At 36.0% G+C, this 72,089-nt stretch overlaps 4 protein-coding genes across 8 annotated transcripts in view; 1 reads left to right on the forward strand and 3 right to left on the reverse strand.

Moving 5' to 3' along the window:
• Positions 1 to 3,898: 3,898 nt before the first annotated feature.
• LOC593793 (CD63 antigen) lies at positions 3,899 to 23,518 on the reverse strand. 2 transcript variants are annotated; one of them, XM_030973717.1, is made up of 6 exons: positions 23,245 to 23,518; positions 12,405 to 12,593; positions 11,833 to 12,003; positions 8,724 to 8,897; positions 7,734 to 7,817; positions 3,899 to 7,071 (listed from the first exon to the last, which is right to left on the reverse strand). In XM_030973717.1, the coding sequence occupies exons 1-6, from the start codon at positions 23,305 to 23,307 to the stop codon at positions 7,006 to 7,008; spliced, it is 747 nt and encodes a 248-aa protein (XP_030829577.1). In that variant the 5' UTR covers positions 23,308 to 23,518; the 3' UTR covers positions 3,899 to 7,005. The 2 variants fall into 2 exon arrangements, with proteins under 2 accessions (XP_030829577.1, XP_030829578.1); XM_030973718.1 differs by lacking the exon at positions 8,724 to 8,897 and adding an exon at positions 8,490 to 8,636 and having other exon boundaries at positions 23,245 to 23,417.
• Positions 23,519 to 31,808: 8,290 nt separating this feature from the next.
• Positions 31,809 to 37,426, reverse strand: LOC100891785 (CD63 antigen). The gene is made up of 6 exons (XM_003727245.3): positions 37,256 to 37,426; positions 36,279 to 36,461; positions 34,538 to 34,708; positions 33,711 to 33,857; positions 32,704 to 32,787; positions 31,809 to 31,886 (listed from the first exon to the last, which is right to left on the reverse strand). The coding sequence occupies exons 1-6, from the start codon at positions 37,313 to 37,315 to the stop codon at positions 31,809 to 31,811; spliced, it is 723 nt and encodes a 240-aa protein (XP_003727293.1). The 5' UTR covers positions 37,316 to 37,426.
• A 2,836-nt stretch (positions 37,427 to 40,262) lies between these two features.
• Positions 40,263 to 54,328, reverse strand: LOC105446194. The gene is made up of 11 exons (XM_011682692.2): positions 54,323 to 54,328; positions 52,986 to 53,042; positions 52,596 to 52,747; positions 51,792 to 51,947; positions 49,934 to 51,358; positions 48,545 to 48,733; positions 47,709 to 47,939; positions 47,176 to 47,333; positions 46,465 to 46,658; positions 44,987 to 45,127; positions 40,263 to 41,958 (listed from the first exon to the last, which is right to left on the reverse strand). The coding sequence occupies exons 2-11, from the start codon at positions 53,033 to 53,035 to the stop codon at positions 41,187 to 41,189; spliced, it is 3,468 nt and encodes a 1,155-aa protein (XP_011680994.2). The 5' UTR covers positions 53,036 to 53,042; positions 54,323 to 54,328; the 3' UTR covers positions 40,263 to 41,186.
• An 8,387-nt stretch (positions 54,329 to 62,715) lies between these two features.
• The window catches only part of LOC756187, a 39,453-nt gene continuing 30,079 nt past the window's right edge, over positions 62,716 to 72,089 (forward strand). For 2 of the 4 annotated variants that reach the window (XM_030974172.1, XM_030974175.1), the window contains exons 1-2: positions 62,716 to 63,039; positions 65,688 to 65,904. In XM_030974172.1, the coding sequence (XP_030830032.1) occupies positions 65,778 to 65,904 (127 nt within the window). In that variant the 5' untranslated portion in view covers positions 62,716 to 63,039; positions 65,688 to 65,777. Of the gene's footprint in view, positions 63,040 to 63,073; positions 63,303 to 63,784; positions 64,673 to 65,687; positions 65,905 to 72,089 lie in introns of those variants that run through there. The other 2 variants (XM_030974173.1, XM_030974174.1) reach the window with 2 other exon arrangements.

Here is a 72,089-nt window from a genome sequence, read left to right on the forward strand (position 1 = left end):
AATAGTTTTCATTGTATTTTAGATTAGTTGTATTAATCAAGGGATTAACTGCACTTTCTCAAGTGATTCCATAGGATATGGAATAACTAACAACATACACTCCTCAGTCTAATGTACCCTGTGTAATGATAAAGGCTACATGCAAAGCAGAGCTGTTTAGGGCTGTCCCATTTATTTGCTATTGCCATCATTGGAAGGTAACCTGTATGTAATCCTAGAACGGTCCCATTTCATCTGTCCATTAACAAATGTATGTGTAATGTGACAACGGTACTATTTCAATGGTTTAATATATGTATCAAATGATGAGTATTCACCAAGGATTGATAAACAATATTGATAGATGCATGAAAGTATTATGAGGTTATACATTAGAATTGTGGATGGGCATACAAGTCAATGGTATACGGTTTATACCTTCTATTTATATTCCTGTGTACATCTTGCTACGATGAACTGGATGCATGATGACATACATGTATATCATGTTTCAAGGAGTAGTTTGTCTCATTGACTGGTGATCTGCAGTAAACCAGGATATCCCAGTAGACTGACAGCCCACAAGATTAATATCCAGTGTGATCCCCTAGAAAAGATGTGAGAAAAAAAGTGAGACTGTTGGTCTCAAGGGCTGTTGGTTTCATAAGCTGTAGCCACAGAAACTCTCTGGAAAGGCCTTAACCATAAAACAGAAGAGGCTTTTCCCATTTTACCGGGTACTTCATTAGTTCAATTGAAGAGGAAATTAACATTTTGTTTGAATTAATGAGCAGCATTTAGTTGTTTTCTTCTGTAGTATTTGTATTTTCATCGAAATTATTTCAAGAATACTTCAGTTCTGTGTAGCTTTATACTTAAACAATGGTCACCCAGTGTACTCATTTAGTGGGTATGTAGACACAGTGCTTGCTCTACAATGGTCACCCAGTGTACTCATTTAGTGGGTATGTAGACACAGTGCTTGCTCTAATATATATGATTAATAACAGATTTTCACTCAGTACTTTCTCTTTCATTTGTTATGTATTTATAGTCCTTAGGAGTGTTTTCAATGATGAGGAATCAGTTATTTTAGGACAGACTTGAAATGTCTGTAAATCATCATCTTTGTGGTATTGTAATGTACGAGGTGTATTTATCATTCATGTAGCTATGTTCATTGGCCACCTTTTGGTACTAATTGTGTGTTCATGTGAAATAGTACTATTCAAACTTTTCTATACTAGTTTCATCAACAAGGATGTCTTGGTCATTTAATGTTCCCATTGTGGCAATGGCAAATAGTTTGATGTACTTTCCACTTTGTTATTAAACCTGTATTAGTTTCATGCATTCATGTTTTAATGTTAACCCCAATCCCACTCCCCATGGCAATTTTGTAGAGCTAATTTTAGTACTAGTTTTCTTTGCAGCTATTTTGTATATACTTTTATTCATTTGGGCTGTGTACATTCCTAATGCTATTATTTCTGTTTTGAGTACTGTTGAGTAGTTCTACAGTAGTCCATGATAGACGAATTATATGTGTATTCTATACAGAGAAACTGGTTGGAATAAAGAGTTTAATCCTTATCATAAATGCAGTTATCGATTCATGTAAATTTATTTATTTGTATGGTCATTGTAATAGATACCTACTGATAGTTAGCATTGTAGGGAACGTAGAGAGAGGGAGAATGAGAAGAAGATCAAGAAAAGAAGAAGAGAGAGAGAGAAAGAGGGAGAGAAAGGGAGAGAGAGAAAGAGGGAGAGAAAGAGAGAGAGAGAGAGAGAGAGAGAGAGATGAGGAAAGACTGAAAGAGGGGAGACAAGTGAGAGAGAAAGGTTGAGATAAAGTTAACAGAGGATAAGAACAAGACTGATGATGGAGAGTGGTACATTTTAATTGTAAAGTGCTTGTTGTCTTCTAGATGTCCTTATCTTTTGTTTTTTAGAGATACAATTGACCTGTTAGTGATGAATATGACAGGGAGTGCATCTGTTGTGAAAGGTAAGTAAAGAACTGAAGAGGAGAGAAAACAGTGGGATGGGGCAAGGAATGCAAAGACATAAAAAAGCAGGAAAAGACAAAGAACTTGGGATAATGACAGAGAAAGAAAGTAGTGAAAGATTTACAGTGAAGTTTATAAGTGTTCATTATTTTGTAAAAGAGCAAGAAGAGAGGGAGGGGTAAGTCTCAATTGCAACAATATTGTCATAGCCATCTTGATGTGTTTATTACATGTATCATACTTGATTGATAACCTGTCTACTGTGCATTTACCAAATGTGTTGGGGATTGTATATATATATACAGGAAGGAGAATGTCAGTATAATGGTTACTCTCTTCCTACGTTTGTCTTTTGCACTGGTACAATCAAGGTCAGAATGCATTCTGTCTACCAGTAATCATCTTTTATTTTTTTTAAATACCCATGTTTCATAAAATGCCCCTTTTATTCTGTTTTCCAAACACATCCATCTAGGACAGCATAATTTTCAGGCTTGGGTATCTAGAGACTAGAGTAATGTAGAACCAAAGACTTCACAACATGACATTTTTTACAAGCTATTAGAGATTGCATGTTTTTGCAAGATGAAAACCAAAAATGTCTAGTAATGATTCCATTGTTTCTGGTCATGGAACTTTCCTTTAAAAAACCTCGCAAAATTTAAATGTTCTGGTTTTACAATTCATTGTTTGCCATCTGGTGTCTGCCCACGCAATTTGATTTCACTAGGATTCTACATTTTCTCATTGGTTTTTATAAACAGATGTATATTATGTTATCAAGTATTTGGTTCTTAAGCTGAAAACCATTTTCTAGCTTGATGGTACCTGTACATCATACAGACATTCATAGGCAAGTCTAAGCTATCAATACCATACATTACCATCAGCACCATTTAGTATACATGTATCTGATCAGAGCTCATCAGACCAAGTGTTGTTGGTCAATTGATGTTCAGAACTCCACAATACTAGGTAATATATGGAACACTATATGACCAAATATCTTGGACTTGCCTACATATATCGTCTGCTCAGAGCCAGAAGAAGGTTAGCTCTGTGTTTAAGTGTACAATATTCTTCAGACTCCAGATGATATATTTGATATACACTTGTGACCAAACCTCCCATTTTCTCACTTTCATACTATTGCACTCACATCACAGCCATTCACATTCACACAGTGAATTTGAAATACACGACAGTATCCACACCCAAACTATGGGTCCAAAGTCCAAGTAAACTTTCTATATGATTGGGATAATATTCAAATAGAGGCTTGTTGCCTTGTTTGATAAATTGAAAGAAGGGTAAATGTCAACTCTATGAACACATGTCTAGTCTACCTTTGACTATTGAACATGTTAATACAATCAGCATATTGTATCTTCAATATATAATACACATGGGGGGGGGGGGAGGGGAACAAAAGCCATTTCTGCTCTTAGCATTCCTTTTTCCTTCCTTTAGTTTAATAGGTGGGAAAACTGTACAGGAAGACCCTGATTGCTCATTAAGAATGAACATTCAAGTGAAGAATTGTAGAGTTTTGTATTGTATGCTCCATTTGTTATAATAGGCTGTTTTGTCAAGTGGATTTGAGATTAAAACAAAGGAAAAAAAAAACATTTAAATTGCTTCCATGTTTTTGCCATGATTGATGTTATATATCATTCCACAGATATTGGTTCAGGTCTACATCATGTTTATCAAAGGAAAAGCTTAGATCACTGTCGAACTTCCTTTGCTACACTTGACTGTATGCCAAGCATCAAGGTTTTACCTCTGGTATATCACAAGCCAATATATACAACATACCAGTAATAGCATGTCATTTATGAAGGACCCTTTCGGAAAAGAAAAAAAATACACATTCACCAAAACAAAGAAAGACTGAACAAGAGATATAGAGAGACACTAAATCTGGTGTTTATTAGCAGTCACAATAGTCGTTGAGTAATAAATGTGAAGAGATGAATTCCCATAGTATAAATGACCAGATATTTAAAGAAAAATATATTACATCTAATAATGATTTCTAAAGTGGATAGTAGACCCTCGTCATATATAATTTGTATTCTGTATAAAAGTATGATAGACAAATCTGAAGAAAATAGATCACATCATTTAGTGAGAATATAAAACATTTCTTTGTGAGTTACGCGTTGTGAAATTTTTGCATACCCTCAGTTCGATGATTACACACAAGTGATAGGGAATAGTATTTCCAACATTCCTATCTAACACTATTTCCTTATTTTTCAATAGAAATGTGTGCTATATGTCCTTGCTAAAAGCAAAGCCCTGGCTGGCTTCATAGAAACTTGAGTTAGGTAATGGTTACTTTTTTCAAAACGCATGTCTTTGGTATAAGGATATATTTGCTATTAATGTTACTTAAAAGAAAAACCCAATTCCTATGAGTCTGACACTTTTAGAGAAACCCTGCCATGAAAAATAAATGTTTTAAATGGTTTGCTTTTGAATGCACATCTCTATATCACCATTATGAAATAAGTTGTGAACAAATGAAGAACATACTTGAAACAAACCAGCTCTTGAGAGAATTACAATGATGATGTACATGTAGGACATGTATACGAACAGCTACAAGGACACATGAAGCTTTCACAGCCATTGATCAACAGCTCTACTTACAACGATACAACATGTAGTTTCACTTCCCCAAAAACATTATACTATAGTATCCTTACATTGTATTTGCTTCACTTTTACAGGAAATACACAAGCTATTGTTCCTTATGAGACCGAGTAGAAGTGCGATATGATTGAGAAACCACAGAATAAATCCTTTTAGACATTGTTGACTTCTAATACTATTCAAACAGAAATTTTCTGGTTGGGAAAAAAGCATCTAGTCAAAGATGGTGAAACTACAAAATAGAATAATATGATGTGCATTGTGTCATATATATTTGTACATGATATATCATTGCTCAAAGTACTCAATCTTTACTCACAGTATCCATTCAATTAACATACGTAGTGCACATTATTCAAGGCCATTACATGATCTATAGTATTGGTACCTATGCATTAGCAAGCAATGCACTAGCTCCATGATGGAACTCTGTGAGGTTTCTAAAGAAAGCCCATTGAGTTGATGCATGATACTCTCTAAGATATGCTGGTATGCCGGCCGGCAAGCCAAGGAGGATGTTTCCTATAACACAATGTGCTGCTTATTCTCGACACGTAAACATGTTCCATTTTATAGCATACATGTACATTAATTCCTCTTTAATACAAGTCATTACAATGATGATTTACAACATTTAGATGGCACTATATTCCTGTTGAAACAACATTTCAAGTATGGGTACGGTATCAAAATACCCAAGACACTGCAGTGTACACTGATAAATGACTCAATTTGAAACCCATTAAAACCAGGTGTGGTTTTTGATATATCAACTGTCTATTGGGGCAATCTTAGCATAGCACATGGTGTAACCAATGTGGTATGTATACCAGCAACATGTGAATCATTTCACAGTAATATCATGTATACATGTAGTTACTGCATTTAAAGTACTTGAGGAAGAGGAGGAGTACTGGTAGTATAAGTACAGGGTAGTAGTAGTAGTAGTAGTAGTAGTAGTAGTAGTAGTAGTAGTAGTAGTACTATGTGTAATAATAGTATAAAGCATATTTAGAGAATCAAAATTTGTTTTAACTGATGCTTTAAAGAAGTAGTGATCACTGCTTGCAGGATTGTGATCAAAAGTACTTAACTGACCAAGTGAACGTGAAACTTCATAAGTATTTATGTAGTAGCAATATGAACTGATCAGTAACTTTAAAATTGTTGTCATGATGGTAATGATTCATTTTGTAACAATACATGCACATATTACACATATTTACAAACACAAATATATACTGCTGAGTCAACGTACGGTGATTCGTGTAGTAAAAAAGAAAATGCTGTTAATATCAAAGCCATGTTGTTCCTCATGAACTTTGCGAACAATTACAAGACCGAATCATTATCATCCCATCTGTAATTCATCTACCGATAATTCTCTCTTTCTACAATTTTACGAACGATACAAGTACAGTACATGTTCAAAAGACTGAACGACAAGTGTTTTTTATGAGTTTTGAAGAAATATATGTTACAATGGAGAATAAAGCATGTACATGACACATTATCATGGTCTTTCACTTGTACACTTCTTAAATTTTACAGCAATCTTGGAAAAGGAATCAGATTATCTAAACTTCAGAAGACATATTAGAATGAATGAGAATAAACTAATTAAAATGTTATATACTTTACACATTTACCAAAACCAACACTTTCCCCACCCTCTACATGAACACCTTTTAAACTTATTTTTTTTTAGTGACAAAGACAAACACAAAAGAAGAGATATTACAGTACTATATCCAATTTACAGTTACTACTTGCACTTTTATATATATATTTCCAACTTAAATTTTTTCTTTATTTTTCTATTTTGAACTCAATCCTAAAGAACTCAAAGTGATCTGACACTGCAAATAAAAAGAAATTCTTTGCAAATCATTATTTTCAAATAAAAATAAAAAATATCAGAGTGTTATATACATTCTAGTAAACTAAGTTTGAACAAAACAATATTGCTTTTCTTCTACATGCAATTTCTTTTTAACATTATCAACATAAAAAATACCTACATGTATACAACAAAGTTCAATAAATAGAATGAGTGTTCAGTATTATAAGCCCTTTTTGTGCAGTACTGTAAACTTAGATCATTTCTAAAAGTAAGCCTTCTTCAATACAAAGTGACAAACGCAAAATTATAGCATGTTAATTAAATCAATTAGCAAAGTAAATACACTTTTTGATAGAGCTTAGCTCCCAAAACATTAGCTTTTTTCTCTAGATTTAGATTTTGAAAAGAGTTGCTTTTTAAAACAGGCTTAGATATAATGAGAAAGGTTGATAATGAGAGAAGGTAGAAAGCCTAAGATAAAACCCCAGACATCCCCCATGGTGGCCATCTTAAACTGTCTCGTATTCATTCTTGATCTTTCTCATCAGACAGCACCCAAACGCAATACCAAAGATCTGAAACAAAAAAAGAAATTATAAAATATCTCTTCAGCAATATCAAAAATCAACAAAGTTTAACGGCTTTTACCTTTTTCTATTACCGGTATTCATCACCATCTTTGCATTACAACATGGACGTAACCATCATTTGATAGTAGTATGTCACAATTTATGTTTTACAACTGATGATATAAATATTTATTCAAGAAAACCATGTGTACACATACTTTATACTGTTGTGATCCGTGTCAGATCTAGAAGTTTTCATTCTTGTTCCATATGGTCCAATGTTTTGATTTCTTAATATTCCACTAAATTAGAATATGAAACATTCATAATGATGTAAATCATATGAACTGTTCAATATGGAGACTTCCCACACTCTATAACAAAGATGCCCCCACAACCCGTCCGGTATCCCCCCCCCCCCAGAAAAAAATTGTAGTAATGTGCTTGATATACTGAGCGAGGCGGGAAGATTCGCCGGCAATTTGCTCGAAGATGTCGTTGACGAAGTAATTAATACTTCTCCTCTTTATATTGGCAAAGCACTTCATTTCACCTTTCCAAATAATTTGCTTTTCTTCAGACAATCATGGTTTTGAATGCCTTAGTTGGTGCTATGTTGAACAGACCCCACACAAACTTTAATGTAAGAACATGTCAGATGTACTCACCTCGATGACAGCAATGCCGATGGCTACTCCAGCAATAATTCCAATGTTACGAAGCAGAAGATCTTTGAGTGCATTGTAGCAAGGCTGAAATAACATCAAATAAACATGTAATCAGGTTTCCAACAAGGTCAAAATAGTTGCCGATGCAGAATGTTCTTAGAATAAAAAGAGATAATAATAGCTCAAATCTGATAGGTAAATAATTGTTTTAAATAGATTGAACTAGTTTCAATGAACATCATCTGCATTAACATGTAGTACTAGGAAGTAATAAATGTAACCTTATGAATAAAATTATAAACAAACTATAAACAATTATTTAAACATATTTGTGGCTTACACCCAGTAAATAAGATCAATTGATCGATCTGTATTGAAAAACAAGTCAGAAAAATCTTGGAACCAGTGGGACTTGAACTATAAACATTTAATAACAAGGATTTCTTAGAAGTGTCCCCATGTTTATTTTATACTTTCATAAACTTGTGGAATATTCAGAAATCTTATGCCAAAGTCTTCAGAGATGATTACAGATTCCATTAAAAAATTATAAAATAACAATGTTTCTGTCATATATTTCTACCACTTCAGAGTTGGAGGGCTGGTATAACTTATGAAGTCAATAAAAATCAATTAAAAAACCTTGAATCTCAGATCCTGAGACCGACAAATTGTAGCACATCCAAGTGATAATGAGAGGTTATATCTCCTTTCCATGATTGAGAAATCGTTATACTTGACCATATGGGAGCTTACTTTTGTATAGATATCTAAGGTAGCTGAGCCAACTTGATTGCATCCTGCTGTACCAGGTTTCATGCAGCATGACTCTGGGACCATGTCAGGATGAGACATGTTATATCCCATCCAGTCAGTGTAGTTATCCACTCCACAGCATTCCAGCTATACACATAAACATTGATCAACACACAGAGAAAACATTGAAATACAAAATAAAGGTCCAGAAAATAAATATGTAGTTGGACTTACGGATACATAAATATTTTGTCCTGCTACATATGGATCAGAGGACACATCCATGTTACAGCCATCTTCTTGTATAATGCAGCATGACATTGGTACCATGTTGTTGTTTATTCCGCTCGTCTTATTAACATTGAAGCCGAACCACTCTGTGTAGTTGTTTCTCCCACAACACTCCAACTAATAGGTTGATAAAGCAGGTGGGAGCAGGGTAGGAGGTGGGTGTGAGCAGGGTGTGAGATGGATGTGAGATGGATGTGAGATGGATATCATAAGGATAGATATCATAAGGATGAATGAGAAAGGATGGATGAGAAAGGATGATGCAATATGGGTTAAAAAAAATAGAAAGCAATGATTATGAGATTATATACATGCATGGCAGTTCAGGTTTCTTTTAAAATTGCAAAACCATGTATGACTAGAATGAACATACAGCATACCGTATTTGCCGGCGTAAAGGCCGCAGTATTTTTGGAAGAGAAAATATCAAAAAGTCGGGGTGAGGCCTTTGGGGTGAGGCCTTTGCGGTGAAAGAGTAAAAAAAAAACGGAAGTCAAAACCATGAAAAAACAGCACAAATTTGCACATATGGGACTACAATAACTATACCACTATGGTACAGGACATTTCCACACATCTTACCGACAATTTTATTTTGCATTGTTGACATGAAGACGAAAATAAACTTCCAAAAACAACATCTGCCGATAGATCTTGATCTAAGTTCGTGCCAATGCATTGCAAAAGTAAAAGAAGGGACCGTTTAACGGAGCTGCCGCGAAGCATCCAGCCGAAGTCGCCATTTTGGATCCATTTCAATATACACAAGAGAAAGCTACATGGGATAGCATCAGGGCCGGGATGGCAAGAGGTCTAAGGCGCTGATTTGTGTCACATCTACATTTTTAGGGGAGGGTTCATATCCCGCCTCTGACAATTTAAAAAAAAAATCATGCATCAAAATCAGGGCTGCGGCCTATGCGGCGCTGCAGCCTTATCGCCGGCAAATATGGTAGTTAAACAAGTTACAGTACATGTAGCAACTGCAAAAAACATTGTATAATAGATTACATACAGGTACATGGATGGAACCATCAGAGTTAGTAAGAGCAACATACAAGAGAAATCATAATGCAGCAAAGTTTGAATGAAAATGGAGTAGGTATTATGGTAGCCAGATCAACATACAGTATATCGAGCTTTGGTGGACGTGCATGAATCTATGAAAACTTGAAAATCATGCTCTGATCAAAGAGTGATGGAAGATGGGCAGTGGTGAGGAGTGTTATTAAAGGTTATACATACATACACATGTAGCGTTGATTAATTAGAGATTCAAGTAATTGTGTAATCCAAATAAAATAACAAGTCTAGTAGCCATGGAAATCAGATTCTATACCATGTGTTATCATTGCCAGATATACATGTACAGTGTTTGCTGCAAATTTGGCATCTGTCTAGGAAATCCATATTTATTCAGTTAATCTCGTTGTTAATATTTTGCATGTACAGTTGAACATTTGTACATCTCAGAAGTTTGAGGATTGCTCTTTGAATTCTTTGTTTCTTCAAAATTTCAAAAACACTGTCGATGCTAGTAAAACATGGTACCAATACAATTTATTTGAAATCAATGCTACTCCTTCAGAAGTAATGTTTTTTAAGCTCTGCCAATGAATATCAAGAAATTGCTAATGGAACTACATGGATATTGTAAGAGAAGTGCAGCAGGGGGGCGTTTCACAAAACTTGTCATCAGTGACAAATGACAGTTTCAGTTATAAGCTACTGAAATATTTGCTTCTGATTGGTTATCAGCAAATTTGTCACTGATTTAAGTCATTTGTCATTGAAAAAAAGCTTTGTGAAACGGGTCCTTGGACGGGGTCATGAATCTGGGCTGTAACATAGCATGTGTGCACCCTCAAACATCTTCACACCTGAAATACTGCCAATATATTAACATGAAAGTAAGAATCTTAATCTTTATTCAACAAAAGACACAAAGAATGACAATAACATTACAAATAAATGATAATATAAATGCTACCAAATATTGGTAACAAAATTCTGTTTAAGTTAGTCGTGCTATAGAGTACATGATTCAGATCTCCTTTACAACAAACATACGTTGTTCATGTAGCTAGATTAAAGATAATCTTGAGTTCTGGTTATGTCAACCAAAATAAATGTATAAATAAATCCTGGTTTCATTCATTCGTTGGTTCCCAGAGTGAGTTAAGCCATTGACTACTGAATTCACTCCGCTCATTACCAGCATTTAATATTGTTGGTGTGTTTATAATAAAATGGTCTAAAAATAATCTTCATGATTAAGAAGTTATTACTTTTAATTCAATTTCTATTGAATTGGAATCCATTACCTGAACTCAAGATCATACCGGTACACTAAAAGCAAGAATGTTGATGAAAAAATATTATAAAATTAGTTTAAAATGTGCAAAATGCACATGATAAATTGTCTTTATTCAAGCTACAAAATGTATGTTCTTTAAATTGTTATGAAAAATCTATTATTCATACAACATTGAGCACAAAAAATAATTTGAATGAAATTTGTTTAAAGTCTGAAAAAGGCAGGATTGCAACTCTGTTCTTTGTGTAAAATCATCTACCATGAATGATATCCAGACATGTATGCCTTGTATCTCGTGTGTAAAGAGAAATGAGGGTTGGTTTGTAATCACAAAGACTGAGTCGTGCCGCTAAGTATTTTGGTAAACAAATCAAATTCTATGACTTCCAGACTTTGTTCTTCAGAATATTTTCACTGCACAATGTAGTACAGAACAGGGAGTGTATGAAGATGGCAAACAGTGGATATGGCTTGTCAAAGGCTCTTTCTAGGATTTATATTGCAGATCTACATATATAGTGAAAACACTTAAGTGCTGAAAGTATCTGAGATTGTTTCACTGCTTCCAATAGTCTCTCATTAGCCCATTGACCCCTGTATTGTCAAAGTCCCATAGGCTTAATACAGGGGCCATTGGTTTCTGTATGTAACAGATTAAGGGAAAACACATTCCCCCTCCGCTGTCCAGGAAAAACATGAATGCAATGCAGAATGTCTTGCAGGTAGGGTACTTACATTCTTCTGCATGTTATCAAAGAGTTGTTGCGTTGAAGTAGATGAGTTATACTCTTTCTGAAGGTCAGTCATGTTGTCATCGACCAGCTTATCAATGTCATCACGAAGGACATAGCCAGAGATACCAGCAGCAAGCTCCAAGATTAGAAGAAGGACCATGATGAAAGCATACTATAGAGATGGACAATCATAAAATAACCCCAAGATTACATGAAATGCCATGATGAAAGCATATCATAAAAGTATTTATCAAAAGCATACTACATAAAATGACTCAAAGAGAAGAAGAAACAGGATGTTTTTAAAAAATATTGTGATAAAAGCACTTGTATTTTTTAAAGGGGAAGCCCGCTCTTATATTGAGTGGGATTAAAAACAAAAGCAGAAAAATGAAATTTTGTGTATCTAGAAGGGGAACTCACAAGATACATTGTGTATGTCAAAAAGTTGCCAATTGACATTTTTCTCTCATTTTCTGCTTTTATTAAAACCAACTGATATCAGGGTGGACTTCCTTGTATGAGAATCATGAGTCATAATACATGTAGTTTTTAGTAGCTGAGAATACTGACCGTTCCCAGCATGCAGTAGTTCTCCTTGACTGCTCCGCAGCATCCAAAGAATCCAGTCAGGAATATGAAGACACCAATACAGATGAGAGCTATAGGTATAGCTGTGCCTGTATTACCAGTGAAGTCTACATACTCACTGTAGAGAGTCAATGTCAGACTTCCTCCAACGATGATACCAAGACCAAAGATCTGCATTGCAAAAAAAAATTAAAAATGGAAATATAAAACTTTGATTAGTTTAATTTCTAATCAAATAACATTGCAAGTCTGTATCAAGCAAAACAATGACAAAAATCAGCCCTTCTGAAAAATTCATGTTATTGTTTTTCAGCAAAGATATTCTATGATTCCTACAAAAAAAAAGCATTTCTTGATTTACTGTACATACATGTTCTCGTACTTGTACTTCAGACATACAGATAGTTGTGTTGCTACAAACATGAATACACTGTACTTACATGTACATGTATGTCTAGACAATAAACATGTACAATGTACGTAAATGTACTGTATATGCTGTGATATGATTTTCATGGATTGCTGTTTACAACTTTATGCATTCACAACATATTTTAAATTATTCTTCTGATATTGCCAATCTTTTATAGGTTAAGTTGTATTTGATTTTTGATATTACATATCAGAACCGACCCGATAGCCAGTTTGAATTTTTGAATTAACTTTAAAAGATCAATTACATCCATCTACATGAATATGTACAGTGCAGAACTAATATAGGAACATCCAGATTCCAGAATAATACAATATTAGGATTTTTAAATATGAAATATAGATCAAAATATACATTTACATGTACATCTTCATCTAACCCATGCATCTGCCTCTATTAAATAGACTTCATAAATAAGAACAAACTACATGTACTATATATTGTGTTTGTTGTATAGATTGCCTGTATTAGATGTCATGCACTAGTCCTGTACATGTACATGTAACTGGCAAACCTGAATCAAAATATTCCACCCAAAATTCCAACATATGTGCGAAACTGAGTAAAAACAGATGTTATTCACATATTGAAGTAGAAGGATCAAGTGTAAACTCTGTCACCTGACCACAACAAGGTCAATGTCAAGCTAAATACTGTCGGACACAACTGTTACACAGATGGGTCTACCAATGAATTGTACATGTACAAGTGAGTGTGTTCTTTACTTCTTTTCTTTTTCTACATATTGTTGTCATCGATGCTATTCTGTCAAATAGTATTCAACACGTTAATCTTTTAACTTCAGTTATCTGTGAACACACAGCCTTATCTGATAGTCAGTAGACGGACCTTCTAAGAGTAAAAGAATAGTCATGACCTCATTCTGTAAATACAGGCCAGGGTTTACACAAACATAATGTCCTTGACTTCTGCTTCTTCCTCTTTTTTTTCTCTTGTTTTGTTGGTCATTTAAATGTATCACTTCTTGTTTTATTCTCTATTTTCCTTCCGATAAAATTCATCACTTTTGTCATATTACCGGTAGTGCATTTTTTAAATCAGGCTGTACTTCATAATATCTATTGCCAAATACTTTAAATAGATCATACGAGTTGAATTGAATTAAATTGATTCAGTTTATTGCAATAAAAGAACATTCAGTTGAAATTGCTCAATTTACAAAGTCAATGTACGATCAAAATATGAATTACTAAAACCTACATGTACCACCATAAATCATGCATAATGAAACAAAATAAAACTCAAATATTACATCAAAATCAAAATCGAAAGACTGTGATGAACACCGACAGTCCAATGAGTAAAGCATCTCATGGTTTGTTGCACATGAGCAACCTAGAGATTCTCTCTCATTTATATGATAATACTCATTTTAATTATTATTTTCTCAAAGTCATGCATACAGTAAATGTATGTTTAAACAGTCATGGGTGAACTGCCAAGCTGTAGATGGCAATCTGGCTATACATACAACATTACCACTTTAGTATGTGTGTGGGTGGGTGGGTGTGTGTTGGCCTCTTAAAAGTGTTTGTATTCAAAGTCTCGCATTTTTATGCTGGTAACATACTGCACCATTGGACATAAACAACTCAAGTACCAGCCCGCACTTCACTTTAGCATATCATTTTAGAGCAATTTGTCCTTGTTTCCCGTTGAAATGCACTCCGGATCCCAGTTACTGTACGTGCATGAAATGCATAAAATTGATTCTGGTGCAAGAGCTTTGAATGCATTCTGCATCCATTGCCATCGCCATTGCCATCGCCATTGCCATGGAATTTAACATTTGGATCATTTTAGAGCGATGCCAAGGTATGGAAAGATTATTAAAATACATGTGCGTGTACATGTGCAGCTTCACTAAACTACATGTACATGTACAATGTATTGTAGTAACTAAATTACTCCCTCCCCAACCCCCTCCCCCACCACCTTTAATGAAGTTTACAAGATACATACTTAATTGAATTGAATTTATTTCCAAATCTTCATTTCAAAAACATATATAAAGCATGACAAAAAAATATATTTAAACAATAACATGTAACAAACAAATATACAAGGAAGAAAAGATGATTAATGTTAATGTGGTGGGATCATAAATAGAATTGGTAAAACTTGTAAACATGATCCCAATTACATGAAACCAATATATATACAACATAAAAACTTAGAGAAAAATACAATAGTGAAAAACATGAAACATCATTGACATTTTATTGGAATTTAATTTTCCATAAACATACATTGTAGATAATGTATGAATTTGTGCAGTTGACTTTTCCTGTTAACAATTGCACTCTGTGAATATGTATACATACATACTAATTTGTAATTGTAATATATGAAAATTGTACCATTGTACAAAAATCAATTTTATTGGTTGGTAATCCTAGGCTCTCCACAGGTGATCAATGAAGCATTGTAAACAGACCACATTCATATTACACACTGGTCGATACACAGGCTTACAATCCCTAGCTAGCTCAGTCAAGTACAACATGTGGTTTAATACTGTACTAATTTGTGCTTAAAACCACTTACAATAATGGGTACCAATATAATACCTTTCTGAAAATCAAGAGCAATTGTATTTTAAGTTAATGCACTGTAGGTAGCTTCTCCATATGTTGAAGGTTGTTTATTACAAGTATTTTAAAGGGACTACATTTGCAGCCAACATCAAATTTGTAGAACTTATACTTAGGAATTATGAATATGTCACGGACAAATGTAAAGATGTACAACTGTACATGTACGCCTTTTATGTTCTATCTCAGTATTTGTGAAATTTAAATGTTAATAGCAGTGTCCTACAGTGAACATGCAGTATTCAAGATATGCAAGGAAACCTGTTTACTTTCTTACTGTAAGACACTATTGAGTGACTGACTGGTTTCATTTTTCCTTTGGTAATAACATACATATGAGCTGTAAAGGGTACATGAGCATTTGTCTACATCAATAACCCACTTCATGTAATGGCCAAAATTACTAAAAGCAACTGATTGAATCTTTGCGCAGAACAAAATGTACACCATTCAGTACAACTACAAGGTAATCATGTACTTTGGTCATGTCCAATTTTGTCAACTTTTCTATTTTTTGATCACGAATTCCAAATCAATGCCTTTGGGATGCTGCTAGAGAATCCTGCTGACTGGTGGCCTGTGGTTACAGTCATACATGTACTTCCTACACGTACATGTACATTACGTGTCAACCACAGTTAATAAGGAATTAACATTAGAGATACAGTGTAAAGCATTGGTGTTTACATTCCATGAATGAAGAGTTATTCCAAGAGAAATCTGTCATGATAAATTTGTATTCAGGAAGTGTGGAAGCCTTTCAACTACTACAGTCAAATACAATGTACATACACTATGAACATGACTGACAAAGAAAGCGGACAAAATATACAGTTCCTCAGGTGGACAACGGAACATCCCTTCACTGCTATTATGTAAAAATGTGTAGAACAGGTGTCACATGCATATTCACCTTTTTACATAATAGCAGTGACGGGATGTTCCTTTGTCTACATGTACCTGAGGAACTGTATATTTTGTCCGCTTTCTTTGTCTGTCATGTTCATAGTGATACACTGTACACATTATGGACTATCATTCTCTTGATCATTCTTACAGTACATACTGTACACTGCAGAAAGAACCATTAAAGACCGTCTGTACTAGTTTGGCTAGGAGGGATAAGACCACCCAGGGTGCCCACTGACAGGTGGTTATCTTATCAACTCAGCTCTCAATTAACATAAGACAAAGAGGATCATGGGGGACCAATGGTCACCGATTAGGCATTGTTTGCTATATAGAGGGAGCAAGTAGCTACAAGTAGTACAATGGGGCTTTAAAGATCAATACAATTTAAGTGTGAATGTACCTGGCTTCACAGATTAACCCAAGATCAACCTTGTGAACAAGATTTCGTTTCCAATGACTAGACCCTATACATGTACATTTGTGTTGTACCTACAGAATTGTATTTCAGTTCATGGAGAAATTATCAAGTTTTACATTCTCTAAGATAATTGAATACACATCTCACATTATCACATCTCAATGCTGCACTACTCACTGAGGCATCACATTCTAGTACCAACAGGTTACACTACAGTCTACAGGCCAAAGCTATCACAATGTAAATTGCTGAAAGTAAGTCGCTATATTTTGATGTTTTATAATGATTTTCCACGTTCTTTTGAAATTATATGAAGTAAATCTATTTTACTCTCTGTTGTAAAATGGCATTTAGTATGCCAATTTCTTGTACCCTTTCGTGGACGCGTAAGTAAGTACATGTACATGTGTAACCAGGCGGATATTTTATCAGCATGCCAGGATTCACACTACAGTGTATGTATGCATCTCGGATGCGCTTACGCGTCCATCCATCGCCACCCTCTCGGGGACATGCCTGTAAGCGTCCCGGCCACGGACTGTCTCCACATTCTGGATTTTGCTGATGATACAAACACACATACTCCAGAATCACCTAGCTTCTCAAATCATGCAACTCCCGGTTCACCTCAAGACCCGGGAGTTCGGAGTACATGTAGCTGAGTACTACATAATATAAGGTTAATGTCCGTGAATGTATTGTCTTTCTTCCTTACTTTCATCATCCTGTTCATTTCATACATTTCACCGCACCGTAAGTAAAACAGTGGTCATCATCATTACCATTTATTCTATATCACTAACCATCCAGTTTTACTTCATTTCCATCATGTTTTCAAACATCAAACTGTAAGTAGACTAACTAATAACTCAAGTCTATAATATTACTAGATTAGATCTAGATAGAGAAAAATGAGGGGAACATTTTCAGGCAAAATAGATAGTAATTCTCCTCCCCCTTCCCCCCCCCCCCCCCCCCCCCTGTGCAAGCCATAAAGGTATTAGCAAATCAAGCACTGGTTATGATGAAATTGATATTGTCATCGTTAAAAGGGCTGTTCACATTATATGCTATCCGCTGTGTCATATCTTTAATGAATCTATGAATCAAGGTATTTTTCCGGAAAAGTTAAAAATAGCAAAAGTTATTCCTGTGTATAAAAATGGATCATTCGATACAATGAGTAATTATCGACCAATATCAGTCTTGCCATTATTTTCAAAAATCTTAGAAAAATGTTTTTATAATAGATTGATATATTTTTTGAACCAATGTAATTTATTATCGGATAGTCAATATGGTTTTAGAGCTGGTCACTCCACATCCTCTGCACTAATTGATTTTGTTTTTAAAGTTTCAAATGCCTTAGATATTAAACAAATTATGTTAGGAATATTTCTCGATCTTAGTAAGGCATTTGATACGTTGGATCACAAAATTCTCTTAGATAAATTGTTCAATTATGGAATACGAGGTGTTTTGTTAAAATGGTTTGAATGCTATTTAATAAACCGAAAACAATTGTTCTTTTTAATAACATTGAATCTGACTTTAAAACCATATGATGTGGAGTGCCTCAAGGCTCGATATTAGGACCCTTATTATTTCTTGTATACATGAATGATATTACTCAGGCTTCACAAATATTACAATGTATATTGTATGCCGATGATTCAAGTTTATTTTTGTCAGATAACGATGTAGATAGATTAGTGATACGATTTAATGATGAGCTTCAAAACATTTCTCAATGGTTGAATATTAATAAATTAATCTTAAATGTAAAGAAAACTAATTATATAATTTTTACAAACAAAAACATTAGAACAGATAATATTGAAGTAAAGATTAATGGAAATGTTGTACAGCGTTGTAGTTCATTGACATTTCTAGGAATTCAAATTGATTATAAAATGTCATGGCACGTTCATATTGAAGCAATTTGTAATAAACTCTCAAAAGTAGTTGGTATTTTATACAAATTAAAACAATTCCCTATAAGATTTTATTAATGATATACAATGCATTGTTTTTATCACAATTGAATTATTGCAATATTGTTTGGGCCAATTCAAATGATTATTGTATGAATAGATTATATAAATTACAAAAGAAGGCAATACGTATTATCTCAGGATCCCATTATCTTGCCCATACAAAACCTATTTTTGTCAGTTTTAAATTTTTTAATGTATTTGAATTGAATGACTATTATATTGTTATATTTATGTTTTTATGTCATAAAGGTATTATTCCTCCTAGTCTATCAAACAAATTGATTTTAAATTTTGAAGTACATTCATATATAACTAGACAATCATCTCATTTTCATTTACCACTTATCAAAACTTCTGTCTCTAAAAATTCAATTTTCTTTAAAGGACCAATTTTATGGAATGAGTTACCTCCTAACGTTAAATCAAGCCCAACTCTGAATACATTTAAAAGAAGATACAAACAATTACGGCTAGCCATACTAGTCAATGGCACATGATCGCGGAGACAGCGTGGCTCAAGCTGCAAGTTGCGCATGACATGCGTACGCTATGCATACGCTTGCATATCGCGCGATACAGCTGTTTGGCTAAATTTAGCAAAACAACATAACTCTGCGTGTACGTCTTTTTCGTCGATTCTGAGCAAAATCTTATGAATATTGCAGCGTTTTGGAGGGGCTGTATCTTTTGATAGAAACATAGGTGAGACTTGAAATTTGAAATGTATTATTCTGATTACATTTTTAATTCAAATAGCAAACAAAAATGTAGACCGAAAGCTTCAGTCTCTATACCGTCGGTTGTTCCACTGAGACTACGTCTGGCTCCACTAGACCTCCGGTTATAGAGACTGAACGATCGCCTATGCCAGCCTATGTTGAAGATATCACGGCTAGATTTTAGCCGTTAGGCCCCTCCCACAAACATGAACAAACTTGCCACGGCCGTATTGTTATGCCCCCAAAATCCCCCAAAATGTCATTTTACCTCGTGCATATCCAATTTTACATTAGGCCTAGGCTATAATACATCGGTTCCACTTACTAACTTGATTGAAATAATCCGTTTAATGGTCCCTTTTAAGGAAATTATGGGTCAAAATCGACATCCATGTTGAAAATCTTGCAAGCCGTGTTAAACTCTCGCTGCCGTCAATCTCATCCCTTCTAGTCTACGCCGAAGGCAAAAATGATTATGAAGGAAAAACTGTGATAACGCCATTACGAACGTGTAGATGGCGCACCGATGTATTATAGCCTAGGCCTAATGTAAAATTGGATATGCACGAGGTAAAATGACATTTTGGGGGATTTTGGGGGCATAACAATACGGCCGTGGCAAGTTTGTTCATGTTTGTGGGAGGGGCCTAACGGCTAAAATCTAGCCGTGATATCTTCAACATAGGCTGGCATAGGCGATCGTTCTGTCTCTATAACCGGAGGTCTAGTGGAGCCAGACGTAGTCTCAGTGGAACAACCGACGGGATAGAGACTGAAGCTTTCGGTCCAACAAAAATGGTGAAAAATGATCCCAAATTGAAAATTCGTTCAGACACCCTAATAAAGGGTATCGTCTGTGTATGGGGAAGGTTGACAAATGCCAGTTTTATCAAAGAATTCCCCATACCAGACGGTTATTTCTGTCCAAAGTGCAGAAATGAGTTACTAGGAGCTTATGAAATGATTAAGAAGGAAAAACTGTGCACAAGCTACGAGTTCGTAATGACGATATCACAGTTTTTCCTTCATAATCATGTTGCCTTGATGCCATGCGCAGCAAGAGTTTCAAAAACGGCTGCAAGATTTTCAACATGGATGTCGATTTTGACCATACAATAGTTTCCTGAATAGGGACCATTAAACAGATTAGTTCAGTCAAGTTGGTAAATGGAACCGATATATAGACCTAATAGCCTAGATTCTAGACCTAATTTTCAAAATCAAATGCATATGCATTCGGTAAAATATAGTAGGCCTATTTGGGAATGGTGAGATCCACTCCACCAAACCCGCACAAGAGCTCCTATGGTCGGTTTCTGTCTCTAAAGAGAGGAACCAACCCTACCCAAATCAAGTACCCAAATCAAGTACCCAAATCACAGGCTAACGAACGAAAGAGACTGAAATTTTCGGTCTAACTCAGACACTAAGACTGAGCTGAGCCAAGGCAATTAGGGCCGTGCTGTGAAACTGAAAGAAAGTATCAGTATCACTAGTACTAAGAGTATCACTGATAGACTTCTACTGTTATAATCTAGACCTAGGCTCTTGCTACATTGTAGGTCTACAGTCCAGATAGTCCAGATAGTCAAGTTGGTAAATGGAACCGATATATAGACCTAATAGCCTAGATTAGGGAGGCCAATGCCCGGGCGTAAGGCTTCTACACCTACGATTTGTGCGCTCGTCGCCCACTTCAAAAAATTAGCAAAGGGAAAAAAATGATGTAAAAATAAAAATTGAAGAAAATATGAAAAGAAAATACAATTATACATTTCACAACATACCTATAATCACGGATCTGTAACAGTCTTTCACCATTTGTTGACAATATTGCAGATTTTGACGTTTTTTAATCCAATAATTGTGGTTGCAGACGACCTTGACGCACTCGCACCACCGACTAAGAAAATCCTAGAGGGCGTAGAGGTTTGCTCACTAAAAACCTTCTCATTGGCAGAAGGTAGACCCTAAAAATATGGGATCCGTTTTGAGTAAAGAACTTTTGATAGAGATCAACATTTCAGATGTTCACAATTGCCACTTCTAACAACTAGAAAATATAAAGAAAAAAGATTATATCTTTTTAAATACAGATTTTTACAAACTGAACATTCGAAAGTAGATAGAGTACGATGTTTCTGTCAATCTTGCGTTGGTTTGAGCCCTATAGCTACATCCATCTCAAAATGAGAAGGAAAACAGTGAACAGTGACGTCATTGTTCGCGCCAAAAGTAAAGGGTATTGCGACATAATCTGAGCTCCGGTCAGATCGTGCGCAAAGCGTAGTCTTATTTATAGACCCTAGTACCTTATTCTCACAGCACTAGATACGAGTGTCGTGCAGTAATGTATGAGAAGTGTTAAAAAAGATATTTCAGTAAAAAAAAATGTCTACGTGAGCAGTCTATACTCCAATTGAGAATTGAAATGAAAGCCATGATTTGAAGGTGTGTGTTGTATGATACATGGTTAGTGAGTGTGTATGTTACATATAGCGAAAGGGAGAGAGAGAGAGAGAGAGTGAGAGAAATATTAGTACACGTACGTTGCATGCATGGATGTGCGCTATGATTGTGTTCGCTGCAAGATGGATTTTAATTGGACCTCGTAACTTCTCGATCGTTGATAATAAGGAATACTCATGAGAAAATCAAATTATTGGAATACACATCTAAGGTAAATATCAAAGAATTATATATATTTCTTTCCTTTTTTGAACCATCGTCTTCGGCTCGTAGTAGTAGAAGATGTAATCGTTCGCACATTGATGGCTGGACTTCAGCCTGCATCGGGGCTTGCCTGTGTCGGTGGAGGGATCAACTAAGAAGAAGAAGGTGTGTACGTGTGCGACCGATTCAAGGCTAGCCGCTGTTGAGTGATTGCACTTTCGCGCGAAGTTTTAAACTTCATCATGAACTTTGTCCCTCGGGCCTGTCTAATTATGAACGTAACTTTGCGACATGAAATATAATTGTTTCAAGGCTCTTACGTACGGAAAGGCGTAGAAGGAAATGGCTACAAACCAGCTGGATATCTCCTATTTGATGGAACCTATGGAGTCGGCAGATGGGTGGATTTTCTTAGTGAAAGTAAATGCTTTCTTTTAATCTTAGTTTTAGTATAAACAAATTAGTAATTAAAAAGTTAGATTTGGGCATTGGCCTCCCTACCTAGATTCTAGACCTAATTTTCAAAATCAAATGCATATGCATTCGGTAAAATATAGTAGGCCTATTTGGGAATGGTGAGATCCACTCCACCAAACCCGCACAAGAGCGCCTATGGTCGGTTTCTGTCTCTAAAGAGAGGAACCAACCCTACCCAAATCAAGTACCCAAATCAAGTACCCAAATCACAGGCTAACGAACGAAAGAGACTGAAATTTTCGGTCTAACTCAGACACTAAGACTGAGCTGAGCCAAGGCAATTAGGGCCGTGCTGTGAGAATTATTATTAAAGAGTATGAGTACAAGAAGATAGACCAAGAAGATAGACCTGGAAGCTCGACTGCTGTCTCAGCATTCTTCCAGTATTTGCGGTAAAGGTAAAGGTAATCAGTATCACTAGTAAGAGTATCACTGATAGACTTCTACTGTTATAATCTAGACCTAGGCTCTAGCTACATTGTAGGTCTACAGTCCAGATAGTCAGTACGGTATCACTGACTCAGTATCGTAACATAAAATCTAGCAAAGCCATAACATTAACAAGTAAAAATACTTACGAAAAAAATGAAGTTGAAGATGAACATCAAATATTTGATGCATGATGCTGTTCCTTCCACCATCTTGAGTTCTCTTGTAAATCAACAATTCCTTTGTGGAGAGAAATAGTTACGCCAAAATGGTTCTGTCGTCTTAAAATTCTGCCGGAACACTGATTCTATGTGCGCCCGTCTTCCCGTATCACAAATCGCTAGCTGCATACACGCTATTTTTACACAGTCTGTGCACAAATACAATAAACAAACATTCAGGTCGTTTCGACACGCACGTCGCGCTTACTCAGGAGCAACCAAAGTGCTCAAATTTCATACGCAAAAACAGAAATGTAGATCTTTATCATTAATCGATATCATTCCTTATTGACTCTTGATGAATATTTATTTCAAAACAATATAATCTTAGGTATAAGTGTGTGTGAATTATGTAAAACCATGGCTTTTATTTGGAGATGTGTTCGTTTGATATGGGCCGAGCGGGGCCGAGCACCTAACTATAATTATTGCGCCTCAACCCGTGAGAAACCAACCCGTGATCTTTCATCGCTACGTCATATACTTTTTTTAGAACTTTTCGTGCAATATCTCATTCATTGTCACATGCAGATCGTAAATCCTTGTATTGTTAGTCCATGCACCTAATTTACAAATATTAATTTCAATATCTTACGTAAGAAATATATTGATTGATTGATTGATTTTTATTCGACAAGCTTCCAACATACAACAATATACAATAATAACAGATCAGAAATAAGTCAGCTTGAACAGGATAACCTACGAAAGCTCGAGAGCTTATTTCCAGTGGGGTCCCTTACAGACATGTATAAAATTAATAACTTAAAATAGTAATAATTATTTACAGACAGATAAGAAAAATAAAAGAATTACTTATTAAAGATAATAATAATAACAACATTAAACTGATGATAGAAATGATAATAAGTACAAGAAGAAAGGGAAGAAGGAGAAGAAGAAAAAGAGGCGGAGGAAGAAGAGGAAAATAATGATGAATTTGTAGAATTTCTATAACGTACGAAAACATAAGTATACACAAAATGAAAAAGTATGAACCGGCAGAAGAATACAAATTTCAATCATATATCATGTCATTTACTTCTCTTATCTGACTGTCAAGTATTAGGTATTCCTTTAATTTCCTCTTAAAATGAGCATAGTTTTCTATTTCCTTTACACCATTGGGAAGGGAATTCCAATGTTTATGGCATTGTAATAAAACGAATTCCTGGTAAGTTAAAGTTGAATCGGCTATTTCTTGTATTATAATCATGTAAGTCAGTAACAAGATCGAAGTTGGATCGAATATGATTCGACCTAGTATGATATATTTTATGCACGTGATGCAATACGAGTTGTTTTGATCTTTGGTCGACTTCAAGAAAACCAGCTTTAGAAAGTTCGCTGTAGCCAACATGAGTTCTTGGACCAGAACAGTTGATAAATCTCACCATTTTGTTCTGTATAATCTTCAACTTCTTTTGATCTGACTTGTTTATGTTACTATACCATGCAGGGTTAGCATAGTCAAATAAACATTGAATAAGAGCAAAACAGAGTATACGTCTTGCTTTTAAATCCATATAACTTTGATACCTGTACAAATCAGTCATCCAATCGACACACGTAGACAGCTGTTCACTGAGCTTTTCCTCAATTTTTAGGATCAGGATTTGAATAGCGTAGTACGCTGTCATCTGCGTAGGCCTACAATAATAGTTTAAAGTCTTTTATACAAATACACATATCATTTATATAACTTGAAAATAGAATTGGGCCTAAAATGCTTCCCTGAGGAACACCGCATGTTATAGGCATTAGTTTGGAACGAATATCATGAATGGCCAGTACTTGGTGTCGATTAGATAAGTAGGATCTGAACCAATCTAAACTTGCCTTATTAAAACCCATTAGTTGTAACTTCTTCAATAAGACGCAATGATTAACTGTATCAAAAGCTTTTTGCAGATCAAGGAGCACCATACCAACAAAGCGCCCTTGGGAAGTTTCTGTCCTCAAATAATCAGTCAAATGAATTAGACATGTTTCAGTCGAATAATCATGTCGAAAACCAGGTTGAAATTCATAAATTATATCATTTTCTTAGAAGTATCTTTCAATTTGAACACAGACCGATTTGTCTAGAATCTGTGATGCTACGCTTAAAACATTAATAGGTCTACAGTTGCTAACATCAGTTTTATCTTTCTTTTTATAAAGTGGAGTCACTTTTGCTATTTTCATATCCTCTGGAAAAGTACTCGTCAAGATAGATAGGTTCATTAAGTAACTTAGAGGCTTTAATAAAACCTTCGCACCATCTTTTAGGAATTTAGCTGGAATCATGTCTAACCCGGTACTTTTTGATACATTCAACTCACGTAACTCTTTGAAAACAAATTGTTCGCTGATTGGTAATAACTCAAAGCTGTTTTCACGTACACCTTTCCTTTCGTAAAAATCACGAATACAATCATTGTCTGTGCTGAAAAAGTCTTTGGAAGGGGGGAGTTTGTCTACTAATTTGGCAGCCACATTTGTGAAATGAGAATTGAATTCATCAGCGATGGCCATCTTATTATGACATAATCCCCCATTAATTTTAATGACAGATTCTTGTTCTTTTCGCTTCTTATTTTTTAATCCTATAAGCTTTTTAGATTCTGCCAAACCTTTTCGAATATTGTTTATTTTCTTCTATCTTATTTTGTAAGTAATCGAGTTTAGCCTCTTTCACCTCTCTTTGGACCATATTTCTTAATACTCTGTATCTTTTATAAAGCGTCTCATCTTTTGGTCTTTTCCTCAAGTTTTTGTATACTATATTTCTCTCTTGAATTAGGAAAAGAATATCCTTAGTCACCCAAGTTTCTGATCTTTGTTTTATTCTAATCCGTTTCAGTGGCGCTATCATATTCAAATTTGAGATAAAAACATGTTGAAATACTGACCATGCCTCATTCATATCTGTACAGTCAGTTATTCCTGACCAATCAACAACAGATAGTTGAAGATTGAAAGACTCTTCTGTATATTTTTTCATGGATCTTATATCATTATTCCTGTGATGACCTATAGCCAGTCTAATATTTTTCCGTGTACATAAAGTAAAAGAATGGTCGCTAATACCTAGATCAATGACACCACTTTGGCTTATTTTGTTTTCTTTGGTACAACCAACATGATCTATAAGAACATACGCGTGTTGCTTCTTTAATGAGTTGACTATGAGTTCGGTGTAGAATTTTACGGGGCTGCTTTTTTCCTCATCAGAATGAAGACTCTGGTTTTCTCGGTAGATGGCTTGAAAACCGCCTTGCTCCAGGTTGACTGCCTGTGTCCTGATCGGCCGGACGACCGTTGAGTCCAGCCCTGGCCTCGTGTTGTCGGTTGGTCAGCACGGTTGATGAGGCATTTCATGTTGCCTGCCAAATTCGTTGACCGGCTCTGTTGAGGTGAACGCCATCACGCCCGAGATGCTGCTCGCTGATATCATTGTTGATGATGAGGCCCCATCTGTTCTCGCTGGCTGCCAACTCCATCAGATGGTTAATCTCATCAACCCGCTTCTTGCCCGCTTCACTCTCCCATCTACGATGGATGACCGTAGATACTGAGACGGTAAACCCTTCGGCAGCTACAGACTTGCCGAGGTCGGCGATTTGGTGGCAAACTTCACCAGCACCCTCAGAGATGTTGTTGGTGCCAGCGTGGATGAAATTACTAACAAAAAGCATTCGCATGATAATGCAACCTTTAATTTTTCCAAACCAAAAATCAGACCAAATCAAACTTAATCAGAATTTATTATCAAATAACATACAATTTCAATGTATCTAATAATTTGATACATGTTAAAAAAACAAATTATACCATTGCCTGGGCCTTCCCTCCACCCCCCCCCCCCCCCCCCCCCCGGTACATGCAAGTTCTGTTAGCTCATTGAAAGAGGAAAAAACACCTATCTACTATGGTTGTCACTATAAAATGTGCCTTCTCTTTTCCCTCATCTTCTTCACCCTTCCCAACTCTTTGATGATCCCTGTGTACATTATGTCCTCATGATACTTTTATCACTTTTTGTTACACATAGTATGTTTCCTTTTCCCGTTTTATGTTTCACTGATGGGGCATAACGACATATTTTCATAAGTGGTGTAAAATCAGTCAGCCGAAAATTTTCCAACACTGAACAAATTTGAGTCCGGACAGAACTGTCACCCTTTCCGTAATGAGCAACGAAGACGGCTTCAGATAACCATAATAAAAGAGAAATTATGTGATTTCTTAGTCATAAAATGAATACTCGTTACGTATAGATCTGCAGTAAAGAAAGACATGGTAAGTATTACAAAAGCCATCTACTTCCAATCTTTGTAACAAAACTGGAAGGTGGTCCGCGGAGGTCGGGAACTCCGGCTGCTGATCGATAATTATGTATGTATTCTGCAGTAAAGCACGTCAAAAATCATATCATCATTCGGCCTACAATCTGAGCATTAACGTGATGAAAAAATTATCAAGCTGTAGAATACTACCAAAGGTATAATGAGAACATATTTCATAACGAATCTTCAATCAAACTCGAAAAAGGTCAGTGTAAGCAGGGGCGGATCCAGCCGGCGACAGGAGGGGGGGGGGGGCCAATCTTGAGAAAAATTCAGCGCCGACTCAGCCGACCGGTGAATAAGCGGGAGGGGGGGGGTATAGGCAAATATCCCCCCCCCCCCCCAATTCGTGAGAAAATATTTAGCAGCGATTCTTCAAGCCGGTGAAAAAGCGGGGGGGGGGGTGGAGGTGATGAAGAGGAGAACCACTTTTTTTTTTTGAGGGGGTGAAAATACAATTTTCTTCTTTTTTTTACTTCTTTTTTTGTTTGTTTGGGGGGGGGGGGTCAGGGGGTCCCGATTTTGTTCTTTATTTTAAACAAAGATTAAATTCACGTTATTATCCTATTTTTTACCGTTTTGGGGGGCTAGGGGGGGGGCGGGCCGGAGAAATCGCTACGTGGATCCGCGCCTGAGTGTAAGCCTGTTACACAATAGACCGGTTTACTAACATATTCAAATTTATGGAAGTTGCTTTCATGCAAATGGAGCTAGTGACGAGTTATCTATTTACCTGTTAATGAACGATACAATACTTGGAATCCAGTCTGCATACATTAAGGCCCGGTCACACAGCCTTTCGCGTCTGTATCGCGGGTAAAATTTCGCGATTTTTTTTTGCCCGCGGTTGCCCGTGGTGGAAAAATGTGCAAAATTGGCTTACCCGCGGTTTACCCGTGGTATGCCCGCGGAATAGACGCCGGCGACTGTTCCGCGTCCTTATCGCGGGTGAAGCGCGGCGGTACCGCGGCCTACCACGCTTACACGCGGTACACACGCTAATGCACGTGATAACAACGCGGTACAGACGCGGAACAAACGTGCTATGACCGTGCTCCACCCGCGATTACCCGCTAAAATTTCGCGTCCAATTCCGCGTGTAACCACGTCTTAACCGCGGCCGTAGCACGTCCTAGCACGTTCGTTCCGCGTCTGTACCGCGTCTTTACCGCGTGTGTACCACGTGTACCGCCCGCGATTACCCGCGGTCTAAATTTTTGGGCAGCCCAAAACTTTTTCGCGCGGCCAACCGCGTGTGAATTTCTTACCGCGTGTAACGACGGGTAAAGTACGGCTGTATCGCGTCTTTATCGCGACCTCAAAGCGTCCAACAGCGTCTGCTTCACGGGCAGAAATTTTTGGCCGTGATTCGGCCGCGATACGCCCGCCGGAGGGCTGTGTGACCGGGCCTTTACTTGTTGCCATGTCGGGCAATACACGGGCAAGCTTTCGGGCTGTCAAGAACCTCTTTTGTTTAAAAAGTATGCATACAATTTGAATATCTATTTCATGATGAAGAGGAACTTATTTTCTATCCAATGATTACCTATTCATAATATTTCTGCCACGGGCGACTGAGCACCAGGGTCTTTAAATATTATTGTTGTCAAAACCGCGCTGTATACCAAGTTTGGGTTGATGGAATGTTTCAATCCATAGGATAAACTTAAATTATTTTAAACAGCCTACTAACTTATTGTCTAATAAAATTTAATTCTCTCTGCTCACACTCAGTCTTGTCCGTAGCGCCATTTAAGGAGCATAAGGATTGATTCCAAATAGCGAATGAAAACTCAAAGGTTACTAAACCAAAATGAAAGAAATAACACATGGTTATGATGTATGTATGTATTGTATTTATTAAACTTCATTGATGTACATTAATGTTTTGTTTATAAACATATAAATCATTTTACAATGTAATGTAACAAATCAACATTCTGTTTGGAAACATAATCAATTTACAATGTAATGTAACAAATAATATTCTGTAAACATACCGTATAAATCAATTTACAATGCAGTGTTTATAGCAAAACAGAAGGAAAATTATGTCCAGCAGAAACACTCTTTTTTCTTTTAGTAATAACACGACATAATAATGATAGTATAAACAAAATTGACAGTATAGACTTTCATTAAAAAAATATCGTCCAAAATAAACTTTATTCATTTTGTACAACTCAATAAGAAGGGTTGCCTTAACAAGGGGTGCGAATGAACTCAAGTTTGTAATCATCATAACGAAGAGAATATCATAAAATTTCCTCGCAATAAGCATTTACTTGAGTTTGAGTTCATGTTAACACCTTTTCTTTTCAACTGCCTAATAATCAATGTAAACAAGTGAGTAATTGTTATTTTTGGATGATATAAAATACACACATAAAGGCTTTTGAACCACATTCACTACTTCAGCCCAAACTTGGTACAGTAGGATTTTGACAATGCTTTTTAAAAAGCCTCCTGCTCGTTTAACCATGGCAGTACAATTATGAATACAGTATCATTAGACAGGATATTTAGTTACCCTTTACCTTAAAATTATGATTAGACTTATAACGTTTTAATTAGAAGCTACCAAAGTTGGGTACATTTTCTTATACGCACTGTATAATACTTTTATATATATTATATAGGGCACAATGAAATGAAACACATACATCTTGACTTCTCTGCATGGGTAATTAATTATTTGCAAAACTGGAATATCATCATCGATGACAATATTGATGATGCTGCTATAATAAGTATCGACCGTGCATTGTATTACAAATATTGGCCAATTTTCATGACATCGAAATCACATATTTCAATCAAATATATGAATATAATATAATCACAATGTATATCTATTTTGAAAGACGCAATTTAGGTAATAGGAAATTCGCAATGATTATATCATCAAGTATATACTTATAAATAAACATATAATTTATATAATATTTTATAATTTATATATATAATTATTAAAATAAAAAACGGACATGAAGAGCTACGTGTAGTAAAGGCATAATGTCGGTCCTTTATATACACTGTTGGTCATAATGGTGGAATAATATTTTTACCCCAATTTATGGAATGATTTTGACAATGATTCATTCCTAATAGATCTAGATGATAGTATACATTCTCACATTTTATTGAATAATAATTTGTGAGTGTTTGTTTTGCGTGACTACTAAAAGCATATGATTGTGTGCTACTATACTAATCAACTAGGGGACCTACGTCCTTAAGTCATAATGATGAGGATTAATGCCTCTTAAAAGGGCACTATAGCACATCAACATGGTTTTGAGCCTGGGGGCTCACAGTAACGAGGCCATTGCTTAGCCAATGAATCATGACTGTACGCAGCGGGGGCTAGGGTACGTCGCCACCCCCCCCCCCCCCCACAAATACAAAAATTTCTTGATATCAAGAAATATGTTTAACTGCATATTAAATTCTAAACGTGATTAGAACCTCCGACGCCGTATTTGTTTAACTTTAAGCAGAGTGTCTGCCTTAGTATTCGGTACATAAGACAGTGTGCCAATATATTTGGGGAGGGCGGGGTCAATGATAGCCTATCCGAGCCCGAACAAAATACTGGGGGGGGGGGGGGGCTCATGATAACCGAGCCCGGCCAAATATTTTTGTTTGGGGGGACTCAATGATACCCGAGCCCCTCAAAAATATCGGGGGGCTCCGTGATGTTATCCGAGCCCCACCAAAAACAATTAGGGGGGCTGATAATATCTGAGCCCCACCAAAATATGGGGGAGGGGGGTGCTCGATGATATCAGAGTCCCGCCAAAAAAATTGGGGGTCTCAATGATATCCGAGATCCACCAAATATATTTTGGGGGTCAATGATATGCGAGATCCGATGTCTGAGCCCCCCCCCCCCCCTCCCTAAATAAATATTTATAAAATGTTTATATTTGAATGGTAAGTCTGTAGATTATATGTATACATGTGTTTCATGCCTAGAATATAATGATTGGGGAGGAGGGGGGTTAATGATATCCGAGCCCCACCAAAAAATTGGGGGGGGGGGCGCAATGATATCTGAGCCCCCAAGATTTTTTTCGAAGGGGCTGCGCCCCCCCCCCCCCCCTCCTCCCCCGGTTCCTAAGCCTATGTATTATTCAGGGTGGTTAAGTGATTAATGAGCTAACACATTTCAGCAATCGCACGTGACAGCTCCTTGATGTCCTTCATGAGGCAGCATCCTCGTACGATGCACAAGATCTGAAATAAACATGAGAATACAAGGTCAAAGATATCACTAAAGGTTTGTATGCATGGGTATAAAACCGATTCTGATCTAAAGTATTTAGACCTGCAACTAACTTCCCAGTTGTTAAACCCCATTTTGAACGAGCGTCGGATTTTAATTTGAATACGGGCCATGGATTCAGGTATACAATCCGGATTCCTAAAGAAGTATTGTCGATATATATAGTACCACGTTCAAAATAGATTTATGGATGCAGAGACAACGCCAGTATAACTGGACGGTTATTGGAGTCAAAAGCAAATCTGAGGAAGAAATTGCCCTTTGCCCCCTGTATCACACACTGACCTTTTTTCTCTTGTATTGGCTCAACATTATTATTGTCGCCTCCCAGTCACTGGCATTTTCCTGATTTCAACGCTTAAAATAACATAATATAGTATTTTTGTAGTACGCTCAAAAAATATTGTACACTGCAAATTCGCAGTATAACGACGTTACACAATATTGGGTGGTTCACTCCTTACACAGGGGTTATGTTAAGTTGGGTACGCACAAATTACACAACTTTACACAACGAATTTGCAGTGTAAAGTTGTGTAATTTTCTTTTACACAACTTAACATAACCCCTGTGTAAGGAGTGAACCACCCAATGTTGTGTAAAGTCGTTACACAATGAATTTGCAGTGTAGGCGTGTGTTTCTCCTATAATATATGCCCAACTTATATTTTTGCTGTTGCTACGTCGGAGAAGCTCTGTTTAGACTCTGTTCTTTTTTAGAGCATTTAACAAAAATAGAAAGCAAGCATAAACCTGAGATGCACTCACATCAAGAACGGCCACACCAATGGCAACTCCTGCAATAAGTACAGTCTGATTAATCAGTATATCTTTGACTGCGGAGTGGCACGGCTGAAATTAAACACAAAACAAATCAGGGGTCGTTAAGTTCGTTACGCATTTGTGTAAACTTCCCAAATAAGTCAACTTTTGATCTTACTATAAGAGTCCTCCCACCTTAGAAGCAAAAAAGAATCACATTATAAAGATTACACCATTGTGTGTCTAGTTGTGAAACATGGCTTGTTATAAAAATTATTGGAACATCTGTTGACACAATATGTAAAAATTGGACGATCACACTGTCGGTATATTTTGAAATATGAGAACCACTTTTTTCTTTCATTATTATTATGTTTTTTCTTTTTGTTTTACCGGTTGTGAAATTTCGTGCAATTTTGTCAGCCGTCCCCTGATACGAAATAATATAACAACCTCTTGTTGATGGAGGAAAGATAAAGACTTGGAATCTGTACTAGAGATTGATGCTCTAGCTTGTTCAAAGTGAGATAATGTGGTCTTCTGAACCCGGAGCAACTTCACAAGTATATGTTCTTATATTATTACCTCAGCATAAACACTGGGGTCGACAGGGACAAATTACGTGGGGAAAATATCTTGTCCAAAGATGTTTGGCAGGGATAGACCTCTCGTTACTCGTACGAGATTGAAGAGCCTTCATCAACTTACCATAGTGGTCCCACGTGAAGAGGTTGAAAATATCCACAGCTTAAGATTGCCATAATCTATACAGGGGCACGGGGTCACGAAGCCCCCCCCCCCCATATTGATAGGTGAAGATAGTATGAAAAAATGAAAAGGCGAGAATAGAGAAAGGGAAATGGACAAGGACAAGAATAAAAGACGCTTCATTTTCCGAGGAAGACAGATGCGCCCCCGCCCCCATCCCGGCCATCGTTCCAATGCCCCCATCAGATGGTGGACGCACACTACGCCATGCACTGTATACTTGACTCAATAAGCTCAATTCTTACGTCTGTATATATATCCAATGTAACTGAGCCAATGATATGACATCCTGGAGTATCAGGTGTTTTACAGCATGAATAAGGCACCAGGTTGGGTTGATCAGGTATCCAGCCCATCCAATCAGTGTAGTTATGAACCCCGCAACACTTCAGCTTTATCACACAATCATAAGAGAATAATACGGAGTTAGGATTAAACATACGTAAATCATCTTATAATCTACATTCAATCTTAGAGCTGTAGTAAAACAGTTACACGGTTATAACAGTATGTTTAATCAAATAGATTTGTTACAGCCTTTTATGTCAATTTTTATTTTATTTTCTCTGTGTTGGTTTACATTTTTCAAAATGATATGGGGCAGATCCAGGATTCCGTTTCCGTAAAACAGAGCGGTACAATGCCACCACCCCCCCCCCCCCCGTATCTATCAAGCTCAATATGTGTGTGTATTCATAACTATAGTTTACACAAAAGTGTGTTACTCGAGACGGCAAGCCGCCTGTTTACTTTTTAGAATGAAAATAGTAAGGAAAATATAAAAACTAAAGTAATTCAAAGTATCTGGGAGGAACGTGCTGGTAGACGATTCAACAACCACAGTGATCAATGAGGGTGAGAAAATTATAGTCAGCGTCTCAAATAAAATGTATTAACCCGTTTTCTTCGTACATCACCGGAACGGAGGATTCTCCACGTTGTGAGCCAAGGTGATGGGAACTGGGAGTGGCTATGTTTATGCACCCTCGGCCGGAGTCGGCCCTCGGCGCCGCCCTAGTGAAAAAGTTGATTTTACTTCGACTTTTTGATTCGGAAACAGGTTTTTACTTACGTCCTGCTGTAGGCTATCGAAGATTTGTTGAGCTGAAGTAGTTGAGTTATATTTTATCTGAAGCTCAGACATGTTCTCACCGACCGTCTTATCAATGTCATCACGAAGGACATAGCCAGAGATACCGGCAGCAAGCTCCAAGATCAGAAGAAGGACCATGATGAAAACATACTAAAAAGATGTTCAATGAAAACATATTATTTCCTAAAATGGCCCACGATTAGAAATACCATGATTGATTCATTTATTCATTTAGGGTAGCCATTTCAATATTGCTCTTCCAAGGGGCCCTTTCTGTACAATAAAAAAGACATACAAAACATTAAACATTACAATAATAAAACATAAAACATAAGCATTAAGAAAGAATACACAATATACAAGGTTAAGAAGAAAAACAAAAGAAACAAAGCATAACTCCTGAAACATGTTTACCCAAAAATAATATTAAAATTTAATACGACATGAATGGATACGAATTGCTTGTCATAGTGCATTGGTAAGGTGTTTACAACCGCCTCTTGACTTAAATTAAGTATGATATTACACGTAAATCAGGCGGCAAGGCGCTCCTAATCAGTGAACCTAACTGATAGTGGAGGAATCTTTTGAAACGGTCGAATCTCAGGGTTTCTCTCTCTAAGAGTGGGGAGTTAGCCGCATTTCTTGTATAGTGTATAAATAGAAACCTTCCTCGTAATTATAATTTGTTTCAGATACAAAGGCATGAGATCATTTCAGATTTTATACATTTTACATAGACAGGTTAGGTACTTAATTCTTTGACGAACTGATTGCCAAGAAAGTTCGGGTAACAAAGTGAGGTGTAGGCCTATAGGTTTTGTAATTATTGAACTCTTGTAATATTGCATGTTGCACTCTGTCCCATATTATATTACAGTCATTAATGTGCGGTAAAAAGAGATTATTAGATATTATTAATACAACTCGTTGGGGCAAGAGATACCAAATGCGTCTGGTAACATCAATCGTTCTTGACAACTTATTACATCATGCATTGACAATTCCAACATAGGCAAGAGTCTATATAATTATTATCAATCAGAGATACTTTAATTCATTAACTTGTTTGAGTTTGTTACACTTTAAATACATTTGTAGTTCTATATTCTTCACATTTGGACGAGTCCCAATCAACATGCATTTTGATTTCTCTATATTTAAGGTTAATCGACTTTATGAATCATTATTTTGTCCGATTGTATTCATTCTCACCTGTAGCTCTTTCTAACAAGTGAAACCGCTTTATCTTTACAAAGTTTAATAGTATTGTCGGCATATACACATAATTTGAACTGATTACATACAATGTCATAAACTTTGATTTTCCTTGTTATTGATCACGGAATAAATTTGTTTCCATTCAGGGGTTGTAGGCCTATATTATTTACTATAATTATATTTAGGGTGCATTTAAGACTGAACATTTTCTCGCGCGTGGGAAATTTAGAATATCTGATTTTGTTGTTGTTGTTTTGTGTAAGTACAGAGTAAATGGGAGGGGACCTCGCAAGACACGTCACAGAATAGCTAATTTGTGTTCGATTGATCACAGCTTTAAAAACTCATAACTTTCTTATTCCTAACCGGAGATTGCTCATACTTTCACTGGCCTGTTCCTCTCAATGTTCTGATATAATTGAAACCAACTTAATATCAAGGCGGATTTTCCTTTAAATTTGAGAGAGTACAGAGGACCGAGAAAGCAAGAGAACCTTACCGTTTTCAGCAAACTATAGTTCTCCTTGAACGCCCCACAGCATCCTACGTATGAGACGGACATGATGATGAAACCGACTGAGATGAGAATGGCAGGTATAGCTTTCCCTGAATAATAGTCAACATACTCCTGGTAGACGGTGAGGGTTAGGAAGCCTGCAGTGATTAAACCAATACCCACGATCTGCAATCAAAGAGACCATGCAGGTACAACTGATTGATTATCCAATCATACTTCATATTTCGAAATTAATTCATTGGCAAATACAGCCAAGGGGACCGACTTTATTCTTCTATAATTATTTTCCCTTGATATATTAGTATCTATTCCTTTGCTTTGTCGGTATCTTGGACTTTTTGAAACGTTCTTCTTCTATTAACATACATTCTGACGTATATCTTTGGTTTGTCGGTCTTTGGGGCTGTCAGTAAACTTCGATGCTCGCGCTTGATTGTCAACTTGAAGGAATGAGCTGAGCTGATTGCAATGCGTTGAATTTAATTTTGGAATGTTGTCATAAAACTGACTGTATTCTGATCAGAACCAGTAAGGCATTGATTCTATGTAAATTGATATGATATAATGCCCTTTTGGCTAACAAGATATGATAAAGTAAATTATAAAATGGGTTCAAGAATTTAGCCAATGAGAAGCGTCGAAATGCATGGATCACGTGTGCGTGCATTTTTTTTAAAAATCATATGCACGGGGAGTGCATTTTGGTGATAACAACCGTCATTTCCCCGACTTTATACTCATATTGTAGATCCATCATAAATAATATCATAAATCCATTATATCATAAATAATACATGTTTGCGAATGCATTAGTGAATATGAACTGCATGCAGGGTCACAGATGAACGAGTCTTGTCGGGTTCATTGTGCCACAGTCATTGTGACTTATTGTGACCACCAATACATTTGACCTCGGCTCCCTGACTTGTTTCAATTTTTTTTGGTCTAAAATTACTTACGACAAATACAAAAGTGAAGATAAACAAGCAGTACTTCATCCATTGCATTCCTCTTGCCATTTTGAATGATCTTGTCGATAGCGACTCCGTCACAAACACTGCCAAAAGATATGTATAGACACCGTTGTAGTTCTGTATAGAGAAAGAATTCACTGCTTCTCCTACGTGTAGTGCAATTCTGAATTACCCTTTGTATGCAATTTATATGCATTTGAACTTAATCATACTCCATCATAGCTGCCGAGAGTTCGAGATGTGCAAATAGAGAACATTTATTTTCCTACGCAAATCAGAAATATATAGATCTTTCTTTACATAAATATCTTGTGGTTTATTTGAAGGGTAAATATATTTAATTATGACTATAAATATGTGTTCTGTGCTTTCTCTTTCTGATTCGGCAATTTTACTGTTACAGTATTTGAATATTTTCAGAACAGTGCCCGATCGAGCTTTGTTATAGCATGGAGATCTCAATGGTTATATAGCTCTATTCAATATGTCGCCTCTCAATCTCAATTATACATACATACATAATACATGTACATAAAACCTTTATTACGCTGTAATACATGAACATATTATCTGCGTGTGTGATTATGTTATATTTATACTATATGTTACCGGCCATGTCAAATTCTTCATGACTATATTATTGTTTGATGTATCACGCGTAGGCCTTCTTATAGGCCGGCCGTCTGATGACGGGTGTGATTTTTTGATAAAGAAATAAACTTAACTATAATTATGGAGAAAAAAAGTGTCACCCTTATTGATGTTACTGGCTGCTTAATTTCATAGGTGTATAAATTAATGAGAAGTGAATAACATTATAGTTAATCGCGGCATAAAATGATTAGAATGGCCATCATAAAAGAAGTATGAAATTTCCATGTTGTGTTTATTTTAAAACCATTACATCACAGGGGAATAACCGTTTCCCGAACTTACAGTTAGAGGTTTTATGATTACGAACCTACAGAATTATGAACCTGGCAGGGTAGATTTGCGTTTCGGAATTATGAACCTTCGAAAAAATGAACCCTCCGAAAAACGAGTAACCCTTGATCACCTCAATCTCTGGGGGCTGCACTAGATTAGACGGGCAGTTTGCTCTTACACCTTCCTGCTCATATATTGTATATTTATGTCGTGCATTTTGCTATCCTAACATGGATAACTAATTTATTCATCTCCACTGAACTCATGATCAATTTTTTCAGACAAAAAGAAAGAATTCTGGATAATAATATAATTGAACATATATTAATATCAATTATGATATATCATATTTCTATAATCAACATAATTATAACGTCAGATGATCATGAACTCATGCTTGTGATTGCGTAGAGTTATTTTCAGGCTTATGATTCAAGGATCGAATGACGTCATGCCCTAAACCTCGTGACTTCATTTGCATTGTCATTAAGGTAAATGTTTGTGCCAAAATTGTGTAAAGAACAGTGTTCATGCACGTATACCGGTATTCAGATATTTCTAGTCAAGGACGTTCTTTTCTCTCGTCATTGCATTTTGGGGGGTATTACTATTATTTTTAGTATCATTTTTAGTACATGAAAGATCTCAGGCAATTTTTATGTAGCTGTTATGGGAGGCAGCACACGTACATGTCGATCGGGCATGGGCAACATGAAAAGAGGTTCTCTGCAATTCTCTGTACAGAAAATGTCATAAACTTTCATTTCATAAGTTATTGATATATAGATATGCTTTACACAGGGGTTTTTATAAAACATTTTTGTAAAAATTTGTTAGGGTGAAAGTATAATTGAAAATATTACACAGCAAATGGGAGGGGAGCTTGCAAAATATGTCACATAGGTCTTCTTGCAAATTTGTGTTTGATTAATCGTACCTTTAAAAATGTATAACTTTCTAATTTTGTAATGGTTCCACTGATTTGTCCGCTTCTATTAAAACGAACTGTGTTAGGGTGGATTTCCCCTTTAACTCTCCCTCTGTATCACCCTTGTATTTATCTTCACCCCCCCCCCCCCTCAAAGTTAAAAAAAAAAAAAGTTTTTCTATCTCTCTCCCATTCCCTCTCTCTCTCTCTCTCTCTCTCTTTTCTCTCTCTCTTCTCTCTCTCTGTCTCTGTCTCTCTCTCTCTCTCTGTCTCTCCCTCTCTCTCTTTTCTCTCTCTCTCTCTCTCTCTCTACCCTTTAAATCATACTCCTTTCTTCAAGTTCCCTTTTATTGCATTACTTCCTTCCTCTAAAACTTTGGCCAGGGGAATCCTGTTTCAAGACAATGAATAATGTGCTGGTGTAATGCAATAGCAACATATGATACGTGATTGTATCTTATTACTGTATATATAAGGGCCAAGGTCATTCATCATGGGTAGTAAGGGACTTTACATAGCTTATTTTGCTATACTTTTTCATGGCACTGATTATTGTACCACCCCACTGACTGATAAGATTACTATTATTAAGTCTAATGATAGATGTATTTATAATTATATATCATAAATAAACATATTGAAAATATATTTCTCTGCACTTGGAGGCTGATATATTAAATGAACATCAGTCATAGAACTAGCTTGTAGTTCGGGCAAATTTTGTGTTCTATCTTCCAACTTCAAACCTTTAATTTAGAAAACTCATTGAAAGTTTGTGTTCTGCTCCATATTGTCAACATAATTTTACACTAAAATTAACATTATTGCAGATTAATGCAGAATCTGTTTTTATCTCATTGTGCAGATTTTTCAGATGTGGAAATGCCCTGCACTAACTAGCAGTATTTTCTCACAAGCCCATATGGATATTTACTGGGAAGAAATTAGCTCTCTAGAAATATTGCAGTTTCAGATAATTTTTTTAATGATGAATACACTATCCCCAGCAGTGAAAGCATGGCACCAAAATATAAGGGTAAAGGGAAATGACTTAGAATGAAAACTTTCATTTTCATGAGAATAGCTTAGGACGATTGGCATTAGTCAAATCTACAGACTGGGATTTACCAAAACATATTTCAGATAATGCTCTCTGTTGAATCATCTACATGTATTTAATAACACATCTCTGTATAATCAATGACACTAATAGGGACAACATTAGAAGAATTCAAATCCAGTACAGAAAAACAACCAATGACATCACAATATTCAAGAAGTAGTCTAGCGGGGGACTCCTGCAAACTGCGCCCTTCCTTACACATTATTGCAATACATATAATCCTAGTCACAAAACACTTAATATAATTCTTTATCTATAATATTATATATGAACGTTCATTGTGTAGGATTGCAGTTTTATTTCCAGAACTTAGTTCATCAAGAAAATTATTTCAGAATATATGAGTTACCAGGGGGGGGGGGGGGGTACACTAAAATGTGTTCAGCATGGAGGGGATGTAGTAAATAATCAAAGATAATTATATAAATTTAATAGAAATTGTTTGCATGGGAAAGGGATATAGTCATATAGAGAATACATGAATACAATGAACAATCAAAATATTTCTTATCCAAAACAAAATATTAATGAGCTATTCCAATAAAGATGATAATAAATTCAATATAAAGACAAGAATAGAATTTCAAACTGAATGGCAATCTCAGATCAAGTTCTCTGCAGAAAGGAAGATGGAAATAGAAGTAAAATGAATAATGTATAATACTATCCTTCAAAAAGGCAAGAAGTCCTCAAGAAATGTGTGATTGTATTTGATAATTCTAACATGGAGGAAAATACTGAGAGACATACAGTCTCATTTCAACTCATATCTTTAGTTTAAATATAAATTTTAAAAAAGGAAAACAGGATTGATTCACATAAAACTAGTATTTGGTATTTAACTGTATACCATATTTCTACAAGTCTATGGTAGATAAGAAACACAATGTTGTAATAATTCAAAAAAGAAAATAGCATTTGCAATTTCTAAAGATGTATTATCTTTGAACTAATCCCTTTAAGTTCTGCTGTAATCTAGCAATATCATCATCAAGCTTTGATAAACCCACTTGAAACTGAGCCTCATACTGTGATGCTATTGATGATATTGTAGATTCTGATACAACTGAACCTACTTCTGCTGCATTGAATATTCTACCAAGGTCTCTCTCTGAGTCTCTAGCTTCTTCTTCACTCTTTCTCAACCTTGAATCAATTCTCCCTTTATATGGTGGTGGTGATCTCCTATCATTCTCATTCCCTGTCCTACCTAGGCTATCAGAAACAGGACCAGTCTTGTCACAGCCAGTGTGCTTTCTTCCTGACTTTGTAGCTGGTGATAATTCTTTTTCTACCCAGCTAGGCGTGCCACCGCCAGGTAAAGGTCTATGAGATGCCTGAAATATCCATGGCTTTCTGCTGCCAAGTTGAGGATCAGCAAAGCTCATATACGCAGTCCCATCACCATCTAAAGTATCTTCGACAAGGGTGGAGTCCAAATCTTCACATCGTCCATCAGCACCAAATGTAGCTTCTATTTGAGATGATTTATGTCTTTCCCCTCCTCCACTAATAACATGATGATCGTCCAGACAGCCTCGTTGATCAGAAACTATCTTCCTCCAATCATCTCTGTGTAACGCATCAGGAGAAGAGAGCTTGATATAATGACCTCCTCTAGATGATGAGGATGAGGATGATATGGAGTCATGGGGTGACCTTTGACCTTGTCTCCATGCTGTTTGATGGAGAGTGTCCGTCGTATCATTCCTAAATTTGAAGAAGAGAAAAGTTAGAAGAGAAGAAAGCATACCGGTACTAGAATCAAAAGTAAAATAGATGAAAAAAAGGAAGCAAACTATACATATAATATGTATTACAATGAACAATACTAACAGAGCAATAAAAAACACCTTTACTGTCATACATTCATGATCATCTTTTAATTAATATTGCAGTAGCATACACTGTACATGAATGCTGTAAAATAACAACCAGTACTATTGTCATAATGTGAAAGAATCTACAGTCATTGTATAACTGCAATTAACATGACATTGCTAGTACAATGCAAAGTGATTAATTTTTATTAAGTACGTACTCAAAACCTTATTATTAGTCTCACTTTCAAAGGCAAACTACTGCCAATTTTTTTAATTAAAGTTTTAAAAAAAGACAAATGATTACTTTGATGTTGGATATCTCGACAGATGAAGCCTAAAGGCAACTGAGACTAGTATCTTGTGGAAGTATTCCCCCTCCCCATATATGATTCAAATGATTTTATTTCTCATGCAAAACAAATTTAATGGAGCAAAAAAAGCACGAGAAAAGAGGAACTAACTTGAAGCAGAGCTTGTTGAAGCGTTAGTTCCTCAGATGTTGTTTTACGATATCTTGCTGATCTATTAAACTAACATGAATCATTATATACAGATTAATGGACACTCAAATGAGCTGTTTATATGACCACGCATTACTGGATTTCCTTTCACTCTCATATTACTTTGTCTTTGCTCAATGGTGTTGAAGCTGAATACAAAAACTACTGGTATTATTAGGGGGTGTACTGCTTGTAAATTACAGAAAAGACAAACAACTATAGCATTCCAATCAGTCCCTATTCTACAGGCCCACTCCTAAGCTACAATAAAAACCCTGCCAGAAACACAATTCACCAAATGCGTAGAGAGAGACAACAAATATAAAATGAAATCCATTAAGAGACGGTTCTTGTATGGGAAAAAAATGTGGTGACAAGTTTTATTTTAATTTTTTGTTTCATATTAAAGCCCCACTGTCCTACTTGTAGCTACTTGCTCCCTCTATATAGAAAACTTCCCCAATCGGTGCCTGTTGGTCCCCCATGATCCTCTTTTTCTTATGTTAGTTGAGAGCTGATTTAATGAGATAGCCACCTGTCAGTGACCTCGCTGTGTGGTCTAATCCCTTCTGGCCCAGTAGTATTGACGGTCTTTAAAGAAGTTCCCATTTGAAACATGTTGGGCTTAAAGTTAGTCTAAAGACAGTATATATTACATATGTGATTTCAGAAAATTTGGTCCAAGTTTCGCATTCACATTCAAGTGTGTTTGGTAGGTTTGATATTTGTCCTATCGAAGGAACGAGTGGCAATTTGATTGTGATGCTAGGCTTGGCAAGATGCAACAATGGTTGCTGCACAATTCAGACTAGCATTAATCTCTCAAAAATCCATACAAAATGTGAACTGTGTTTGAGAATCTTTTACACACCTCTCTTTTCATTAGTGTGGAACAAGATAAGGAACTATTCATCACGTTTAGTTTTAGTGTAATTTACATTTGACATCTTGACCTGACCTGTAAGGTGATATGTGATTGTTGAGGCTTGAACCCCTATCCTACTAGTATTCCAACCACTTGACTATTACACTCTACCGTATAGTAGAGCACACACTGTTACAGCAAATCACTTAATGACTCAACTGTCCATTCTCAAATGAACTCAAGAGAGAATATATGAAAATACTTAGACAACAGTACTACATAATAGGTACTTATACATTTCACTCTAAATCATAAAATACACCTAATTTGTCAAGAGTGACCATGTGACTAGCTAGTACTCCATTGTTGTGTGATACTACCAGCATAATAAGTGTGAGATTCTTGACTTCAGGCTTCCTTTCAGAAAATACACAATAACACACACTCTGTCAAATAGGATTTTGGCTGGTAGGTATATACACGTAGAACCCATGTATACAGTGTTTTATTTCCTTGTTTGATACTGGGTTTCATAATAGGTTATATAAAGACACTTCATACTTCTATTATAAATCTAAGAACACCAGAGTTAATTTAGGTTACCAGTAACAAAAATGTGTGATGGTTAATAATTAATGCTTCCCTCGACCTTTGAAATGTAATACATTCCATAACCTTTTTTTCTCCTTCAACAAAAGTCTTTGCAAGAAATACAACATGAAGTTTATGCATACTAATACATGTTATGCTATAGATTCAAATTAAACAGCTTTCCCATTATATCTAATTTAACAGTTTACAGTAGATCGCAGGATATCATTAGAAATATGAAATAGTGCCTTCAAATTCTGGCATTTCAAGAAATACATGTACATGCCTCTTTTTAAAATGTTATAATATAAAACAAAAGTACCAAATAATGCACTTTATTTTTGTAACATGTTTGTTAAATGCGAGGTACAACAAACCTTGAATTTATCATAACTGAAACTACTCTGTATAATCCCAAGGTAAATATGCATTTTCATTTGCGGATAAATAACACAATACAGAGTTGGATTACAGTCATCAACGGATGGAGGTTATGATAGAATGAATGGACTAGGTAGCTTCTGAGTTCCTAGTGAATAATAGAAGAGGTAGGTAGAAAAACAAACTCTTGACAGAAGGAATATGATCAGAATGATAACCAACAGTTATATTATTGACTGTAAGGTACTGTTTAGTATAGGATGAAAAATGAGAAAGGGATAGAAAATGGAAATTGAATAAATAAATATGTAACATATAATGACCATGGGGAATATAAATGAAGATGATGTAGAATTACATGTACTTTTATGTTTTGGTGATTTTTCTGATGATATTTAATAGAAATTATGTGTATTTATGAGTATTTATGAGTATATATGGGAATGTTTTCTACACAAATCACATTTGGACTTAAATAGGAGTTCAAGATTATCTCTACTGCATGAAATTAAAATGTGCATTGGAAATATTTCAATGTCTTTTGTAGTGTTAGAGTCAATCGTATCTATAGGACATACCTATTTATGCTCCTTGGTGTACTGATGGCCGATTGATGATTCTCTAACCAATTCTCAAGTCTAGATTCCTTGCTTTCACCAGGAAGGGAAGATTTCAAAGATTTCTCTGGAACTACACTCAATAAGATTCCCTGCATATTCCTGAGAGAAACAAAAACAAGACATAAGGGTTTATTCACATCTATATGCCATACTTAAAGATTAAGTTGAGTTCTGGTCATGCGATTGCATTGTGAAAGAAACATTGTGGAATTGATCAGAAAAGGTTGATCATCAAGCATTTGGGTACTGGTGTGTACTGCAAGGTTCTGGAGTCATCAAAATGATAAGAAATTTGGTCCAGTCTTAGTAAAGTTACACGCGCTGTACACAGAAATGTGTATATTGGCCTACACGAACATGTGGCATAAAAATCCGTCCCAATTTTTATGCTGTTTAATACATGCCATATTTAGAATATTAAGGCATTTGAAGAGCCATGCTTTTCAGGGATCATTGTGTTATCTGATGTTCTTCCACACTTGCATAATAACAATGATAACGCTCACATAATTATTATTTTTCACCTCTTCCCAGAAATCAACCTTCTCTTTAACCATGGTGGTTTGCCACTGTGTTTTTCTAAGGGTATCTAACGTTGTAGCACATGGATAAATAGGACCTTCATTGTGCGCAACTACTTTTTCATCCCCACACATCACTCATTTAGAGGTGTTGTGGTTGAGTGGATGGGTCAACGGACTGTGGATAACAAGGTTTGAGGTTCGGTTCCCGCCACGGCACTAATGTCCTTCGGCGTGACATTGATCTACATTTGCCACACTCAACCCAGGTGATGTAAATGGGTACCTGACAGGAGTTAATAATTGAAATGCTAGAGCACCGCAATGGCAGCCGTGCTAAAGCCAGGGTAATAATCAGGAGTCATAGGAGATGATAGTCAATGTAATCCCTGCATCGACAGTTGTGTCTTACAAGACATGCAGGAAGGTAAGGGAGCAGAAAGTACATTGGGAGGAAAGCCAAGAACAAATGACACTGGGAAGAAAATAGTTAGACCTTGTGGACTCCATACACAAGAAAAGTGTGATTTACATCTTTAAAAAAGCAGCACCAAATTTGTGATCTACTGTGATTTTTCAAGTCCAGGATTTCTGTATAAAACAGAATAGGTACTGTATTCTCATCTCAAAAGAGAATCCAAAAATGCAGAAATCTACTTTTTGAGCGTTTAGCTTAACGCATGACTCCAAAGCTTTAACTTGTGCCAAATGTACTTAACATGTCAACTACTGAATCCTCTTAGTTCCAGAGGCTTAACTCAGAGGTCATCTGTTTCCCATATATAATGGATTGAAGATAAACCCCATGAATGAGAAACTGTGCACAAAGACAACCCATTGTCTAACCATTCTTTAACTAACCCTGTCGAAAGAATATGTGGTGTAACTGCAAACCTCTCTTAAACCATTCCTTACCTTGTCATCTGTTGTAATCGTTTGATCTCTGAGTCTCTCTGCTTGACACTCAATATTAAAATCTCTTTCTCTTTTTCAATGGACTCAGTTCTAAGACCCTCAGATTCAAGTTGAGATTTCAGCTTAGTCATCTCTTGACGTAGTGTGCTTGTCTCCAGAGTCCAGCTTTTCCTTTTTTCCTTTAGATCATTGTCCTAGTAAATAAATATTAATTCAATTACTTTTACATATGGTAGTCTCTTTTTTTCCTTTTCTCTGTTATATTAAGATGACTGTATTAATCATGTTCACTTATTAACCATGAAAATTACTTTGGACCAGCAAGAAACATTTTATAATATCTATATTTTGTCTCTGCTTTAGAAATTGGTACCAACATATTAAACCACACAATATTTCATTGCAGTTGTCAGGCTGAATGGAATCCTAACTCAAATGGTGCTAACATTGATGCACTCCTCTCCTAAGACTATCATACTGCCCTCTCTTGGCAATTTGAAGGCAGTTTTGAATAAAACCATACTAATGTACAGACCCAACCATTAACAACAAATTCCAATGGTTTGATGTTTTATGATAAATAAAACAAATACAAACACACAATCTCAGTATTTTAAATGTATGTAGAGGATATTGCACTCGTCTGTATTGTCAAATCAAACTTATCATGAAATGACTGCAGGGATAACAATTTTTTTTGTCATACCTTACCATTTTCATGAAGATGTCTTGCATGTTGTGTTTATCAACATTGAGTGCATCTAGAGAAGCTCTTAACTCAGTCATATCTCGTGTTTGTCTGTCTGTCTCACTTTGGAGTTCTTCTACTTGCTTCTGTAGGTTTACATTCAAAGACTGCAGAGTCAATACTGTCAATGAAACAAAATACAAAGTTAATAATAGACTTTAATATGCTTATCACAGGGATCCACATATGATAATAGATTCTAGTATAATGTGGACAATCTCCTCTGCTGGGTGCTCATGGCACTCGCTCTAAAATGTCTCATAAATTCAGTTAGTCGGTGCGTCTTTATTTATTTTTTATTAGGCTAAATTTCTCATTTGGAGGCAATTAACAAGGTACCGGTAAGAATTTTTTCTTATATTCAAAGAATTGGTCATCACAAGGTATTGGTGACCATGAAAATTTTGCATTATCTGTTTTGGTCCTATTTAATAAGATATCATTATTGTAACAGATTAAGATATACTAGTAATGTAACAAAGAAAGCATTGCCAACCTTCTAAACTGACACCTGATTGGCTGTTTTCCTTTGCCTGTGCTTGAAGTTGGATCTGCCTGAGTTGCTGATTGGCTATTCTTAGCCTTCTCCTAAGCTGACTATTCTCACTTCTGATTGGTTGAAGAGCCAGACTGATCTCTGTTTGTAGATCTCTATCCAGGCTGGTGAATGGTAATGTCTCAACTACTTCCTCTAGCTCCGTCAAAAGCTCTTGAGTTTGCACGTCACCTACAGAAATGAGGTCAATACAATGGGGTCATATAACAAGGTAGTTCAGTTTAACATAAAGAATGAATGTGCTGACATGTGTCTGATTTTTTTTTTCTTCAATTTTTTGTTTTATATCTAGGTCCACATTTAATTAAACTTTTCAAGTACCATTACAAGTCAAGTAGTACTAGTAGTAGTAGTAGTAGACTTTATTGGATAACTTGTTTAGCATCAGGCTAATCTGCCACAAAGTCTATAAACTGAATATACCAGCAATGCACCAGATATAATATTAAATATTTAGGTCTACATGGAGCATCTGTCAGCTAAGGAGAATATAATCCCAAGTCATAAATGAATGTTTACTGTAAACCAAATTATTAACTACTTTACAATAGATTGTACATAGGGGAAAAAAGAAAATGAAAAGTGAAAAAAGAAGCACAATCAGTAATAAAAATGACCAAAAAAAGAGGACGAGAATTCTTTTTTATGAACCCTGTGCATGAACAGAGATACATAGAGAAGGGAGAGAAAACAGTTGAAGAAACAAGACAAAAAGAAAAGTGAAAATATAAAAAATATAAGCAAGTGGATTATTAGGTTGAAAGCCAGCATCTCACCAATTTTCATGTTGGCCGAATGGAGCTCCTTAGTAATATACTTCAAAGTCCGTACCTGATCCCATAATGCATTGCTACCTTTGGTACCAGTCATGACAACCGGAGGGCGGGAGCTGAAGGGCGGGGTCTGAACACCAACATCATCTTTGACCTGATGACCTTTAGGAGATGTATGTGGTTTGGGAGTACCTTGGAATGAAGAAGTTTCAATGTCAAAGAGAGGCAAATAATGTATTATTTATATAATATTGACTGGCCTTGAGGGGTATATCAGATATATTGACCAAGCTCAGATCATATTGCCCCGAGTCGAAAGACGAGGGCAATATGGTCTTAGCGCGGTCAATATTTCTGATATCCCCCGAAAGTAAAGCCAGTCAATATTTTTATTGTTATCCAAATCAGACATCTAGAGCAAATACAGAAATCCACCATGACAATCTCAAGAACTGAACAAACTTTTTCAAACCAGCACTGTGCATCCAGTGCTTGACAAAATTTTCGATACACTGCAAACAGTGTGCATTTGGTGTGATTATTACGTCACAATAGAGTGCGCGCAAAGTGCGTAGGTTCTCGTACGCATAATAGATGCGCAATGAAAATGACAAAATACGGCGCGGTCAATACGAGATGCCCGGATGCGAGACCGTGGAAAATACCAAGGTATATTTTCACTCGTCTCTACACGCAAAGTCAATACGCGAAGGGAGACCAAGGAAAATACAAAGAATATACCTCTCCGTTCCCACTGCTAGTGAAAACTAGGGCAATACGGTTTTGTAAATGACCAGCTCAGATGTCTGATACGGGTAATAATATATAATATTGACTGGCGTTGAGGGGTATATCTGAAATATTGACCGCGCTAAGACCATATTGCCCTCGTCTGTCGACTCGGGGGCAATATGATCTGAGCTTGGTCAATAAGACCATATGACCATATTGCTAATGTAATGTAATGGAATGTAATGCTTGTGTTTGCTTTTTAGTATGCACTGATCGAGTGTGAGGAAATATAACATATCAACTTCAGATAAATTGGCAAACTTGTGGGAAGGAAGTATTACAAGTTGTCACATAAAATGGTAACTGCATCTCACAATCTCCTTTTTTTCTAACTGGTGGGAGTTGACATAGAGACAAATAACGAATAATGACAGGTTGCCTGGAGGAAGCAAAACACTGTGATGCTAGTGAATACAAGTAAGTGTACCAGGGAACCGTTTCACAAAGCCTTTTTCAATGAAAAATGACTAAAATCAGTGACAAATCTGCTGATAACCAATCAGAAACAAGGATTTCAGTAGCTTATAACAAAAACTGTCGTTTTTCACTGATGACAAGTTCTGTGAAACACCCCAGGTTCCCTCAAGGTGCATCTCTTACCTGTATCTATCACGGCATCTATGGGATCTTTAGCAACCTCATGAGAAACTCTTTGCATCTGTGTCACAAGAGATCCTGGACTTTGATTGGTAGATTTATGATCACATGACCGACCAGAATCCCTGACTGGCTCTAGCTGCTCAGCTCTACTTTGAGGATCTGCATTGTGTGTTCCTACAGCCCTGGCTCTTAGGCTAATCCCATGGCTCCCGGATCTGGATGCATGATGGACTGTACTGTGCTTGGCAAAGTTTCTATCCAATGATAACATATCTTGCATTCTCTCATCTTGTTCTCTTACATTATGATCCACACCCCTCCTGCTGACATTCTTTGATCCATGTCCCATCTGTTGATGTGTATGACTGATATTGTTCTGGGTCACTCCACTACCAGGAGAGGGGTGCGAGAGCTGAGTTTGTGGAGTTTGTATCTGACTTTCATTCATCTTTTGGAGTTTGCCCACCAAGTCTCTCAAGATGGATTGAGTTGTCTGCACTGGTCCCATGCCATCACTGACTAGACCCTGTCTCACACCACTCTCCAGATGTGAGTCAAGATTCCTTGATGATTGTAAACCTGGAGCTGTTCTTGAGTTTTTCCATGTAGCTGCAGCCAACTGACTCTCTACTGCATGACCCTGAGGATGAGGAGCATGAGGGTCCAGCTGATCTTGATGCTGCTTATAGTGGTCATGGTCATGTTGTTGCAGGTGATGAATGTTTTGTGTTCCTGCACTACGTAGATGATCAGGAGTGATTCTCACAGGGTCCATATCTATACGACTAACCCATGGTTGAGTGTTAGGGTCTGTGTAATTCACAGTACCAGTAATGTGTCCAGTCTGTCCATTAACCTCTTGAGGCAACTCAGTCCACTGCTGTTCCTGTCTAGTGATTCCTACATGCTGAGGCTGTAACATGACATAGTCCCTTTCTACATAGGTCTGTTCTTCATTCAATCGACTTTGAACAGTACTACCTTGCCTTGAGGATGCTGCATTACGCTGTGGCTTCTCATTCACTCTGGCTACCTCATGTCTTATAGCTGGGTTCTTGACGACTTCTGTCCTTACTCTTGTCTTAGTGATAACATTATCATTCAGTACCTGTGGTGTTACATCGTATGTTTCAATGAATTGTTTTGGGCCATTCCCTCTCTGCGATGGTTGCTTTGATAAAGGAAAGTTCTCCTTGTTTCCTGGAGAAACCCTTGCAGGAATTCTTGGATGAGCTTTGTCTGTTACCTCTTTCTCTGTATAAACATCCGTTCTGTCTCTGTGTGTATCCTTAGAATGCATCCTATCACTGCCTTGCTTCTTTTGTTCTGCTTTGTTGAGCTTTGTATGTTTTTGGTTTGGCGTTGACGAGACTAATTTCTGATTGAAAGACCTTCTTCCTGTCTGCTTCTTTTCTTTTAAAGAGCCTGCACAACAAAAAATAAGTGAAATTAAAATGAAATAAAAATAAAGTCAACAAATGTAAACAGACGTCCAACTTACTAATTAGCATGTAAACAATAGTGGTACACGGTTTACAAAATACACAATAAGAATGGGTCAAATTTATTGGTTTTATGGGAAATGTCTTACACACTGTGTCATTATAATAATTTCATAATTTTCACCTGTCTATTTCCATCATATATAAGGGAGCCAATCACCTCAGGGCAACCGTGATTATATTCACTTTTTCAGCTTCTGTCAGATATTGTGCAAGTTATGCTCATGATAATAATCCTTGTTTTACATACAAATACAAAATGATTATTATTGTGCTTATATCTGCATGAACTTGGTTTACAATATTTAAGTAGTACTTCCAAATACAATTTCTCTGTAGTCTATTATCATTCTTACCAGACCGAACAGGTTTCTTCTGTATTGACGTTGTCTTTACTCTCGTCTTTGTAACAGGAACTTTCTGCTTGGTGGTCTGTTTATTCTGCTGGTTTGTATGGGACATGCCCCCTAGCTTGCTCCTAACACCTCTCTCCAGTTTCGTAGGGACATTTTCTGGGAGGTCAAAGGATAGATAGACTGACATAAAATATCAATATGTATTTGGAAAGTATGACCCAAGGCTATATTACAATAATTTAAGTAAGGTAAAATCAGAATATTATACAATATTAGAAGAATTCTCTTAGGCAACATATGAATTTTATATATAATTCCAATGTTTTAGGCAATCTTATTGCAGACGGCACCAGCATGTTCATTCCATGTTAACCTACTGTCAACAGTGACACCTAGAAAGGTAGCAAGTTTAACTTCAATGACGGGCATCTCATTTAAATAGACATCAATTTTGAAAGAGGCTTTATTTTTCTTCGTAAAAACCATAACATTTGATTTTCTAACATTTATATTTAATTTATTGACAATTAGCCAGTCAGATACATATTTCAGTTCATTAATAAAAACATTTTGTAAAGCATCAATATTTTGGTGAGACATGCACAAGCTGGTGTCATCTGCATACAAAATTCAATTGAACATTTTAGAAATATTTCCCAAATCATTTATGACCTGGTTGTAAAGAGATGAATGAGTTTAATAACCAAACCAACAGCACATCATAAAAAGCAGCAGCAGTCTTATGGTTATGCCTGGTAATTCAAGAGCTAATCATGCCCCTCTCGAGCTCTCCTCCCAATGTACCTATTCCCTCACTCTCCATCATGTTAGCCAGTAAAGCAGCACACCTATCTAGACCTCTATGAGTACTCATCACTTGATCATCGGTATCCGTGGAGTAAAGAGAATAGCCTGAGCGGATGGATGATGGGCTTACTGGTCTCAAGGATGTAAACCTACAACAACAAAAAATGCTTAACTTGATTAAACTTAAAGATACCAGTAAATGAATATTATCAATTAGCATTTCAATGACAAAAAGTGTCAAACAGACATCATTAAATCATTTATTGTTAGTGCATGCACATTTACTAGGAAATTCTCTATCACACATCATACTTAGTTAATTATTAGCTAAATATTCACTCTACTGCTGCACATTTTAGCATAAAATATATAGTTAATGAAACCTACCTGTTTTTCTCTGCACTGCATTTTGTTGCATTTAGCTGTTTCATTTGCATATTAAACCTACAATATGGAGAAGTAACATAATTGAATATTAATACTAAAGTCATTTTTATATCGCGCATAATAATAAATTCTCTATGCGCTTGCATATTGCAATGGAATTGTATTTTCATCGATCAAGAAGTTTTTTTTTCAGAATTCCTTTTCCAAAATGAAAATGAATGCTGAACCTAGATCTAGGTCAGAATCACACAAGTAAGTAGTTGAAACGTGTATTGACCACTGGGGGCTCACAATACTGAGTGATTTCAAGTTCGGTGTTGAAAGCTGGTGTTGAAAACCGGCTACAACACCGAATTTGAAATCAGGCTAGTGTTGGGATTGACCTCAGGAAATATGACGTATTTCCGCTAGTCTGTGTTGAGGGCTGGTGTTGAATGTCATCTGCTGAACCAAGTATCGTGGTTGGTGTTGACGATTTACGTGTAATTTTCCCATTGACTCACACCAGCACCAGCCCTAGGGATTGGGAAATTCATAATTTCAAGTTTGGTGTTGGTGTTGGTGTTGCAGTATACCACAGGTAACTATGCGGACATCTGGCACGAATCTCACGATCATGCCAAGGTAAAATCCACTGTACAGTCAAAACAGCTGTAAATCATTTTATCTATTAATCTTCTAATATTACTTTATATTTTATATTTGATACGATGTAATTTATTGGATTTTCTGAATGGATTATGCTTTAATCGCAAGACTTTTCATGTGTAAAGTAGGACGTCACTCAGGATGAGGCTGGTGTTGAGCTATCGATAATGCGCACGCTTGATTGGTATCGTCCATCTAAACTGACTGTTGGTGTTGGAGCTCGGTTCAGCAGCCTTTCCACGCTCTCAACACTGACACCAACCTCGAACACCGTACTTGAAATCACTCAATACTGATTAGGAAAAGGAAGTTGATACATTCACTGCATTAAATTTAAAAAATGGTTTGAAATCAACAAATCAATACGATAAAGTTATAATAATAAGAAAAATCATACAAGTACCGTCACAATTAAATATCGATATTGTTATAAAACAACTTTAAACAAACCATAAAGACGGCATTGCATTGCATTGCGGCATTGAGATTGACATTCTCTACAAACATCAACATAGGTCTAAGTATGTGGGATAAGGTGACACAGATTTCAAAATTTCAAATTAGTTTTTGATGTCCATCATCTGAATCTTTTTAAATAAAAACAACGTCTGAAAATATTCATGGATTCTACCAACTACAAGGAGTTATAAATGTACCACTTTGAAAATGAAAGAGTGTCTTTAACTTACGTTTGACTTTGGTAACTCCTCTTGAATTTGCCGGTAAATATGAGAAACATTATTCTGCTTAGATCTATAGAGGGCGTTAATACTAGGTAGTACTTTAATCATATCACAGTCGCTGCAAAAAGGAGAGACTTTTAACGCAGGTGACGTCTACGTTTCCTCCATACCCTCCCCCTACCACCTCAATCGACGCTAGACAAATTTGAATGGTTAAATTAAAGGTATTACAAAGTTTTGGTATGGGGTCATGAATTCGGTTCAAATTAACATATTGGAAGCATATACGTTCCTACAATATACATTGATCGTTGTCGCGGTTGAAATCGAGTCTAACTGAGTTATGAAATTATAAATAATAAACTCTTTATGTTGTATAGCTCCCTCTAAAGGTCAAGATATTAATTTAACTATGAAACAATGTTTCTTGACTAAAATCGACCGATTAGCTATTCCTGTTTGGAAATTATATATCCCAACTACATATTCTGAGATTTTCATTGTACGGCCATACCCAGGACCAAAATCCAGTTGAAACCAATTGGAGCAAAACCAATTGAAACCAGTTGCCAACTGGTTTCAATAGGGAAATTGGAACAACTGGTTCCAATTGAAACCAGTTGCCAACTGGTTCCAATTGAAACCAGTTGAAACCAATTGCCAACTGGTTCCAATTGAAACCAGTTGAAACCAATTGCCAACTGGTTCCAGTTGCCTAATTGGTTTCAACTGGAACCAGTTGTTCCAATTTCCCTATTGAAACCAGTTGGCTTCAACTGGTTTCAACTGGTTTCAATTGGTTTCAATTGGATCCAATTGAAACTTACAGTTGGCATAAACTTAATTAGTTATAAGTTAATTAGCTCTTGCACTAATTATCGCTCATGTCAACACAGAAACATTGCTATATGTGTCTACATTAAGTACAATGTAAAGGGCATTATAATATGCAGACCATATAATATACTTAACAAGGAAGGCATTGCCATTATATATGTTTGTATTTGATGTATTTTGTACATGGTTAGTGTTTTACTAATCAACTTTTAATCTGTGTAATTACAAAAATATGTTACTAATGAACATGCTTATCATTGCTAATTAATCTTTATATTTATCTAAAAACAAATGCATTACTTGCAAATGAAAATTAATTAATAAGTACATTGTAAATCAAAATAAATTACATAAAACATTGATTTGCACACAAGCATATAATATGCAAATTAACTGGTTTCAATTGGATCCAGTTGGGTAACTGGAAATATTTCCAATTGGAACCAATTGGGTAACTGGAAATTACTTCTTACTGGAAATGAATGCTAACTGGAACCAATTGGGTAACTGGAAATGAATTCTAACTGGAACCAGTTGGGTAACTGGAAATGACTTCTAACTGGAAATAAATGCTAACTGGAACCAGTTGGGTAACTGGAAATGAATTCTAACTGGAACCAGTTGGGTAACTGGAAATGACTTCTAATTGGAACCAGTTGGGTAACTGGAAATGACTTCTAACTGGAAATGAATGCTAACTGGAACCAGTTGGGTAACTGGAAATGAATTCTAACTGGAACCAGTTGGGTAACTGGAAATGAATGCTAACTGGAACCAGTTGGGTAACTGGAAATGAGCTAACTGGAACCAATTGGGTAATTGGAAATGAATTCTAACTGGAACCAGTTGGGTAACTGGAAATGACTTCTAACTGGAAATGAATGCTAATTAGAACCAGTTGGGTAACTGGAAATTAATTATAACTGGAACCAATTGAGTAACAGGAAAATCATCTTACTGTTTCCAGTTGAACTTCTAACTGGAACCAGTTGGGTAACTGGAAATGACTTCAACTGGAACCAATTTAGTAACTGGAAAAATTACCTTACTGGTTCCAGTTGCACTTCTTATTGGTTTGAACTGGAAATGAGTACCCATAACAATATTTTCCAGTTCGGCAATTGGTTTCAACTGGAAATTTTCTATTCCAATTGAAACCAATTGAAACCAGTTGAAACCAATTGAAACCAGTTGGAGATTTCAACTGGTTTCAATTGGATTTTGGTCCTGGGTAGGCGCTATTTGAAATTTATCAAAATTTACCGGGAGCACCGGTAAATTTTTATATTCAATTTTTCACAAAAACAGAAGTGTTTTAGGGGCTATTTTTTTTAGTGCTTATAATACATCCACAGGGGCATCCAAATATATCAAAATTATAAAGATTCACTATCCACCCAATTTTCAAAATCTCCCAAAACTTTGTATTAGCTTTAAGACGTAAAGGAATAACCTAACAATAGACAAAATTATGAATAAACACAATGATAATTGGACCATCATATTTATAAGCCTGTAACTATATTTAAGAATAGTACATTAGGCCTATATTTAAGAGTTGTACATTATCAGTTTGTATCTAAATGATGATTTAAAGGCTTTTAAAAGGTAGAATAGACAAAAATTCCTGATCATAGTGACCTAAAGAGAAGATATAATCAGTTGCTAATAGATGGTTTTATATATATATATATATATATATATATATATATATATATATATATATATGAGCCTACGATTTAAAATACGTGTCGTTCCCCTTTGTGGTGGCAATTACATTGTGCTGATTATTAGATTTGAAATTTCGTGATGTAACCAAATGTAATGCATAAATCTTTGTGAAGTGCCATCTCACAAATTATTTCATTCACAATTTACAAATAATTTTATTTCAATGGTCAGAAATAATTGCAACATTAATTGTTGCTAGGTAGGACAAACATGACTTGTCCTACCTAGAAGAACGCGGAATGTAGGCAAATCACTTCCTTTAAAAGTGCATAGCGATAATCCAATCATCACCGCAATCATTCGGAATGGAGATTGTATCGAGTAAGTGTTGCTATTTCGGGCAAGCCAATTGTTCATCCGATCTAACAGCAGTTGACTTCTCACAATCGAAAAACATTAATATTATCTTGTAGCAGGTGAATGTAATCCTTCGCCTCCAGAGGGCTCCAGATCGACAAGGTAAGGGTGTGCAAATTTCAATACATCACCCACCAATGAATAGAATTTTTTTTCATTCATTTTTATTAGCTGGTACATTTGGCTTGCTATTTGTATGAGTCCCATTTTTCGACACAGATCAATAAAGGCCGTAGATAACCAGAGATTCCTAACATAGCAACACTAATGTATTTTAAGGTATTGACCCGACTCTGCTTAATTTATGCTTGGCTTAATCAAAAACAATTCCAATACACGAAGAAATCAAATGACACTGATACTTTACATCGTGTAAAATTTGATGGGATAAACAGAATCAACACAATTTGAAAGCTTGGAAATAGATTTGTAAAAATAAATACCACCGTAGGAAAAGAAAGAAAAGGATTTGAAATAATATGTTACGCAAGCACGTTCAAGTCAGACGGCTATCCTGGCCCCATCATGAGTTAAGAGGTAGTGCCTACCAAATATTTTGATATCTGTTTTTAAAAGTAGATGATTTAGGCTTAGAATATAAGGAAAAACGTACCCAAATGTCATACATATGACAAACACACACAAAATGATGAGAAAACTATTCAATCAATTATAGTGCAAAAATGACCTAAAAGTAACCTATTTAATCATCATCAATATACAGGAGCAATGTAAACATATTCCATTTAATTTTCACCATGTATCATCCAGCAATATTGCTTCCCATCAGATTTCCGACTAATTTAAAATGATCATTCCTGAAAGTAGAAAGTATCTTTAAGAATGCATAAGCAACCCGACACAGCATCAAAGCGAAGTCACCTATTCAATTCAGTTATGGTTATGAATAGCTGGAAGGCATTTCACTATAATTTGTACAGATCATATATTCTCTCTTTTGAGTAAGACCTTTAAGTTAAAAGAAAGGTTTTAAATAACTGGACATTCCTGACATAGCAACAATGATCGGATTTTCAGATGCAACCTGGAGTATATGCTTGTCCTTGTTAATGTAAAGCACTTCCCAAACAGGAAAAGGCCAGACTGGGACTGTAGTGTGAAGTCTTTTAATGTGTAAGTTAATTTAAAAAATAAATATAGCTTTGAAAGATGGAAAAAAGTAAAGGAATGAAAACTAGGGTAAAGGGGAACATTTTGGGCGCTAGTGCTATATATCGGGTATCACTATACGCTATAGGGGCCAGTTTAGCTGTCTTTTTCTTCTGGCAATTTGTTTAAAATCTGTTTAATTAAATTGTTTCACGGTGCCCTTTCTTAACTCCCCCCAAGACTCACTGATAGTTATTTTTGCAACATTACCCCCAGGGAAGAGTTGATAACCTTTGTGTTATGTTGTTCGTTTTTATGTTACTTTGCTTGTTAACTTGCTTCCTTTTCTTACTTCTGTAAGATTTTTTCTTGGGCTCTCCCCTGTAAGACATTTGTATTATTTTGTTTTTCCTTATCAGTACTTTTGAGACATTATGTTGCCTCCCCTTCCCGCCCCAAGTTTGACTGGCTATTGAGCGCTGTATTCAAATCATATAAATTGTTATCTATCCATCTATTTATATGTCTGTCTATCAATTTGCATGTATCTGTCTGTATATATGTACCCATAAAATGGTCGCGAGGACATTTGAAAAATCAAGTCAATCGCATTTGTGTTTATCCCATACAAATCATGTTCAGATTACATCATGCGTCAGTGTATAATGTCTGTGCAATAATATTGTGGATAGGCTATTGCAAATTCTCTAGGTTGATTTTTCAAAAGTCTTTGCGAGTTTGCTCCATTAGTCTTTTAAACAATGCTTGCGTTGAGCTGAAATGCGGATCGTGATAAGATTATAAAGCATCTCAAGGTAATTTTTCATACGCCATGGTAGATCGGGGGGGGGGGGGTACTCACATCGGACATGAGGGGTGTGCCGCACAAAAAAATCCCTTAACATGGGTCCCAATTTAAGCAAAACTACCAATAAATGGGTCCGTTTTTTTTAAATTTCTAAAAATTTCTGGTCTTTGCATGGCAAACACCCGAAAATTGTGAAAAATCTTCTAAACTGACGCTTGAAAATAGGTTGGGGTTTATAGGCTTGAGTGGCACACCCCCGTTCAACCAAATCTAAGTACCCCCCCCCCCCCCCCCAGGCGCGGTTCCACGGGCCGATTTTACCGGCCTGCCCCCCTCCCCGCTTATTCACCGGCCGCCTTAGTCGACGCAAAAATTTTCCCTCAAAAACTGGAGGAAAAAAAAGGGCTCTTACCCCCCCCCCCTACCCCCACCCCGCTTATTCGCCGTTCGCCGGCTGGCTGATTCGCCGCTAAAAAAATTCTCGAGATTTGGGCCCCCCCCCCCTTTTGCCGCCGGCTGGATCCGCCCATGCCCCCCCCCCCCCCAAAAAAAAAAAAAAAAAAAAAATTATCACGTATTACATTAATAAATTATGTCGTTGTCATGTGACGGACAATGCTGTGGAAATTAGGTTGATCTTTTTTAATTACATGAGATCAAGTTCTTTTTAACTGTTATTATTTAAGTGAGGGACAAAGTGACTTAGCGATATATATTTTCTTTTCATATTTAACCCTCAAAAATATAATTTCTTATTAATCATAATACTGTGATAAGCGTTTTTTAAATAATTAAATTCCTTTGATAGGGTGCAAAATTATTCAAATCTGTACTAAAATAGTCGAGGAATCCAGCGAGGTAACCAATAGAAGGAGATCCAACCTTGATAGCAAACCAGACAAATTAGAGAAGTAAACCGGTGAAAGTTTGAATAAAATCGGGAAAAATGAGAAAAATACGATTAAAAAAAATTGTTATCACTATAGGCATGGGCTCTTTAAATTGGTTATCGGTAATGCCTCTGTGATAAAGTCGTGGACAATCTTCCTATTTTTTCCAACACAAAAAAAGACAACAGTGCAGTGCTGTAATTCGCGTAGCAAAAAAAAAAAAGAAAAGAAAAGGGATACTTGATTTAAAGAAAAACACTGATTCTTTCATAATCGCATTCAAAAAATAAAAACATGCTCTAGAATAAGTTATGTTTATGGCAGTAAATTAACAACCATGGTTAGGTGTAAATGTTCTTTTTATTTTGAATATTGTTTGATCAAAGTCGTTTCTTGTTTGATTTCAATCTGTGTTTACTATATACTACGATTATTCCAAGAAAACTCTTGCCGCCCAATGGTTTGTCTGCCCCCCCACCTCCTCTCTCTCTCTCTCTCTCTCTCCCTCTCTATCTATCTCTCTCTCTCTCTCTCTCTCTCTCTCACTCTCTCTCTCTCTCTCCCTCTCTATCTCTCTCTCTCTCTCTCTCTCTCGCTCATCTCTTCAATTTTTCTCTTACAGAGGGTGAATTTATTGTTAAACATTGTCACTCTGTCATAATTATTTACAAACCTCGTATTGTTGGTATTTTTGGCAAAATTTTGCTATTGCTTTTGTCATAGTTGTATTTCATCTTTCTTCAATGTATCCATTATATCTTGTTCTTATCATTGTAAAAGAATCTGCAATTCGGTTCACTGGCCGCGAACTATCACTTTTAATTTAAATAGATTAATAAATTAATAATTATAAGAAAATGTATTCACTCATCATTCTCATCGGGGTTAAAACATGGAAATTACAAGCTTTTGAACGATGAGCGAGTGTTAATAAACGGATGATAACAGTGAAGAGGATTTGACCAGTTAAAGATCTTTATCGGGTATCACAGTAATAAAACCCTTTGTTCTTGACAGACTAGAAGAATTAAAAAAAAGTAAACTAAACCGTGGTAATAACGCCGAAGTGCTGTTATATCGCTGCCACAACCTACATCAGTCACGCGTCCCCTTTTTAATTGGATTTGTTTGCTCTCTTAAATGAGGAAATTCATTAAACAGTTTCAGGAGAAGTAAACGAGAATTGGGTTAATGATCATTTGGTCTCAAGAGACAATTGTTCCTACGTTATAATACTAGACGAGACGATTAACCTGGATCTAATAATGTGATGTGAGGAGAATGATGATGATGATGATGATGATGATGGAAAGACAGAGCCTCCGAGGAACCAATACTTCAACAAGCTCAGCTTCTATTTAGGTCCTCTTTTCTCTTGTCATTACTATTATATTTGTCTTGTATCATTGTATATTTTTGGTAAAATACTTATATTAAAACTGCAAATAATATTGCAAAAATTTCATTGTATTATGTTTTGCGTGTGAAATAAAATCATTTGAATCTTGCGAGAGGGGGGGGGGGATATAATGACTAAAAACAGAGGAAATGAAGAACGAAAACTAAAAGAGGGAGAGAGAGAGAGAGACAGAGAGACAGGGAGAGGGAGAGAGAGAGAGAGAGAGAGAGGGGGGGGGGAGTGATGGAGTCTCTTTTTTCTTGTTGCCCACTTTATTTCTTTCTACTCCCTCCCTCCTGTTCTTCGCAACACCAACAAGCTAGAAAGCTTTAAGTCAGGCCTCAAAACCCTTTTTTCCCAAACAAAATGTAGTCCATAACTACTGAAGGAGCGGGCGCCTTTGAATGAAGTAATGTGGATCATCATCATCCTTTCTTTCCCCCTTTCCCGACGTTTCACCATTTTATTGTACATAGGGGGGGGGGGGTGCGAAACACTGCAACTTAACCACTGATATTTGGTAGGCTAATTGAATGGTGGGCTAGTTTCATAATAAAGGAGTAATAGAGAGAGGGGGACCGGGAAGAGGCGGATCAAAGAATAATCAGGTATACTATCTTTTTACATTTTGTGTTGACATAAAGTGCATCAATTCAAACTCTAGATCAAGAATTCCCCTAGATATTTTTTTTTCTTTTTTCGTTTTGTTATTTTGCGACATGCTAGGAAACAAGGGCGGCGTTGTCCCATTATTTGAATAGACTATCCTTTCCTCATCATTGTTCCCCCTTATTATTTGGTATTGTTTGTTTTGCTCGGAATATGGGGATGAAAATGAGACATGTATGCACTCAAGTCAATGACCATTAACAGTGGCAGAGTGCACAGAACTTTGCGGTTTCGGCAGCCATTATTTTGGTCCCCAAATATGAAAAGTAGAATAATTTTTATAATGATTAAGTAACGTAATAAAAAGTTTTTGGAGTAATGCATTGAATAAAAGGGATGTTAGTTGATAGGAGGTAAATATTGACAGAAGCACAATTTCATGTGATTTCTTTTAAATTACGGAAACTGCTCATAACAATTTTCAATTGAAAACAAATTATCCTAAACAATTTGTTATCAAGAAAATTTCCCACAAACATATCAAACATTGGACCAACTCAAATAATCCCCTCTTCCGAAATAATGTTCACTCCCGAAACTGACCAATGAACGAGGCCGTAAACGAAGAATACGACGTTTTCGTGAGAACTAGGTCAGTAGGTCATTTTTTTTTTATTTGTGTCTGGCTCAAACTCTACTCCGGCTGGATTGTGTATGCTACATGAGTTTCACACACAATACAATTTCTGCAGCCCAACGCAGTCTGCTTCGAGTTCAGCTCCGCGATTTGGCCGTGCACTCTGCGCTTGCAAATCGCTCGATTCCGGTTCGTTCCTCCATTCATTCATTCACGAATGCTATTCCGAGACGGTCCACCACTACACTATTATTACAAAATTGATCCCGAACACTTTGCTGGCAGATATAGACTCAGAAGAAAACTGTATCGGTAGATGGTGACTTCCTCCTCATAATTTAGCAGGTAAGAAGTTATGAATATATAAATTTAAAGATATTTTCAGTTTACAACTGTCTCGGTTTTTGTCAACAAAAACAGCAGACGAAGCCTTTGTCACGGCATAGCAGGGTCGAGCTACGGGCAGCGGTGGGCAGGCGGACCTACGAACAATGACCTATTTCTGGCAAGCCCTTTGTTCTCGCCGGTGACTTTTTTGCATTTCGCCTACTCTGTCGCACGTCGAACAAGGGATAAACGAAGTGCTTTCACCTCTTCACAGAGTTCAGGTTTGTTTTGTATTCGTCTGTTATTGTAAATGGGTTTTTAGTTGAATCAAATTACTGTTGAAAAGTGTACATCCTGACTGCTTACAATACAGGTGCAAATAAGTTCAACTTCAATCCATGACCAAGTCAAAATATAAAGAGAAGATAAAAGTAAATAATGAATTTGACTGAAAGAGTTGCATTTGTGATTTATGATTTGTCATTCAGAAGTATTTGTTCACAAATATAAGAATTGGATTATTTGTAGAATAAAGAAGATGATGGCCATAAGATTGGTGTAAACTGTAATAAAAGATTTAAATCACACCCTAAATATTTTATAGGCCTTTTGGGTTTACGTTTAAGATGAAGATTTCTGATTTATTGTGAATGTCTGTTGCAATGAATCTGTGCAGAGTAAGTATAGCCACAGTACATTAAGACCTGCGTGGGAATAATAGGATTTAACGCCCTTTTACTAGCTCTCAGTAGATAAATCTGTGCATGAATTATATGTGGGCAGAGAAAGAGAAGAGTTGCTGGTCATAAGTAGTTTAGGAAGTTTGGTTTTTATAACAGAGTATCACTTGAAGGAGGTCAGAAGAATCAGGTGCACTATTAAGTACTTCCAAGTTGGCACCAGCAAGGCAATTGTTTTTCATGATTAATCTCTATTGATGATATTATTAGTTAACTCATTGGATACTGAACTGAATGGCTCATATATTAAAGTCTATAGGATTGAGAGAATTCAGTAGTCAACGGGGTAACCTCTAGATTACCAGGTGGTCTGCTGACTCCTCACAATTAGCATGAAATCCTAATTGAGTAAATCCACTAGTTTGTTCTGTTTTGAGAATAACACAATTCCCTCGATTGTCAGGAGAAAAGTAGTCAAAGTAGTTGTTATTTTATAATCATTGTTTACATGCTTTTATCTTGTACAGTGTATACTTCTCAGCCTTATTAATACACATTATTATTCAGGATATAACTATGAGAGAATTATTCAATCAGAGAAAGAATAGCATTAATACTGTCACAATGATCAAGATTATGTCTTATTATTAAATAGACTTGTTTTTTTCCTCAAACTTTCCATTATATTGTAAATCATTCAGTGTACCAGATTTTTCTGTAAACCATGTGTGAACAAACTATGACCCAGGCTTACATTGATGTATGTTGGAAGAAACCAATCGCTAAGTTGAACTTTTGTGCACTTGAGCTGAGCAAGACACCTCTATAAAGAGCTGATAATAGATCCCTGTTGCTATCCAGCTGTGTGTTTTCCAAGCATTGACATGGTATTCTTGGATAAGCTTCCATTGTGAAGGAGTATTCCTACTGAGTACAGGAGAAAGCTAATGAGGAGAGGTGAATGTTTTCAGGTTAGGCTTCAAAGTGTTTGACCTTTCTCGTCAGCTTCTATTGTTCCTCTCCTTCCATTCTGTACCCATCGTTAAGTGATGTATGAAATGAATTCAGCGCTACATCCTTGGAGAGAACTTTTTCTCTTAAAAAGGAAAATAAATCTTTTTGTTGTGGTTTTTATTGAAGATGATTTCCAGCAAGTTTTTGTGAGGTTTTGTTTTTATTTTACTGGTTCAAACAATCAATCTTCTGCAAGATAAACAATCCAGAATGAATGATAGCAATATACTGTCGACATATAATGCCCATCGATACCAGAGCTCAAGATTAGCTTTAACTCAATAATTTTACAGAGTTAACAGCCTTCTGGCTCTCAATAGATAAAACATGAAATGTAATAACCCAGATGTTTTTTAGAAAATTCAGCAAATTAAGTTATTCACATTTTAGGTTCATTGAGTAATGAAAACAAGTTTTAAATCTTTGTGTAATATGGTACAATTATAGCCTACGGTAGTCAATATATAAGAGTGAAATCACTTCAGTTAAAAAAGAAGATTCCTTCCCCTGCTCCGTTGACGACAATAAAAGTTCAAATCTTTCTAGGCCTTATTGATGGGATTCATTCGTACACAAAGCTGGATGGAATTGAAGTCAGACACTATACTCAAAATGCTTCCCGCTGCCCCAAAACCCATGCCAAATCTGCATGATCTTTCTATTTATTCTTACTTCATAATCTAACTTGGCTCTGCAGCAAGTACATGTAGCAAAAATAGGAGAAAGCATTTGTTATACTGATTATTTTGAATACATGTATATATTCACAATTGAAATTGTGCACTAAGACATAATTTTGTGAATGGTATTGGAACATGTATTAGGAAGATGTCAATTTGTACTACAGGTGTAGTGTTCATACAGTCTGTAAATTAAGAGTTTCATGAATGAATAAAGTTATGTAAATTTTTGTCAATTTTGTCCAATAAGCCATTTTCTTGCTCTAATTGTCATTTCATAATTTATTTGCAGACCTATGCAGTTGTCAGTCATCAAGTACCAAGTTTTCAAAGACACTGCTAGAAGATTGAGATACCAGACCAACTGCAGACATCTATTACCATGGCAACGATGGAAGGCCTTCTGCCTGGGCCATCATCATCATCTTCATCCTCATCGTCCTTAGGAGCTAAACGCAAGCTACCAGTGGAGTGGGAGCTGAGAGATAGAACAGAGCCAGGAGCATTGGGTGAGTAGGCAACCAATTGTTATTGTTTATATGTCCTATTATGTCTAATGATCCTAATTACCTACAGTTCAGTACTTATTTATGCTTCCGCCCACCAAAAGTGGTGCCAGAGGCTTATGTTTTTATGTTTTCCTCCGTCCGTCTTGCTTTCTCGTTATCGCGATATCTCAAGAACCAATTGAGATATGAACTTCAAACTTGATGATGGTACATGTACATGTATGTATCTCCATAGGATGACAATCTGATGAAATTTTGGAGTAACTTGGTCAAAGGTCAAAGAGATCAACTTATGACACTTCATGTATTAGCCTCATTATTGCAACATCTCACACATTTTAGATGTCAATGGCTGAAATTACAGGTATCAGCTTTGATATTGCAGTGTCTCAGGAACAACTAGAAATATGAGCTTCAAACATTCTGATAGTTGTATCACCATAGAAAGACAACCTAATTATATTTTAGGGTATGTAGAACAAAGGTCAAATGTCATAGATTTCAATTTTTGGGAATTAGAGGTATTACTCTTGTTATCAGAATATGTCAAGAACTTCTTGAGGTACGAGTTTCAAACACGGTGACAATAGGAAGATGATCCAATTACATTTTAAGGCTAGTACAGATCATGGTCAGTTGACTTTTGATTATAGGCTTTTTGTTGTCATTGCGATACTGTTTCACAAATAATTCCATCAATTTCTGATACCGAATGTAGGGTGGAGACATATAAGAAACACATTTTTATTGTTTTGATATATTTACCATTACTCAATTCATATGTAATCTGGATCTTGGATGTAAATTGCCATGTAATGTCGTACAATTTAAAAATAATAGGGCTATTTTACCGTCATGCTATTAATTTGTAACATAATAACGCATGATTGGGTGAGAAAGCCATGCTGTAGTTCTAGTATTTCATTTAGTCATATAATCTGACATATTGGGTCAAATTCACAAAAGAGGCTTAATTTTAACTCATGGTCTAAATCATGGTTTAAATTAAAATAAGTGTACTAAACCATAAATATTGCCTGTTTATGAACGTGAGGATGCGGATGTATATTCCTCTTATGGAGGTACTGTATATAGCCCGTGGGTTAGGATAAACTACTTTCGTGAATTAGGGCCAATATGTACCTGCATACATAGATCTCTATAGCTTATTTTTTTATAAAGATTACAGCCTACAGGTTCATGTACATGCTTTTGGTTTGATTGTGAGTTACACAAAATATGTTGATACTGTATTATATGAAAGAGGTACCCACATGCAGGTACTGTATATCAGAGTCAGATCCTTATAATTTACTTAATCAACCCCCACCTACAGTTTATGGTGTGATTACAAGGTATTCATGATAATAATTGGATTCATTTACAGGGGATACATGTACATAAAAAGCGTTGTCCATTAGTGTAAGGAAAAAAAGAAAGAATTGTAGATATTTGTTTACAGATAATTTTTGAAGAAGTCAATTGAAGTACTACATGTATTTGTCAGCAATGCAGGAAGTTTGTTCTGGAGGCGTGGGGCAATGGATTGAAAGGATTTGAAGCCAGCCAGGTATTGAAGGAAAATGTGTAAATTTGAAATATTCAAATCCACATATGTGAAGAAAATTGTAAAACACGGACATTTGATATAAAAAAGATTGTTATGACCGAAAATGAGTTGAACTAGTTTATGAAACAGAGTACCGGTCTCCAGAGACATATCTGACAAGGAAGTTTTTGGGGTAATCTTTCTGATAAATGCATCTCGTGATCTAAATATAATGGTTCTCTTGAGAGTCTTGTGAATATAAATTGTGATCATATGAGCATTTGTCAAGATTTGAGAGGAGAAATACAAAATAATTTGTCTTGTATCAGCCATCTCTTGTAAAGCCACTTTGTATTTATGCATTTATATTCCTCTTATAGATCTGAAATGTCTTTTTAAAAAGAATGACAATCAGAAGTACATGTAGAATTTCTACTTTCCAAATAAGTCATTGTCATTCAAATAAGACTATCATAATTGATATGTGTTTGACAATAAGCTGAAATCCCTGATACCATATAATGCTATAATTTACCTGGAGGTCAATTTGATGTTTAAAAAAAAATCAGATACATGTACCTGTCTGCCATGATGGGCAAAGAAACTAAGAAAGCGCTTTATATTTTGCTATTAAAATTTAGGTTCGAAAGTAACCGTACACAGATTGATGTGGGATGTGCACCTGAAGTGTAAGAAATAAGACAAATTTCTGCCCAGCCTTTGGTTTTGCAAGAAACACAAACTTTACATACAATTTAAAAAGAAGCTCATACCATTTTAATTGACATATTTCTTAATCACATTTATTTAAAGGTAAATTCTTCTAAAAGTTTCAAGGGATTTAAAAATTATTCAAGCAGCTAATAAATCAATGATCAGCCAATCAATCAAATTAGCAATCAAACAATTAATTAAGCCTACTGTATACATCACTATGAAAGCCGATACTTATAAGCAGCATCTAACAATTAATTGGTTAGTCAATTACATACTTTAAAATCCAATCAATCATTATCCATATTGTGCATGTTTATGAACTATTTTTTTAAACCAGAGGGAATTTAATACATGTTGTGTATTCATCTCTTGATTTAAGAGAGGATCCTAATGCTAACTGAACACTACAGTACATTACCTGAAATTATAAAAGGTGTCTATGGGAAATGTGTTTATAACATAATCAAAATCATATTTAACACTTATACAAACAGGGTATGGATGTTCTTTGTAGGATTCAACCAATATATTATACAACCAAAAGTGTATAACATGCCAATTACATCCATTACAAAACCAGTCTTAACAAGCAGCATCTAAAACCAGTCTTGTGATCTTGAAGATGTTGAATAGAATGTCATCCATGTATAGCTAGTTTCTGCAACATCCATGACTATGCATCTTGAACAAGAAAAAGTATGTCACGCTTTCTTAGAGTGGATGGAAACCTTGAGGCTTTCCCCTCCAAACTATATCATAGTGAGCAGACAAAGGGGCACCAGATTCACTCTTTTATTATCCCACATGATGGAGGGTGAAATAGAATCTTCGATGATCTGTGACGCGTCCGGGCGGTTCTTGCGTCACTGCCGTGGCACGTTTGGGTTTGGATGTAACCCCTTGGGTGTCTCATGTCAAGCAAGTAACATTCTTTAGAATGCCTAATGACAATGATCGCAATGTGACCCAAATAGAAAAGATCCTTTCACCTTGACAGGTATTCATACAATATCAAACTTTTTCTTTTTATGTGTTTAAATCTCAATATCAAAATTTTCCTTAAATCAGTCATATCCGGGTATTTTATTTCCAATTACATGTATTTTTAAACACTCATTTGAAGAGGAAAAAGGAAAAAGCTTGAGTATATTTCATCCCATGGATATCCAAAATGTAGAGAAGTGGAACAATTTGTCTGCTAAAAGCCTAGAGGCAGAGGGCATTAACTCATATCTTTTAACAAAGAGTTAATGCTCTTTTCGCTCTTGAATCTCATCAGACAATTTGTGCTATTTTGAAACCAAATTGTGCCCTTTTTGTATCTTTTTTTCTGCCTGATCTGAAATTCTTGCTTACATATCCAAAATATAAGTACTAAATAGAAAATAGTTAAAACTGCTTTCAACTGCTGGGCTGAAAATAGTCATTGGCAATCCACTTTTTATTGTTATAGATTGTTTTAATGTGAGTAAAAAGAATGAGCTTTGTAATTAATTAATCACATGAGTGAATATTCACATTGTCTGCTGATGAAAAAGGTTTTCATGAGTGATTATTCTATGGTACATCCTGCCCATTGTTTCAGATTCATATCTATTAATTGATAGACAATTAGACTAAAAAGGAAAAAGAAAAGGAAGGGAATTATGCTCAAGGAAAAATACAATAACTGCTCAAGTGGAAACCTTGCATTTTAGATAGAAAAAAGTGACAAAATGATTCTTATAACATTGTGTTATGTGTAAATATAATTTATATTTAAAGATGCTTATTTGATACATTCATCTTCAACTGCTTTTAAAATGACTTTAAGGGATATCAGTATTGTTGATATGAATACTGTTGCTGGCTCTTTGGTCATCGTTTGCCATTCAGCAAATCTACAGTGTACATGAAAATTGAATTCATTTACCTCTACAAATTCAATTAAAAAAAAATCCCTTTCTTTGTTGTAGCAAAAAAAAAATGTCTAGAGCGCATCAACAATACACTTTGTGACACGTCAGTATCCCTTTAAAATAGTTTTTCAAAAGCCTTAAGACTGTACGACATGTATGTGTGTAGACATTGGTGAATGTGAGCATGTAAATGTAGCTAACGATACATGTGATTCTGTCATCACTCATTGCTAGTTCCTGATCACTCATACAGCGGAGTTATGCATGTTTTCAGCAACTTCCTTTCACGTTTCCAAAATAACATTCAACACTTTCCTTCATATTACTATTTTAAAATGCAGGCTACACATGTATTCTCAGTTTCATATAAACTCAACTCTCCTTCTCTTATACCTGTACCTCTATCCCTCTTTCTTTCCCATATACTCTTTCTTTTTAAGATGCAAGAAAAAAATCAGTATCAGAAATTGTGTGAATTGTGCCTTGACTTTAAGTCAAATGTAAAGAAAATACAGGAGAAGGCAAGTAAATGTAGACAACTTCACTTCTTAAATATCTGATTTACATGTTGTATGGTACATGATATAGAGTGGGTAAAATTTGACAGCATTTAAAACAAATAAAGATCAAATATTCCAACAATGCACCTAGATACATGTTCATTAGCTTTAATATACAAATAAAGCTTTTGCAATTTGAACTCCTTTTAAATTGTCCGGACGTATTATAGACATGATATACCGGTAGTAATCTACATCTATGATTTGAAAACAATGACCTGGTTTTATTTCGTAGTTTCAGTAGCCTAGTTTCATGGCCTAATAATTTGTCACAGTTTTCAAGTCGATACGAATTTATAATGCCAGTCTTCTATATCCATTTCGCCTTTATACTATATATAAACTCCTTCTTCAGCTCTGATATTATATCTTATGTTATGGAAATATGGAGTGTACAACTCGAGGCTTTAGCTGAAATGGGTTTACTTCATGCTTATCTTTGTATTAGTTTCATACATCAACAGTTTATAGAAAAAAGTGTAGACTAGAGATCCACTTGACACAATTAGTTTTTGGCCTATCAGACCACATCACTTAACATCTTAGATGTAACAAGGTGATGAGCAAAATTGGAATAATTGACTGCCAACTATTCATTTCCTTGTAATTTTGCGCAGTCTTATTGATGGTACTGTATTTATTTGACTTACAAATGGTGCTCTCTTTTTCTCTTGCCCCCTGGCTGTGGAGATAGCATCTTGCATCGACTCAGTGCCGTGAATGAAATACAGCGTTCTAGTGACTCAACAAGATAGGGAGACTGTGGAGGAGGGAGGGAGCCGGAGGAGGGGAGAGAGGGAGAGAGACAGAGAGAGAGTGAGAGGGGGAGAGGGAGATGTATATTATGTAGAGCAAGCGATTGTGCATCCGCAAGGCAGGAATATCTCATTGTTTGTAGGTCAATGATATTGTTTTGAATTAGGTCATAATTCTTGATGTTTCTCTTGCGTCTTGTTGCCCCAAGCTCTCTAGGAATGATGTCAAATCCGTACAGAGACTACCTCGGTAAAGGATGTATATTTAGAATAGATCAGAGTTTCAGTTTCCAAACTAAGCTGCGTAGCATTGCTCCAGGATCGGCAGAGCTAGATAACCTTAATTAATCTCAAGATTTTATCAGTTGATTGGAATCTAGCTGCTTAATGTAAGTAGAACTGCTTTGCAGAGTAAAGTGGTTCAAGATGTGGCAACATTTTTACATCTTTCTCATAATGTAACAATATCCTTGATAAAGTGAAATATGTTTTTAGGCCAATACCCTTTTATAATAGCATTTCTTATTGATCAATGTCAAATATAGTATAGATTGATGTGAAATTTGCCACATGTTCCCAAAGTTGTATTATATCATTCGACTCTAGAAGGAAATGAAAAAGAACAAATCTGGGAATATGTCATACAGAAAGTATTTTCTTTTGAGATGTCCCAATATTACAGCCAAAAATGTCAGAATAATTAATT

This window comes from Strongylocentrotus purpuratus, unplaced genomic scaffold (assembly GCF_000002235.5).
Source record: "Strongylocentrotus purpuratus isolate Spur 01 unplaced genomic scaffold, Spur_5.0 spur5_scaffold_7, whole genome shotgun sequence".
NCBI lineage: Eukaryota > Metazoa > Echinodermata > Echinoidea > Camarodonta > Strongylocentrotidae > Strongylocentrotus > Strongylocentrotus purpuratus.

Coding starts and splice junctions, on each gene's coding strand:
- LOC105446194 (XM_011682692.2), bottom strand. CDS start 53,035: ATGCAAATGAAACAGCTAAATGCAACAAAATGCAGTGCAGAGAAAAAC. Junction 46,659..47,175: donor AAGACATCTTCATGAAAATG/GTAAGGTATGAC, acceptor TTTATTTACTAG/GACAATGATCTAAAGGAAAA. Junction 41,959..44,986: donor ACACCAAGGAGCATAAATAG/GTATGTCCTATA, acceptor CTTCAAATTTAG/GAATGATACGACGGACACTC.
- LOC100891785 (XM_003727245.3), bottom strand. CDS start 37,315: ATGGCAAGAGGAATGCAATGGATGAAGTACTGCTTGTTTATCTTCACT. Junction 36,462..37,255: donor TCTTCACTTTTGTATTTGTC/GTAAGTAATTTT, acceptor CTTTGATTGCAG/ATCGTGGGTATTGGTTTAAT. Junction 33,858..34,537: donor TCGATAGCCTACAGCAGGAC/GTAAGTAAAAAC, acceptor TGTGTGATAAAG/CTGAAGTGTTGCGGGGTTCA.
- LOC593793 (XM_030973717.1), bottom strand. CDS start 23,307: ATGGTGGAAGGAACAGCATCATGCATCAAATATTTGATGTTCATCTTC. Junction 8,898..11,832: donor TTGATAACATGCAGAAGAAT/GTAAGTACCCTA, acceptor TCAACCTATTAG/TTGGAGTGTTGTGGGAGAAA. Junction 7,072..7,733: donor TCGGCATTGCTGTCATCGAG/GTGAGTACATCT, acceptor TTTTTGTTTCAG/ATCTTTGGTATTGCGTTTGG.